Raw genomic sequence first — 72,089 nt, forward strand, 5'->3', positions numbered from 1 at the left:
TCGGTCACTAATTTAATTAATGCATGTTTTTAAAATGAGTGTCATCATCATGGAAGCATGTCCCACAGAATGGTGGCCAAAGCATGAAGGGGCATATGAATGTTTAGCATATCTGGCATGTAAATACTTTGCAATGCCGGCTACAAAAGGACCATGTGAACGTCTGGTCTCACTTTCAAGTGACTTTTAAATAAGAAGCAGGCAGCATTATCTCCCGTAAATTTAAACAAATGTGTTTCTCTTAGTGATTGACTGAACAAGAAGTAGGACTGAGTGGACCTGTAGGCTCTAAATATTGGCATATTGTGGGGCAATGAACACAAATCAGATATTAGGAATGGCAACATACAAAAACCTGTAGGAGAACACTTCAACCTCCCTAGCCACACTATAGCAGACCTTAAGGTGGCCATCCTGCAGCAAAAAAACTTCAGGACCAGACTTCAAAGAGAAACTGCTGAGCTTCAGTTCATCTGCAAATTTGACACCATCAGCTCAGGATTAAACAAAGACTGTGAATAGATTGCCAGCTACAAAACCAGTTTCTCCTCCCTTGGTTTTCACACCTCAACTGCTAGAAGAGGGCCTCATCCTCCCTGATTGAACTAACCTCGTTATCTCTAGCTTGCTTGCATATATATACCTGCCCCTGGAAATTTCCACTACATGCATCTGATGAAGTGGATATTCACCCACAAAAGCTCATGCTCCAAAATGTCTGTTAGTCTATAAGGTGCCACAGGATTCTTTGTTGCTCCGTTGTAATTGAAATCAATACATTTGAAAATGCAGAAAAACATCCAAAAGATTTATTAAATTTCTATTGCTATTGTTGTTTAACAGTGCAATTAAAACTGATGAATTGTGATTAATTTTTTGAGTTAATCATGTGAGTTAACCGCGATTAACTGACAGCCCTTAAAAGAAAACCTCACTATTATGTTCCAGCTAATATATATTTCTAATCTCACCCTTATAAATTGCTGTATCTTGCAGTCTGATGGTGTTTGCTTGTGGTCTCTTTATTATGGTGTTGAACGTCTCAAGTTTAAACAGTTTCAGAAAAGTTCAGAATAAACTTATTTTAATGATAAAACTACCTACTAACTCGGTTTCCTGAGAAAGACAAACTGAATCCTCCAACAGCTTAAAGAAAATTTAACTATTTTCTTCTACTGATATGACTACAAAATGGAAAGACCCACAAAAGGCCAAATTACATGTTTAAATTACTACCATTCTAGCACAGTGAAATTTCACTTAAATAAATTCTACCAACTTCCCATCCAATTCTTCAGTCACAAGCAGCCCAAAATGGCCTGATTAGATAACAAATTCTGTCAGTCAATGTAGCTCAGAGGAAATGACCTTTTTCTCTCTCCCACTCTCTCTCCTGTGCCTCCAGTTGCTGTTGCACTCACATGAACTCCAAACACAGAAAACAGCTCTCTGACTAATGTCCCTGAGAATGTAAATAACCCCCAAAACAATGCAAGCCTCCTACCTCTGTATTGAACTCTGCTGGGTGCTAAAACCCACCATGTTACAGAGAGTCCCTGCAACATATGCAGAAGGCATACATAGGAAAAGACAATGTGATATTAAGAAGGATTAACTACCACTAGGATCTCTAAGGATTGCTACAATATATGGCCAGTCCTCTACTCCACCCTCCTCCTGTCCACAGTACTAACTCAAAATTTTGCAGAACAATTTTGTGGCCTATCTCTTGGACAAAGGATGGTGGTGATAGGGGTGCAGCACTACTTCCTTTTAGGGGAACAGATAGTTGCACAATTCTTTCACAATAGTGGAAAGGACAGTCTGTGCCACTATACTTAAATCAAGGGGAAAAAAGTTCTCTAAGGCACAAATCCTCTCATATGGAGCCCTAACTATATTGGGCAGTTCCATGGGAGAGGTTAGTGGAAAAGAATCCCCCCCCCCTCCTCCTACCAGCAGAGCAGGTACAGAGCTGCTCTGACAACGCATTAGCCTAATATAGCCCACCACTGTAGATGCGGGGACAGTGTACGATGATCTGCTACTTTTATCCTTCACATTTTTCTGACCCCCACCCATCCCTTTATGCTCTGAGTATATACCCCCTGTTCTGCCCAATCCCCACAAATCCTGTTACCCCAATTGCCCAGTGGAACCAGATCAGTTTCACTATCCAGAGACCCTCCACAATATTAAATTGACAGTATAATATTTCTAACTATGCAAGAAAACAAAGTGAAATCTGTCCATTTTTTAAAAAAATGAATCTATTGAGGTTAAATTAATGAGCTCATGACTTCAAGGTAGAAATACTGGAAAAGTCAAAACTAATCACATTGCAAACAGTATATTCCATAAATAGTTTTATTCAAAAAAAATCAAAGGCAAAAATATATTGAAAGTATTTCATAAATTTTATTTAGCTATTTATTTCCAAATTCAATAAAGACAATATGGTAAACCCAGGAAAAAAGTGCAAGCATAGCTCTCCGAGATACAGAGATGCTTCTTCATGTTTGTTGTGGAAATGGATCAGTTTCATTAAAATGTTTCTCTTATCTTTATCACCAACATATTAAATTTTTATGCCTAATATACTTCTACAATATTGTAACATGGCACATTATCCCACACATTTATTTCCGTAATGTTTGTTGTTCTCTTTAAAGTTCCAGTTAGCATATGGCAGACAAAGAGAATGGTCAGTCCATACAAAAAACAGAAAGCTATCAAAACAGCACTGAGAAGCATCAGAAATGGCAGTCATTTTTACTGTTAAAAAAAGAAGTGATAATGTCACAGAATTAATCTATTATTGAGACAAATATTGTGTAACTACAGTGAGAAATAGAAGTCCCCAGTAAGGCTAGTCCCGTTGTCCTCATTAAATACTGTAGCAGCTCCTATTTAAATATTAATTCAATTAACTAATCCATTTTAATTTTAATTAATTATACAAACATTACTATGGAGGCCTAAAATGCACATCTATTCTACGCTTGTGAGAATGTCTGATTTTGGCATTGTTAACACTGATGTAGCTCTACTAAATCACTTGCCACCCTCAAACATTACATAAAACAGCAGAAGACACAAAAATCATCTCTTTGGGTTTATAGTTAGGAGCTAGCATTAGGAAGGCAATGTAGAACTAAAGGGTTTACTAGCTGCAGTTTGGAACGGTAGTAATTTAAATAACATTTAAAGTATCTATTAAATTTTATTTACTTCAAAGCAATAAACATTCAGGGCCAGTGGTGTAAATCACTATATTCCACTGAGGAAAATAAAGCTATATCAGTGTACACCATCTGGAATCTGGCCTCTTTGGAGTTTTTAGTATTGCAGAATTTGCTGTTTTCAAAAAGGCCTGCAGAAAAATTCCGACTCCTATATATTGGGCTTGCTTCTCCATTCCATCACACCAGCTTTACACCAATGTACTCCACTGATGTTAATGGGTCCACAATGGTGTAAAGATGGTGTGACTGAGTGGAGAAGCAGGGAAATTATGTCATTTCCCCAGAATGCTACAAAGAAATCACAAGGGCATGTGCTGGCGTCATCCTCAGAGATCAGCACATTGCTGGCCTGCAAGAAAGGAAAGAAAAGAAGTAGCTAAAATGTGGAGAGTGACTGATTCTGGCATAAAGAGTCTATGGAGAGAGCACAATTCCCCAAGCCCAAATCCCCAAATGTATTTAGGTGCCTACTTCCCATTGAAATCAGTGGGGGGTGGATACCTAAATACCTTTAAGGATCTGGACACCAATGTCTAATAGAGGTTTGAGTTAGGAATAGGGCTAGTTGTCTGAGACTCATCTGTTAAAGTCTGAGCGAAGCTTAACCTTTGGGGGGAGGGGAGGAACAACTGAAAATATTAGTGGAAGTTTGGTCTGCCTGGCCTTTGTTATACTGGCTCTCAGCCTCTAGGCTCTTGTTACAGCCTCAACTGTTTCTGGATGCTTGGGTAGGAGAAGTGACCAGCAAATAGGGTGACCAGATGACCAGATTTTGTAGGGACAGTCCTGATTTTTGGGTCTTTCTCTTATATAGGCTTGTATTACCTCCTCACTCCCTGTCCATATTTTTCATGCTTGCTGTCTAGTCACCCTACCAGCATAATACTTTTCATTTGTATTTAGTTAGAAGGTTGCAGCCTGATCAGTCCAAAATAAACTTCCCCATTATTAGCCAAGGTTCTCGAGTGAGGCTAAGACCCTAGATTTGTAGTGTCAGCAACATTATTGCTGCACTCAGCCATCTCAGCTGCTCCTGTTTGCTTTTGACTTAGGGTATGGCTACACTTGAAATTTCAAAGCACTGCTGTGGCAGCGCTTTGAAGTGTGAGTGTGGTCAGAGCGCCAGCGCTGGGAGAGAGCTCTCCCAGTGCTGCACGTAAACCACATCCCTTACGGGTGTAGCTTGCAGCACTCGGAGCAGCGCTTCCAGCGCTGCGGCACTGATTACACTGAGGCTTTACAGCGCTGTGTCTTGCAGCGCTCAGAGGGGTGTTTTTTCACACCCCTGAGCGCGAAAGTTGCAGCGCTGTAAAGTGCCAGTGTAGCCAAGCCCTTAGAGCATTTGTTTGCTCTTTTTGTGGCAGTAACTCAGGAATTGACACAGTCAGGGGTAAAGGAAACAGTGAAATTTCAGCACAGTAAGTGAGGTTTAACTGAAAGGGGAAGAAATATAATATAAACTATAATTATAGTTATAAAGTTATACATTAGTTTTATATTTCTTTATAATTATATATTATAATATATCTATATTATTTCTTGTATATTATATTTCTTAATAATATATAGTAATATACAAGAAATAATATAGATGCCATTTCTGCATTTGTGTTCTCATAGACTCATAAAATCATAGGACTGGAAAGGACCTTGAGAGGTCATGTACTCCAGTCCCCTGCACTCATGGCAGGATTAAGTATTGTCTAGACAATCCCTGACAGGCATTACTCTAACCTGCTCTAAAAATCTCCATTGACTGAGATTCCACAACCTCCCTAGCCAATTTACTCCAGTGCTTAACTACCCCGAAAAGACAGACATTTTTCCTAATGTCCAGCCTAAACCACCCATTCTGTAATTTAGGCCCATTGCTTCTTGTCCTATCCTCAGAAGTTAAGGAGAAAAAAGTTCTCTCCTCCTTGTAACAACCTTTTATATACTTGAAAATACCTTCTCAGTCTTGTCTTCTCCAGACTAAACGAACCCAGTTTTTTCAATCTTCCCTTATAGGTCATGTTTTGTAGACCTTTAATAATTTGGTTGCCCTTCTCTGGGCTTTCTCCAATTTATCCACATCTTTCCTGAAATGTAGCACCTAGAACTGGACACAGTACTCCAGCTGAGACCTAATCAGCATAGAGTAGAGCAGAAAATTACCTCTCATGTCTTTCTTACAACACTCCTGCTAATACATCCCAGAATGATGTTTGCTTTCCCCCACCACCGCCAACAGTGTTACCCTGACTCATATTTACCTTGTGATCCACTATGGCCCCCAGTTCCTTTTCTGCAGTACTCCTTCCTAGGCAGTCACCTCCCATTTTGTATACATGCACATGGTTGTTCCTTCCTAAGTGGAGTATTTTGCATTTGTCCTTACTGAATTTCATCCTATTTAATCAGAGCATTTTTGAAGTTTGTCCAGATCATTTTGAATTTTAATCCTGTCTTCCAAATCACTGGCAACCCCTCCCAGCTTAGTATCATCCACAAACTTTATAAAGAGTACTCTCTATACTGTGGCAGAGCTCTGACCTTGCCCCCATGGGTCCTACACTTCTAGGTGGTTTATGCTAGCCTCAGTGGCTCACTGTGACACTCCGTATAGCCCATCTCTCTCTCTATGGCCAGGGTTACAGTCTACCGAGCCCTTTTCATCTTAGACCAGCAAGGAGGCTGGTGAGAGAACTCCCACAGTCTCTGTTGTCCCTGGGGGCTTACTTCAGAACAGTTTAGCCTCCTGTCCTGACAGGGGCCTGACTTCCCCTCCCAGGAGATGTTCCAGTAGTGGTGGGTTGTGGGGAACCCGGGCCCACCCTCTACTCTGGGTTCCAGCCCAGGGATCCTAATAGTAGCAGCTGTTGGCAGCCAATCTTTCACTGCCAGAGTTGCTACATTTCCCTGGGCCACTTCCCCACAGCTCTCCTGATCCTCCCTTCTTCACGTTTACCAATGGTTTGAAGGTATCTTCATTAACCAGCCCTTCAGCTACATTTCCTCTCCTCTGGCTCCCCTCTGCCTGACTGGAGTGAGCCCTTTTTATAGTATCTGCAGGGCCTTAATTAGAGTCAGGTGGTCTGTGACGATGCGGTACTGGCGGGACCCAACTGAGAGTGCCAATTCAGGACCAATTGCTCAAACAGGGCAGTCACAGCCCAAGGCTGGGGTTTTTCCACCTCTAAGGCAAACCAAACCAGCCAGACAAAAATGACTTCGGTTTCACCCCACTGGTTAACCACAAGTCACACAAGCAATTTCCTTAGACACTCCAGTCTCCCAGTATCACCACCCGTGCCACCCATCCTGGGGATGAATGGTTATGAAAACCAACGCCCCAGTAAAAGAAAAAGGTTCTCTCGATCCCAAAGGACCAAGCCCCAGACCCAGGTCAATATACACATCAGATCTTACCCACAAATCACGCTGTTGCCAATCCTTTAGAATCTAAAATCTAAAGGTTTATTCATAAAAGGAAACAGATAGAGATGGTTAAATGGAACAGATAGAATTGGTTAAATGGAATCAATTACATACAGTAATGGCAAAGTTCTTAGTTCAGGCTTGTAGCAGAGATGGAATAAACTGCAGGTTCAAATCAAGTCTCTGGAGTACATCCCCCACTGGGATGGGTCATCAGTCCTTTGTGTAGAGCCTCAGTTTGTAGCAAAGTCCCTCCAGAGGTAGGAAGCAGGACTGAAGACAAGATGGAGATGAGGCATCAGCCTTATATAGTCTTTTCCAGGTGTAAGAACACTTCTTTGTTCTTACTGTGGAAAATTACAGCAAAATGGAGTCTGGAGTCACATGGGCAAGTCCCTGCATACTTTGCTGAGTTACAAGGCGTATCAGCCTCCTCTCAATGGGCCAATTGTGTAGCTGATGGTCCTTAATGGACCATCAAGCAGGCTAAGCAGAGCTAACACCAACTTGTCTGGGGTGTCACCCAGAACTACAGCACCATTTTGAAATACAGACAGTATACAACCAATACTTATAACTTCAAGTACAAAATGATGCAGACAGACAGACAGCATAATCATAACCGGTAACCCATAACCTGGTACTAGACACCTTATATGACCCCCTTAACACAAGATTTGGTGCCACTACAGGACCTTGGTTGCAAACCATGTTCTATATGGTCCCAGTTTATATCAATAACGTCACATGGTCACATTAGCTTAATGGCCTCACCTGACTCTTTGCAGGTTAATTAGAGGCAGGTGTTCTCATTAGCCTAGAGCAGCCCCTGCTCTGGTCAATCAGGGAACAGAAAACTGTTAATCCAGTGGCTAGTATACCTGCCTTCTGCTATTCTGCTGTACCCAACTGGCCTTGGTCTATCACAATACCATTATATAAATCATTTATGAAGATATTGAACAGAACTGGACCCAGAACTAATCCCTGTGGAACTCCACTTGATATGCCCTTCCAGCTTCACTGTGAATCACTGATAACTACTCTCTGCGGACAGTTTTGATACCAATTATGCACCCACCTTATAGTAGCTCCAGCTAGGTTGTATTTCACTAGTTTGTTTATGAGAAGGTCATGCAAGACAGTATCAAAGCCTTACTAAAGACAAGATATACCACATATACTGCTTTCCTCCATTCTCAAGGCTTGTTACCCAGTCAAAGAAAGCTATTAGTTGGTTTGACATGATTTATTCTTGACAAATCCATGCTGACTGTTATTTATCACTCTATTATCTTCTAGGAGTTTGCAAATTGATTGCTAAATTATTTCCTGCATTATCTTCGTGGGTACTGAAGCTAAGGTGACTGGTCTGTAATTTCTCGGTTTGTCCTTATTTCCTTTTTTTATAGACAGGCACTATATTTGCCCTTTTTCAGTCCTCTGTAATCTCTCCTGTTTTCCATGACTTTTTGAAGATAATCACTAACGGCTCAAATATCACTTCAGCCATCTCCTTGAGTATTCTAGGATTTATTTCATCAGGCATAAATGGTAATATGAAGACATCTTACTTGTCTAAGTAATTTTTAACTTGGTTTTTTTTCCATATTTTATCCTCTGATCCTACCTCATTTTCACTGACATTCACTATGCTAGTCGTCCAATCGCTACTAAGGTTTTTGGTGAAATAAAAAAGTCATTTAACTTCTGCCATTTCCACATGTAGTAGGAAGATGGCCTGAAACATAAGCCCTAGTATCAGAACCATTGTATCAGAGGCCTGAAGCCTGGGCTAAAGTAATGGCTTTGATAATATAAAGCAATGTCAGGCTGTGAACGAGAGGCAGACCCTGCTCACAGAACCTGGCAAGAGCAGGGCTGATATTGCAAAAACACACATTCCTGCGTAGTTCTAGGCACAAGAACATACACACACACACACTTTTCAGAAGCATGGTACCAGAACACCTCAATACCAACACATCCCCCAGAGATAACAGGAACATGCTGACTCATCTTAAAGATAAGGTCGGGATGACAGTCTGATGGATAGAGATGTTTTGATCAAACCAACATGTACAAGATAATGAGTGGCAACTAGATACATTAGAGGGTGGCACCTAGACGTGTATAAAAAGGTAGCTCAGAGGGAGTGTCTTTGTTTGGCATATGGCATAATGGAAAGTCCCACCATTAACTGAGTTAGTCCATTGCAACAGGCATACATGTTAGTGTGCCTGTAACCATTGAGGCATGACATTAGGACCGTGCTTTGTTGATAATAAACCTGACCAAGTCCCTTCGCTACGAACCGAGCCTATGGTTATTGGGCAATTCAATTGAGGTCTACTGTGCCAACTATCTGGAAGAGCACATAGAAAACACATACACACAGCCAAACATCTGATGACACCACATTTTCTGTTATTTTCCCTCCACCTCCCATTGAATAGTGGGCCTACTCTGTCCTCAGTCTTCCTCTGGCTTCTAATGTATTTGTAGAATGTTTTCTTGATATCCTTTATGTCTCTAGCTAGTTTAATCTCATTTTGTGGCTTGGCTTTCTTAAGTTGGTCCCTACATAATTCTGTTATTTGTTTATAGTCATTCTTTGTAATTTGACCTAGTTTCCACTTTTTATAGGACTCTTTTTTGAGTTTCAGATTATTGAAGATCTCCTAGTTAAGCCAGGATGGTCTCCTGCCACACTTCCCATCTTTCCTTGGTAGGAATTTCTGTGTTTGTTTCATTTCTGTATCTATGTATTTTGTACCATTTTCCTATGTGCCACTGTAGGGTTGCCAACTTTCTAATTGTACACAACTGAGCACTCTTTCCCCACCCCCTATCCCTCCCCTGTCCTGGGGCCCCTCTCCCACTCCCATCGGCTCCCTTCCCTCTGTCACTTGCTCCCCCCCACCCTCACTCACTTTCACTGGGTTGGGGCAGGGGGTTGGGATGCAGGAGGGGGTGAGGGCTCCAGCTGGGGAGGGGTTCTGGGCTGGGGCCAGAAATGAGAGTCAGGGTCTGGGAGGGGGCTCTGGGATGGAGCAGGATCTTTGTGTATGGGAGTGGGTGTGTGCTCTGGGATGGGGGTCATGGCTGAGGCAGGGGGCTGGGATACAGGAGAGGGTATGTGATGCAGGCTCTGGGAGGGGGTATGGGTGCAGGAATGGGTGTCATGTGGGGCAAGGCATTGGGGTGTGGGTGGAGGTGCAGGGTCTGGGAAGAAGTTGGGGTGCGGGAGGGATTCTGACCTTGGGCTGGAGAGTTGGGGGTACCACTTACCTCCTGTGCAGCGGGGCTAAAGCAGGCTCCCTGCCTGCCCTAGCTCCGCGCTGCTCCCCGAAGGGTCTGCCATGTCCGGCCCCTAGGCAGAGGCATGGCCAGGTAGCTCTGCGCAGTGCATGCTGCCTGCACCCACAAATGTGTTCCTGGCCAGTGGGAGCTGAAGAGGCTGTGCTCTGAGTAGGGGAAGCAGACGGAGATTCACTAATTGCATCTGTGCATATGGGCCATAGGGACAGGCTGGTTGCTTCTGGGAGCGGTGCAGAGCCAGGGCCTTAGCCCCACTTCACCACCGACTGGACTTTTGGCAGCCCATTCAATAATGAGGTTTGCAACCCAATGTGCCAGACAGTCCCCCCACCACTGTTACTACAGGTGGGCTGGGGGCCCACGCGTCCATCACTTTTAAAAGTGGGAAGATTATGCCCTCCCATTTTTTTTTCTGCGTGAAGGATGAGCAGCATGGGATGGAAAGGATTGAGAGGAGCGAGTGGAGGTTGGCGCCTTGGGGGAAGAGGTAGAGTGTGTGGGGGGCCCTGAAGGGAAAGAGCAGGAGCGGAGGTGGGGCCCTGGAGTAAGAGGCAGGGTAGCGGCAGTGTTTTGAGGGGAAGGCAGGGCAGTGTTACTGTTTGGGTGCTGGTAGCACCCACACACACACAGACACTTCTCAGGAGTTTCGAGCACTCCTGTTACTACATCTGTCCCAGCTTCCTGCTTTGTGATAGAGTGTGGCTTTTGTGCTTTTCTGGGAGATTACTTTCCTTGAACTTTATTTTGTGTGTGTGTTACAATAGTGTGTAGAAGCCCCAGTTAAGACCCCATTGCATTGGGTAATATACAGACCAAAAAAAAAAAGAAAAAAAGATGGTCCCAGTCCCATAGAGCATGCACTTAAGATTTGACAGTAGCTTTTACAAGCAATAGGAGTGAGAAGAGGAAAGATGGAGGAGGGAAGAAGGGGTTATATTATGTGTTTGCATAGGCCCACAGTCCCCATATCCCAGACACTATTGCCTTTACTTTCTTTCCCAATAACTTTCTGCCTTAATTTCCCATGTATAACCACCTTTTAAAAATAAAATATCGACATCATATACATTTTTATGAAACCACTTAGAAGAGGTATGAACCAATTCCTCTCTTTTTGCTTAATTCCTTTATTCCATATGTATTAAAATTAAATTTGTTGCACATACTACCTCTTCCATGTTTTAATGCACTTAGAGAGAAAAAAAAATCATATTAAAACTCTTGAGATTCTGAAAAATATAATCAACTCAATCTCTTGACCTGTCCACCACAGAGAATGTGTAGTTTAGTTAATTTAAACTTAATGATACAAAATTACATTTTCATTAAAAAGCAAAACAAAAACACAAACTCTGCAGTTAATTTTTATTATTTTTTTTTGTGCAAAACCTGCATCATCCATAGCTACTTCCCCTTTCCCTCTGTCCAACTCTGTGAAACTGGCAAAGGAGGAAAATTCACTGTTTTGTTTGTTTGTTTGTTTTTACTTGCACTGCAACATGTTTGCAGGCTGCAAAAAAGCAGCCACAATACTAGCAAAGCTTCCAGAGCAAATCAGTGTGCCAAGTGGAGCCAGTATTGATGACAACATTAAACATTTTTGGCTTTTTCAAAATCAGAAAAAAAAAACCCACAAAACCATACCAAAAAATCATTCAGTAAAAATATGCATTTTCAGGCTCCACAGAAGGAACACAGTTTATTTATACACAAATTGAAACAGGAAGCAATTGCTTGAGAGTACTATATACTTTTTATTTGCTGGAATGGATGGAGAAGCAAGAGTTATCCATCAATGAAACATACAATGTCAAAATAGGAAAAACAAGACTTCAGGAGTCCTGATGTTTTAAATGGGATATTTTGTCACATTTTATGGATTTCAAAGGATGACATATAGAATGTCAGTGAGAATGTGGCTGATATTACTCCAAAAAAACAAAACAAAACAAAACAAAAAACCCTTATTGGCTATCTGAGAAACAGAAAAAAACATAGAAGATTTTTAAAAAGGATCATCCTATTGGTTAAAAGTTTCTGCTGTGAAGTGGATGGGTGTTTCATATATCAGATATGATAAACATATCAGAATATCAAACATGAAAGAGTCATTACATCTTGGCTACCTTATCTGAGCTAATGTTAATAACTCTTTTCCAGTAATGTCAATCTGGACAGGTGTACAAAGCTACTGGATATAATTACTAGTAACCCAGCAAGGCATAATGTAATGTAGAGTAGAGAAGTGGGCTATCCAGAATTATCTGTCGTCTATCTCTCCGTTTGCTTCCCCTAATTCTTCTAGAAGCTCCTGCAGAGGTCCAGAGCTGAGAAATATGAACTTGGCTGTTGTGGTCAAATCTTGGTAGCTGGATACTGCCTGCCTCTTGTGTGGAAGAATACTTCAGCAATAATAAAATAGCAGTATGGGACGATGCCCCTGAACACATTTGTTTCAAAACAAGAAAATACAGTGTCTGGACTATAACTGCTATTAAGTGTTTAAACTTCCCTTTTTCCACTATTTAGTCAGAACTCATTTTCATTGACTAGCTTGAAATATTGTTACTAGATACTTACTGAGTGAGCCTGAATTCCAAGAACATTTTTAGAATTAAAATTTAGAATTGAGTTTTAATATCAAAGTCACTGATGATGATATGGCTGCTGCTGGAGGTACAGATTTATGGTGATGACACTGGTTATTTACTGTGTTATTGTGAAATAACACTGTAGCGTTACCCTGATTTACCATGTAGTTTATGAAAATACTGGGTGATGTTTTACAGCAGCCTAGTAAATAATGCTACTCTTCACTGTAGCTTCTGACACTGACAATGATTTGTGATGTCAGTTGAAGATGAGAGGCTACAGAATAAGTCCTCTGGTCATGAATCTTCCCATGGCATTCCAGCACCACTTAAAAGTCTTGGCATGCCTGACTGGGAGATGTCTGAGTAAGTGGCTAAAAATAGCACTGGCATTACTTCATTATAAAACTATTTATGTTTGACTTGATGGGGGTGGGGGTTGAGTACAAATAAATTATTATCATCCCCCTCATCATAAGTGATTTTCAAAAGTGACTGATGATTTCCATTTTTAGGTACCCAACTTGAGACCGTTTTTGAAAGGTCGGTGCTCAGCATTGCTAAAAATGAAACTCCTTTAAGGTGTCGCTCTTGAGCTTAATATAATTTTAGGCAGAGGAAATCATTCAGAATATAGGTGGGTTAGAAATAGAAGGAAAGATAATGGAAAGCTTGTGGGAAGCAATATTTGGAGATTTCCTGCCAGTAATAATGTAGCAACAAATTATAAAGTATAAATAGGGTGCATGGGCCCACTGCTTCTTTATTTTTAGGCACCTAAGTAGGTGGCTTTTGTTCAGAGAAGCTAAGCATCCACCAGTCCCTTGAAAGTCAACTACATTTGACAGAAGTAGATGTCCCAAAGAAAATATATTGAGTTTAATATTATTTCCTTCAGGTATAATGACAAGACTTCGATGGGGCAGATAAGTGAATCTAGCAGGGTCTACAAAATATTTTTAATCTACATGCCCAAAGTGAGGCTCCTAAGTTCATATTTAGGTACCTAAATAAGTGTCCTCGGTTTCAATGTGAGTCTTAGGTGCTCAGTACCTATGAAACTGGCAACATATTTCTATACGTTAATATTTTTTTAGGTGATGTACAAGGGTTTGCCGGGGCTCGACCCTCTCCAGGGTGGCAGGGAGCCACACCTGCTCACTACACACAGTTGATGTTGGGGAATTAGTCTGGCCATGGAGTCTCCCTCGTCAGCCCTTGCTGTAACAGGAAGCAACACGGTAAGCCCAGCCCTGGGTCAGGATGAGGCAACACTGGGTCAGGTGCTCAGGCCCTCGGGCTGGAGCTGAGCACTGGCACTATAAACAGTAGCAATAAGCCCAGGCCCTAGGTGAGAGCAGGACAACAAATGCTGAGTCTGGGGCTCAGACCCTCAGGCAGGACTGATCAGTAAGTACCAATAGTATTAAGCCCAGGCCGTAGGTCAGGGCGGGGCAATAAATGCTGAGTCAGGAACTCAGTCCCTCAGGCAGGGCTGAGCAATAACAACAGGCTCTAGCCTCCTCAGGCTGGGGAGAGGGGGAGTCTGCCACCCATGAGTTGGGTGGCAGGGGGGACGCAGGCCCTCCCACTCCACTGCGTCCCAGCCCAGGCCTAGAGTGGCAGAAGACCCACTGCTGAGTCAGTGGGGATCCGGACCACAACACACCGACATGGGCTTTGGCAGTGCTGCAGCCAGACTGGGATCGGCTGCCCCTGGGCTACTTCCACGCTCCCCCTCGGGGCATACGTGGGTCCTGGTGTTGGCCTCTGGGGGATCCAGGACCATGGGTTCTTTGGGGCAAGGGTTGATTGGAAGGCCTGGCAACTCCTCCAGGTAGCGAGTGCAGGACAGGCCCAGGCCAGTCGTGGGCTCAGCTAGAGACATCTGGTCTCTCCTGGCTGGGCTCTTACTGAGCTCTGAGACTGAGTCTTTATACTTCTGGGTCACCACCTGACCCTCTGAAGGGCGGGCTCAGAGTTCCCTAGCTCCGCCCACTCTAGCCTCTGGATGGGCTCTTCCCCCTCTGGGATGGCGGGGAGCCACACCTCTAGGGTGACCAGATGTCCTGTTTTTATAGGGACAGTCCTGATATTTGGGTTTTTTTCTTATATAGGTACCAATTACCCCCCACCCCTGTCCCAATTTTTCACACTTGCTGTCTGGTCACCCTGCACACCTCCTCACTACACGTGACCACCTTTCAGCATCTATAGCCTGATTTTAAAGGCACTGATTGTCTGCAGCTCACATTGACTTCAGTGGGATGTGTTGGCTACTAGGCTTAAAACTTTTAAAACTTTTGGCACAGCCAATGCTTTCATAATTCTCTTGGGAGCCTAATAAAAGCTATGGGATTTTCTGTTAATAGCAATGTCCTGTCTTGATCCACTGTATCATGTGAGCAGGGACTCAGAAGAAATGAACTCTTGCCATTTTTTTCCCCCTGAACAGGAGCTGAGCAATAGCACCAGTGCTTTTTCTGAAGTAAAATGTTCTTACTGTTTCACTTCAAAAGGCAGAAAGTAAGGCACAGCTTGAAAGAATGAAATGGAAATATAACCCGAGAGAAAGGAAACAGCTGTTAATTCAAAGATCTGATCAGTTTGGTACAGTCGTGCTCACTCTTACTTTCCCATAGCACTGTGACATCCTCCCCAGATCAGACTTGCTGGAGTTCCCTTACTTCTTTCTTCTGACTTAGAGCAGTGTGTGTTACTACGGAATGAGTTCAGGAACACAGGAAAATGTCCAGTTCATCCCAGGAACACTGATCAAAAATTTACAGACACAACAGGATGGCTTATGTCTTTAAGAGTCAGTCTGGAATTTTGTTTCCTTGTTTGTTTTTCCCTTTGAGATTCAGTTCTTGTTCCTGTTCTGAGGTTTCTTGTTTTGTGTGCTGTGAATGTGTAAGTGAATGTGATATAAATGAACAGTGAAAGGTAATACAATGATCTATCTAGTATCTATGCATCTTTCCAAGAAAACTAGGAAAAGGGCATGTGCCGGGTTGGATCACAGAAACCCCCTTGGGAACTGCCAACCGATGTGCCAAAACTTCTTCTGCCCCTGCTTTCCCTGACAGCCTGGTAGTCCAGCACCCTGTCTTGCTGAGGCAAACATGCCAGTCTGCTCCAGCACAGACCCAGGTCTGAACCATGTGCCCCAAAGCTGCAGACTTAACTGAAAGCAATTTACAGAAGTGTTCCTGTCTTTAACACTCAGATGCCCCATGCCCAATCATGTCTAAACCCCAAATAAATCAGTTTTTACCCTGTATAAAACTTATACAGGGTAAACTCATAAATTGTTTGTCCTCTGCACAGCTGTTTCCCCACAGACACACACAGGTATTAATATATACTCTGGGTTAATTAATAAGTAAAAAGTGATTTTATTAAATACAGAAAGTAAGATTTAAATAGTTCCAAGTAGTGACAGACAGAACAAAGTGAATTACCAAGTAAAATAAAATAAAACATGCAAATCTATGTCTAATACAGTAATAAAACTGAATACAGATAAAATCTCACCCTCGGAGACATTTCAGTAAATTTCTTTCTCAGAAACTGGACACCTTCCTAGTCTGGGCACAATCCTTTCCCGTGGTACAGCACTTGTTCCAGCTCAGGTGGTAGCTAGGGGATTTCTCATGATGGCTACCACTTTGTTCTGTTCCACCCACTTATATATCTTTTGCATAAGGTGGGAATCCTTCGTCCCTCTGGGTTTCCACCCCTCCTTCTCAGGGTATGTCTACACTACGGGATTATTCCGATTTTACATAAATCGGTTTTTTAAAACAGATTGTGTAAAGTCGAGTGCACGCTGCCACACTAAGCACAGTATTTCGGTGGTGTGCGTCCATGTACCAAGGCTAGCGTCGATTTCCAGAGCGTTGCACTGTGGGTAGCTATCCTGTAGCTATCCCATAGTTGCTGCAGTCTCCCCCACCCATTGGAATTCTGGGTTGAGATCCCAATGCAAAAACAGTGTCGCGGGTGATTCTAGGTAAATGTTGTCACTCGATCCTTGCTCCGTGACAGCAACGGCAGACAATCATTTCACACCCTTTCCCCCAGGGTTGCCCTGGCAGACGCCATAGCATGGCAACCATGCAGCCCGTTTAGCCTTTTGTCACTGTCACCGTATGTGTACTGGATGCTGCTGACAGAGGCAGTACTGCAGTGCTACACAGCAGCATTCATTTGCCTTTGCACGGTAGCAGAGACGGTTACCAGCTGTAGCACCATCTGCAATTAGAAATTTGCAATGATGTTTATCAGTCATTTTGCACCATTTGCAATTGGAAATTGGCGATGACGGCTATCAGTCCTTTTGTACCATCTGCTGCTGTCATGGGTGCTCATGGCTGGCCTCGCTGAGGTCGGCCAGAGGCGCATGGACAAAAATGGGAATGATTTCCCAGGTCATTCCCTTCTTTATGTTTTGTCTAAAACTAGAGTCAGTCCTGCCTAGAATATGGGGCAAGTGTACTAGAGAACCAGAGAGCACAGCCACTCCAGGTCAGAGCCCCGGAGATCCCGCAGAAATGATGATGCCATTCTAGGGGGTGCCCCTGCAACAACCCCACCCGTTGCTTCTTTCCTTCCCCAACCCTCCTGGGCTATCGTGGCAGTGTCCCCCTCATCTGTATGATGAAGTAATAAAGAGTGCAGGAATAAGAAACACTGACTTTTTAGTGAGATAAAATGAGGGGGAGGCAGCCTCCTGCTGCGATGATAGTCCAGGCAGTACAGATTCTTCATTACACATGAAAGGGAGGGGCTGATGGAGCTCAGCCCCCAGTTGCTATGATGAGGATGGTTTTCAATCCTTTTGCACCATCTGCCGGCAATGACCAGGAGTCATTCCCATTGTTGCCCAGGCGCCCCCAGTCGATCTCACCGAGGCCAACCAGGAGCACTCACGAGATGATGAGGACGGTTTTCCACCATTTTGCACCGTCTGCCATCAGGAAAGGAAAGGGAGGGGATGCTGCTGTTCAGAATGCAGTAGACATACAGTGACATTGAAAAAAGGCGAGAAACGATTTTTTTCCCCTTTTCTTTCACGGGGGGTGGGAGTGGGGTAAATTGACGAGATATACCCTGAACCACCCAGGACAGTGTTTTTGACCCTTCAGGCACTGGGAGCTCAGCCAAGAATGCATATGCTTTTCTGAGACTGCGGGGAATGTGGGATAGCTGGAGTCCTCAGTCCCCCCTCCCTCTCTCCATGAGCCTCCATTTGATTCTTTGGCTTTCCATTACACTTGTCACGCAGCACTGTGTTGAGTCCCTGCTGTGGTCTCTGTCTGGAGATTTTTTCAAATGCTTTGGCATTTTGTCTTCTGGAACGGAGCTCTGATAGAACAGATTTGTCTCCCCATAAAGTGATCAGATCCAGTATCTCCCATACAGTCCATGCTGATCAGAGCTCCACGCTGGACAAACAGGAAATGAAATTCAAAAGTTCGCGGGGTTTTTCCTGTCTACTTGGCCAGTGCATCCGTGTTAATATGGCTTTCCTGAGCGATCACAATGGTGCACTGTGGGATACCACCCAGAGACCAATACCATCGAATTGCTGCCACACTAACCCTAATCCGACATGGCAATACTGATTTCAGCGCTACTCCCCTTGTCACGGAGGAGTACAGAAATCGGTTTTAAGAGCCCTTTAAATCGATATAAAGGGCTTTGTTGTGTGGATGGGTGCAGCATTAAATTGATTTAATGCTGCTAAATTTGGTATAAACGCATCGTGTAGACCAGGCCACAATGGAAAAACACCAGGTTAAAGATGGATTCCAGTTCAGGTGACATAATCACATGTCACTGTAAGTCCCTAAGCCTTCATTCCTCCCAACCTGACTCACAGGAAGGCCTGCCTACAAACAGAGCCATCCACAGTCAATTGTCCTGGTTAATGGGAGCCATCAAGATTCCAAACCCCCATTATGACCCACACTTTGTATAATTACAATAGACCTTCAAAGTTATATTTCATATTTCTAATTTCAGATACAAGAGTGATACATTTATACAAATAGGATGACCACACTCAGTAGAATATAAGCTTTGTAATGATAGCTTACAAGAGATATTTTGCATGAAGCATATCCAATTACATTATATGCATACTCATTAGCATATTTTCATAAAATCATATAGACTGCAATGTCACAGGACAAATAGGCAAATGCATACTCTTGGGCAAAAGCTAATGGTTGGTAGTTACCAATAGCTTTGAGAGCCAGATTTGCCAGGCTTTGCTAGAGACAAAAGATGCAGCATTTAGACACACAGGACTCAGAAACACAAGAAGCGGGAATTAAAGAGAAACCTCAAAGCAAAAGAACATAAAGAAGTTCTTGTTCAGAAATGGCTAGTGAGCTTCACATCAACTGGAGTTAAGACCTTATATTACTAAATATGGAAATCTTTGTTTTGGTTTCTTCCTCTATATGAGGATAATTATTAAATTCTATTTCCTTTAACCCTGATTGATCTGAACCCCCCTCTTTCTTTACAAGCCAACCCAGCATCTTGGTCTTTTTAAGGACAAAACATTGTGCTTATGGGGGACAACTAACTAGCCCTCCCTTCCCCCCATATTTTCAACTCAAGTATATTAATTAAGCCTATAAACCAGTAGTTAGACATAAAAAAGTCTGATTTTCAGAGATGTTGAGATCTATTTCTCTGTGACTTCACTGGGGGTTGTGGGGACTCTGTGCGCCTTTTGAAAACAGACAATTTATTTCAATGCCTAAATATGAAGTTAGATGTGCAAGTTTAGTTTACTAAGTTTGAAAATATTGGTCTATCATTTTCTGTGTATGAGAGCACTGATGAAGCTTTATGGTCTAGATCCTCACAGGGATTTAGGTGTCTACTGCCATTTTAGCCACCTAAGTCCAAATTGAGATCCTCAAAATTCTCACTCAGTTGTTGTCTAACTCTGCAGGCCTCTAAGTTTCCACTGGGAAAGTCCCTGAGACATCCATATTTCTGCCATGTGGTTTCCAGCTGGACATGCAAATAGCTGCCTAGCACGCAGGTACCTATCTCATGACTAACTTCCAGTGGGATCCAGAAACGTGGCAATGTCTCACCTATCTTGCCTGTGGGGCATGAGCTGGTAGGTATGCACAAAACATGCCTAACCCCACACAAAAGATGAAGCTGTAGTGCGCCTGGTGTCCCCCTTTTAACTGTTAATCCTGTGATTGGGGCACTTACCTGGGATGTGGGAGTGCCCTATATCAGTCAGAGTAGGGTTTGTACCTAGGTCTCCCATGTTGTAGGTGAATGCTCTAACCACTGGGGGGCACCAGCACTGTCATCATCATTCTTTGCAAAAAAAGAACTGTAGGTGTCTAACTTCAGGAGAGGGTTCACAGTTGTGAATCCCACTGGCTCAGACCCTGTTTCAGGAGTGCAGGTTAGGCCACACACCGCTCCTCAGCTTTTTTTAACTGGGTAGCTTAGAGTGCTCCTTGTTCAGTGTTCTGGCTTTTTGTGGATCCCATCTGAGGTACCAAGCTCTATCAATTTTACCGGGAGTCTCAGTGCCTAACTCAGGACAATGGATTCCATCAGTGGCAGTCCATCTAAAGTTTGGCAGACCATCTAAAGACCTATGGATATACACCTCCCTTTCCTCTGCATGTGCAACACTGTCACATTAAACAGATAAGAACTTGATGCTGTTCTGTCCTGCTGAAGCCAAGCTCCAGGTGATAAAAACTACAAGAGTATAGATTACAAATAAAAGTAAGGTTTAAACTAGTGTAAATGGTGAATTCTCTGTAACTTTAAGTCTTTAAATCATGATTTGAGGACTTCAGTAACTCAGCCAGCAGTTAGGGGTCTATTTCAGGAGTGGATGGGTAAGGTTCTGTGACCTATGTGAATCAATAGAACTATATACTTGCAGTATGAATGCTTTCTGTATTTTAGTTCTAGTAAAAGACCTTGTCATGGTATAAATCCCCACTCTGAACCTTAGCATCCAAAAGATGGGGTACCAGCATGAATTCCTCTAAGCTTAATTACCAGCTTAGAACCTGTAGCGCTGCCACCAACCAGGAATTCCAGTGCCTGATACACTCTGGTCCCCCCAAAACCTTGCCCGGGGACCCCCAAGACCCAGACCCTCTGGATCTTAACACAAGGAAAGTAAACCCTTTCCCTCACTGTTGCCTCTCCCAGGCTTCCCCTCCCTGGGTTACCCTGGAAGATTACTGTGCTTCAAATTCCTTGAATCTTAAAACAGAGAAGAAAATTCACCTTCCCCCTCCTTCTCTCTCCCCCTCCCAGATTCTCCCTGAGAGAGAAAGTAATCCTAACACAGAGAGAAAATTAACCTCTCTCTCTCCCCCTTCCCTCCTTTCTCCCCACCAATTCCCTGGTGGATCCAGACCCCGTCCCCTGGGGTCTCACCAGAATAAAAAAACAATCAGGTTCTTAAACAAGAAAAGCTTTTAATTAAAGAAAGAAAAAACAGTAAAAATTATCTTTGTAAATTTAAGATGGAATATGTTACAGGGTCTTTCAGCTATAGACACTGGGAATACCCTCCCAGCCTAAGTATACAAGTACAAATTAAAATCCTTCCAACAAAATACAAATTTGAACTCCTTCCAGCCAAATACAAATTTGAACTCCTTCCTGCCAAATACACATTTGCAAATGAAGAAAACAAACATAAGCCTAACTCGCCTTATCTACCTAGTACTCACTATTCTGGACATATAAGAGACTGTATCAAAGAGATTGGAGAGAAACCTGGTTGCATGTCTGGTCACTCTCAGAACCCAGAGAGAACAACCATCAAATCCTGAGAGCACACACACAAACTTCCCTCCCTCAAGATTTGAAAGTATCCTGTCCCCTGACTGGTTCTCTGGTCAGGTGACAGCCAGGCTCACTGATCTTGTTAACCCTTTACAGGCAAAAGAGACATGAAGTACTTCTGTTCCATTAACTCTTAACTATCCGTTTATGACAGACCTCTTTACTCAAAATATGGACTTTTACCTTATTATAGTTTTTTCTTCTTTATGTGGTTCTAAATATATTTAAGTCAAGCTATTCAGTTTTAGTTCATCTACAACAGACAAAAGTATCAATAGATAACAGCACACCAACAAGTTTATGCATGTTACTTTAGTGAACCTGAATTTTCCTTCCATTCTTTATACTTGCACTTATCTCTCCATATATTGCTCTCCTGTGTTTCTGTGTCTCTGTTTTAATACAAGGTACAGATTTCTTAGCTTGACAAATGAGCACTACCAAAGCTCATATACTTTGATGCCTGAGCACCTCTTAGAGTAATAATGAAAACTGCTGCTTCCTAACAGGTAAGCTGTTAACGTTCGTATAAAAAAGAAATTTTCCAAGTAGATTTATGGACTGCTAGGGACTAGTTGCTAGTTTGTTTGGTTTCCTTTTCTTGATTGGAAAGTGGTATAACATTATCAGCAGCTATTATACATTTGTAAAGAGAAGTTCCATCCAGATTTTATATAACGCTTAGCACTATATGGCAAAACATTGAGCATATTTAACTGATGATGCCAATTAGCCTTTCAGAAATCAACTGATATAGTAATGTGAGGAGTCACCTAACCAGAAATGTTGGTGGTCCATAGATAACATGAATAGCGGAGTTATCTTATGCTCTTATTCACTAGCTCTGCCTCTTATTTAATCAACATATGCTTTCTTACAGTGCTGATATATTATTGGCGCCATTAGCAGAAGATGGCAGGATGACATGAGTTCTTATGGCTGTAAGCAGGGTCTGAATTAGTTCTCCCCTGACAACTAGCTCGGGGGTGTGGTGGGGGTGTCATACAGCAATGGGAGGGGTTTATGCCTTCTCCAGAAATTAACATTCTAGACTTTGTAAGCAACCTACAAAGCACCCTCCGACACTCTTTAGCCCTTCCTAAAGAAAACCTAAAGGATGCTCAAGAAGAGCAAAAGGCCTGGTATGATAAACATACCAGACAGCGTTCCTTCAAAGTAGGAAACCAGGTTATGGTTTTGAAGGCGCAACAGGCCCATAAGATGGAAGCATCATGGGAAAGGCCATTCACGGTCCAAGAGCGCCTGGGAGCTGTTAACTATCCCATAGCATTCCCCACCTCCACCCTAAAGCGTACCATGTTGATTCTCTCAAGCCCTTCTATTCCAGAGACTTAAAGGTTTGTCAGTTTACAGCCCAGGGAGAAGATGATGCTGAGTGGCCTAAAGTTGTCTACTACGAAGGAAAAAGTGACGGTGGCGTGGAAGAGGTGAACTTCTCCACAACCTTGAAATGTCTGCAGCGGCAACAGATCAAGAAGCTGTGCACTAGCTTCGCCCCATTGTTCTCAGCCACCCCAGGACGGACTGAACGGGCATACCACTCCATTGACACAGGTAATGTTCACCCAATTAGATCCCCACCCTACTGGGTGTCTCCTCATGCCCAAGCTACTATAGAATGGGAGATCCAAAACATGCTACAGATGGGTATAATCCGTCCCTCTGCCAGTGCATTGGCATCTCCAGTGGTTCTGGTACCCAAACCACATGGGGAAATATGCTTTTGCATGAACTACCGTAAGCTAAATGCTGTAACTCATCCCAACAACTATCCAATGCCACACACCGATGAGCTATTGAAATAATTGGGACATGCCCAGTTCATCTCTACAGTAGACTTAACCAAGGGGTACTGGCAAGTACTGCTAAATGAACCCGCCAAAAAAAGTCAGCCTTCATCACCCATGCAGGGGTGTATGAACTTAATATTCTTCCTTTCGGGCTGCGAAATGCACCTGCCACCTTCCAAAGACTTGTAGATGGTCTCCTAGCAGGATTGTGAGAATATGCAGTTGCCTACCTCAATGATGTGGCCATCTTTTCTGATTCATGGGCAGAACACCTAGAACACCTGGAAAAAGTCTTTGAGCGCATCAGGCAGGCAGGACTAACTGTTAAGGCCAAAAAGTGTCAAATAGGCCAAAACAGAGTGACTTACCTTGCACACCAGGTGGGCCAAGGAACAATAAACCCCCTACAGGCCAAGGTGGATGATATCCAAAAGTTGCCTATCCCAAAGTCAAAGAAACAGGTCCAATCCTTCTTAGGCTTGGTCGAATATTACAGGCGATTTGTACCACACTACAGCCAAATCGCTGCCCCACTAACAGACCTGTCCAAAAAGACCCAGCCAAATGCAGTTAAGTGGACTAATGAGTGTCAGAAGGCCTTTACCCAGCTTAAGGCAACACTCATGTCTGACCCTGTGCTAAGGGCCCCAGACTTTGATAAGCCATTCCTAGTAACTACAGATGCATCTGAGCGTGGTATAGGAGCAGTTTTAATGCAGGAAGCGCTGGATCACAACTTCCATCCTGTCGTGTTTCTCAGCAAGAAACTGTCTGAGAGAGAAAGCCACTGGTCCATGAGTGAAAAAGAATGCTACGCTATTGTGTATGCCCTGGAAAAGCTACGCCTATACGTTTGGGGATGGCGGTTCCAGCTACAAACCGACCATGCTGCGCTAAAGTGGCTTCATACTGCCAAGGGAATCCAACAAAAAACTGCTTCAATGGAATTTAGCTTTCCAAGATTTTGATTTTGAAATTCAACACATTTCAGGAGCTTCTAACAAAGTAGCTGATACACTCTCCTGTGAAAGTTTCCCAGAATCAACTGGTTAAAAATTGTCCTTAAAATGTGAAAAGTCTTCTAGTTTACATTATTAGTAGTATATGTAAAGGAGCATGTGTTTTATTAATCTGTTTATTCTAAAGTTCTAGGAAGAAATCACCTCCAGTGTAATTCCACACTGTCTGAGATTTGGGGAGTGTGTCATAAACAGATGGTTAAGGGTTAATGTCTCTTTTACCTGTAAAGGGTTAAGAAGCTCAGTAAACCTGGCTAACACCTGATCAGAGGACCAATAGGGGGACAAGATACTTTCAAATCTTGGTGGAGGGAAGTCTTTGTTTGTGCTTTTTGTTTTGTTCGTTGTTCGTTCTCAGGACTGAGAGGGATGGGACATCATTCCAGGCTTTCCCTATTTTCTGAATCAGTCTTTCATGTTTCAAAATTGTAAGTAATAGCCAGGCAAGCAGATTAGTCTTATGTTTGTTTTCTCAACTTGCAAAGGTTTCTTTTGCTGGAAGGATTTTTTACCTCTTTGCTGTAACTTTGAATCTAAGGCTAGGGGGGGTGATCCCTCTAGTCTATATGAATCTGAGTACCCTGTAAAGCATTTTCCATCCTGATTTTACAGAGAATTTTTATGTTTTCTTTCTTTAATTAAAAGCTTTCTTTTTAAGAACCTGATTGTTTTTTCCTTGTTTTAAGATCCAAGGAGTTTGGCTCTGTGTGAAGCCTCTCAAGGCAACCCAAGGAGGGGAAAGTCTGGGGGGGAAAAGGGGGGGGATGGTTAATTTCTCCTTGTTTTAAGACCCAAGGGGTTTGGGTCTGAGTTCCCCAGGGAAGGTTTTGGGGGAACAAAAAGTGTGCCAGACACTAAATTCTGGCTGGTGGCAGCGTACCAGACCTAAGCTAGTAATTAAGCTTAGAAGTGTTCATGCAGGTCCCCACTTCTTGTATTCTAAAGTTCGAAATGGGGAAAAAACCTTGACGGAGGGAGGGCGGGAGGAGAGACTTCACATAAATACAATTTGCTCCTGAAGATACCTAGTCTGCCAAGATATCCAGTGATCAATTTTGGGTGGTGTTGAGTTACAAATCAATCACTTTAGTACTGAATGCAGGGGTAGTAAAATATTATCAATATTGTCTTTATTGTATGAATAAAGGGGAGGAGAACTGTGCTTTACCTGTCCCAAATGAGGGGTGTGATGGGTTGGATCACAGAACCCCCTTGGGAGTTGCCACTCGATGTGCCAAGACTACTACCTCTGCCTTCCCTGCCAGCTCAGGACTCCAGCACCCTGTCTTGCTGAGCCAGACACTCCCATCTGCTCCAATAAAGACCCAGGGTTTGAATTACTTGACCCAAAGCTGCAGATTTACCTGAAAGCACCTAACAGAAGTGTTCCTGTCTTTAACACTCAGATGAGTTTATACAAGGTAAACTCATACATTGTTCACCGTCTATAACACTGATAAAAACATAAGAACAACCGTACTGGGTCAGAGCAAAGGTCCATCTAGCCCAGTATCTGTCTACCAACAGTGGCCAATGCCAGGTGCCCCAGAGGGAGTGAAGCTAGCAGGCAATGATCAAGTGATCTTTCTCCTGCCATCCATCTCCATCCTCTGATGAACAGAGGCTAGGGACACCATTATTTACCCTTCCTGGCTAATAGCCATTTATGGACTTAGCCACCATGAATTTAGAGAGATATGCACAGTTGTTTGCTCCCCCAGGTATTAATACATACTCTGAGTTAATTAATAAGTAAAAAAGTAATTTTATTAAATACTTAAAGTAGGATTTAAGTGGTTCCAAGTAGTAACAGACAGAACAAAGTAAGTCACCAAGCAAAATAAAATAAAATGCGCAAATCTATGTGTAATCAAACAGAATACAGATAATTTCACCCTCAGAGATGCTTCAGTAAGTTTTTTCCTCAGACTGGACCCCTTCCAGGCCTGGGCACAGTGCTTTCTCCTGGTTCAGCTCTTGTTCCAGCTCAGGTGGTAGGTAGGGGATTCTTCATGATGGCTCCTCTCCTCACTTTGTTCTGTTGCACCTCTTTTATATCTTTTGCATAAGGCGGGAATCCTTTGTCCCTCTCTGGGTTCCGACCCCCTCCTTCTCAATGGAAAGACACCAGGTTAAAGATGGATTCCAGTTCAGGTGACATCACATGTCACTGCAAGACATCATTGCCCACTTGCCAGCACACATGTATACAGGAAGACTTACAGGTAAAACACACCCATCTGCAGACAATAGTCCTGGTTAATGGGAGACATCAAAATTCCAAGCCACCATTAATGGCCCACACTTTGCATAATTACAATAGGCCCTCAGTTATATTTCATATTTCTCGTTTCAGATACAAGAATGGTACATTTATACAAATAGGATGATCACACTCAGTAGATTATAAGCTTTGTAATGATAGCTTACAAGAGATCTTTTGAATGAAGCATATTCCAGTTACATTATATTCACTCATTAACATATTTTTAATAAAACTATATAGACTGCAACATCACATGGAGGTCACCCTCAGCTGAAATGACCTCATTAAGCCAGGGGCTCAAATGCCAGACTCATGTGACAGCAATAGGGATAGGGACAGATGTCCTAGCCAGGAGGTGTGGACTCTAAGCTTTAACCTATTACCCACCCACACACTGTTTAAAGATAGAGCTAAATAGGCTTCATTAGGAGTCTTTTGTTATTTTAAGTACTCAGTAAGAGCTGAAATCACTTGTGGCGGGGCAGTGTTTCTGCCCAGCCTGCTGAGAGCTAAAAATCAGGAGGGGACAGACTTACATAAGTTATAGCAGAGAGGCAGGTGGCAGCAGAACATAACTGGTGAGCGGCCAGCAAAAGTGGTGAGCAGTCGGCAGTGGCCAGTGAAAGTGGCAAGCAGTCGGCCGGTCGGAGCGGCTGGCAGGTTGGCCACCAGAGAAGAACCACAGCTGGCAGTGCAGCCAGCTAGAACAAGTGCTGAGGTGGTGAAACAAGCAAGTTGCCTTTTTCCCTGGGTGAGAGGTGAACTCACACAGATGAACCTCTGAACCCTGGTCTGCTGAAGACCCGGTCCACCGCAGCGTGAGTAAAAATTAAAAAGGTAGGTGCTCGTCTTTAGGGCGCGGGGCCCAATTTGGGGCAATCAGCCTAAAAGCAGCCCTGAAAACAAAGATATCATCTTTAGCCTAAAGAAAAGTAGTTTAAAAAAAAATTTCAATCAGAATGAAATTCTTGTTATTTATACTTTAGAGATGGAACCCAACCAATATGCTCAATCTGAATTTAGGTTTAGTCTTAGTTCCCAGCCCAAACCTGTCTCTAGGACAGGCTGATACCCCAAATTTGAAAAAAATTGACTCCAGATGTGAAATCTGTGATCCAAGCTGGAAACATCTGCTTTTGGGGTTTTGGTTCAACCTGTGATAGAGAAAGCATATGGAGCTGTGTTTATATGGTTTGGTCCAGTCTCTGTTAGAAAAAATGGCCTATGCTCTAAAGCAAAAAAGAAAGCTGATTCAATTTACAACTATTTAATGGTACTTGAGTTAAGATATTAAGTTGGATAGGAAATATCTTGAATATGCTAAAAATACAGGACTTTTTAATAGTGTATAACCTCACAATGGATGAATTGCATGATAATTCCATCCTCTTTTACATAGCAGAGGATAGAAACTAATTAAAACTCATTTGTTATAAAAGATTTATAGTTATGGAAATTAACTTGACTTTATAAAGCTGTTTGAAGAGATTGAATTTCTTTTTATAACTGGATTAATAAAACAAGAAATTGAATTCATTTATGAAATACAGTGCTTTTGAATACATTCAACAGTATTAAAAAAAGGAAGTGTTTTATGAGATATATTAAGAGTTTTATTCTAATAGAAAGAACAAACGTGCCAGTTTCTCATGATTGCACTGATTCTGCTTATTTATTTAACATGACTCAAACATATACTATGAAGGAAAATTTTGATAAATTCTTTGCAATATCACAAAAGATCAGATGTAAATAAATATTCTACATCTTTGTATTATAAAATTACTGGTCAAAAACCACATTTACAAGTGAGCTCTGGGATAGATTTAGATCCATAGCCAGTGTAAATAGGTGTGGGCCCATTGAATTTAATGACACTACTTTGATTTACACCAGCTAAGGATCTGGCCTACTGCATATTATTATTTGTGTTACTATAGTATCTAGAGGCTCCCACAGAGATCAAGGTCCAGTTTCTAGACACTATGCAAACATATACTGAAGGATGGTTACTTCTCCAAAAAAGCTTGTAATCTAAACAGATAAGACAGTCAAAGGACAGGAAGAGAAACAGAGGAAGGCAGAGGTGAAGAGACTTGCTCACAATCATGCAGAATGTTAGTGATAAAGCCAGAATTAGAACCCAGATGTCCTGACTCCTTGTACAGTGTCCAATCCATTGAATCATGCTTTCTATATAAATTGGTTATTTTCTCATAACAAAACAATTCTCAACCTTAACTAAAAGAGAACACCACGTGATAAAGCAATGTGCATTTGAGGAAATTTGCTGGTAATTATTTTTGCTTCTGAAACCTCATTTTGTATAACTGTCTTCAACTTGTACTTTGAAAGCAGTTGCAGTATATTAAACTTCCTCCTTTCAGAGGTGTTGAGATGTCCTCAGTGACATTCCACGCAATGCTGTGATCATCAGTATTTTAATTCAGCCTAGAATGTCTCAAAGAACTATTCCCAGAGCTATGCTAACATTGTTGAAAAAATGACTGAAGATGTGGATAGCAACAAGGAAAGGGGAAAAACAAAGGCAAAATCATTGGCTCTCCACAGGATGTTTTTCTCCTTTCCTTATATTAAGGAGGTATTGCAAATCATGATGAGAAATAACCCTGTAATATAAAGTACCAATACATGCCCTTATAAATACAAAATATTTATTTGTAGAATAATCATATACAGGGGATGATTATCAAAATACCAAATCATTAGAGCACAGATTTCTATCAGAAAGCTTGGCTACAAAAGCATTAGCTAAAATTATTGCCAACATTATGATCCCATAATAGTTTAGACATACACAGTTCTTTTTCAGGCTCAACTAAATAGGCAGAATAAAGATTTTTAAAATACTTCTTAGTTACTTCCTTAAAAATAGAGGTGTGGCTGTGTTACCTTATGACAACTCCTATGTCTTACTATACTTATTTGGAAGTTGTCATCTCCCATTATTACTAATTCCACAAGAAATGATGCCTTCATGTAACCACAGGCAAGAGTGGCACAATGTATTTAGATGCACATTATATCATACTAGAAGGGAAGATAGCGTGCAGCACCAATGTGGTTAAAAATGAGATTTCCTTGGAGTTCACATGCCCTTGGAATTAAACTGTAGTTTGAAGTCTCATGGTCAACTCATGTACTGGGGATTAAATTACTTAAAAGAACTGTCTCTCTCTATTAAGACTCCCTGTAGGCTAATTATTAAAGTGCCATGGCCCATTACAAACCTACAGCAATAGAGAGTCACAAAAGAGGTTGCTTATAATATGAGCACTACAGAACCCAGAAGATTATCCTTCTGCATTAAAGAACATGCACAGTGAGAAGTAGATTGCCTTCACTACTATTGTGCTATCCAAGGAGAAAAAAAAGCAGGAAATATACATATTCATTAGGTTTCTAGTACAAAATTCTGCATATATTACCCTTAGTAAAACTCCTTACAGGTACAAAAGGTCTTATTCCTAACTGAACTTTTTTTTCCCCCCAAATTTGAATCAGTGTTATGCAGAGATAGAGACCATAACCTTATGTTCAAATTATTAAAATACAAATATAGACTCATTAAATAGATTTATAGAAAGGTTGAAGAGACCTATTAAGTCATTTCATCTATTGCCCTGTAATTTCAGGATTGTCTCCTACAGTACAGTCCTATCTTCCAAGTGGTCAGAACACATTGGGATTCCAGGTGCCTAAGTCCAAGATCCCACTCCAATTTCACACTGGTGTAACTCCAGTGAAGTTAATCCTGATTTACGCTAGTGTTACTGAGAACAAAATAAAGCCCATAGAGAGGGTTGAAATCAATGGGAGCCCTCTTCTAATCTATTCATATTTACCATATGTACATATATCCTGTTGCTATGAACAAAGAAGAATACAAATACCAAAAGCAGCAGTAAAATCCTCTTCCTACAGGCAAATTACATGTTATTCAATCTCCTTGGAGTGAATGTGTATATTGTGCTGGCAAGTGATTTGTCTCATGAGGATTGTCTACACCATCCATGTGAGTTTCACCATAGACTTTAATGGGAAAAATTAGATTAATGATGAATGCTTTTGAAAATCACAAATAGACATTTTCCCCTATATTTCTCAGCCATGGCTAGCACCAATGCAGCTAATATACATTAAAAGAGACTGCAAGTGAGAAGGATGTCCTTTCTTTGGAAAAAAACTCACTTTGTGTAAGCACAACTTCATGACACATATATTACTTTAGCTGTGAAACAGTGTTTTGGCCGTGTACCAGAGGCAAATGCACTTTGAAAAGGATTCTCTGAATGTTGACAAATTGCTGTGCTTTGTGAGAGTCCAATGAACCCATTTTGTTTAACTGGTATATTTTCTGTATTTCAGATTGTACTGTGTCAGAATGTGCATGCTCACACACTCCTGCGATCACAAAGAAAGAGAAGAGAAAGATGAAAATAATTTTTTTTCTAGGTCTGACAATTTAATTGGCAACAGATAGAAAAGGAAGCCTATATATTTAAAATACAAATTACTGTACTGAACTTACCTACTATAACATCTCATCATTTAATTATTAATAGTCTTTGTTAATCATTAATTATGCATTAGAAATTATGCTTTTATAGTTTTAAATAGATACAATATCTGATTGATTTGATGAAAATAACCTTCTTATATTTAATTGTAGATTTGCATAAACTCGCAGCAGTGAGATATTTCCCAGTGATTCATTAATCAATGGTAGTGACAGGAGAAGCAGCAACAGATCTGAATAACATGAGAGTAAGTTGAGTAAATTACAGCCATCTTTATCTGCAAAGATATATCATAATGCAAAACAATGCACTAGCCAGCTTTGGAATTGTTGAAAGGCTTCCCAGCATCAACTCATATGGTGGAGGTTGAATCATATGAGGACAAAAAGGTGACTAATTGAAAGTAGAATGTTACTATCTTTTGAACCAATTGTACAAGGTGCTAAGTACCTACTTTGGGTAGTGAGTCCCTTCAATTTCCAATGTCCTGAGTGGGAGAGGCGGCTGTTCATTCTTTCATAGGATCAGGAGTTTATTCAGCTGAGGACAAATATCAGCCATGCAGGCTTGATGCTTTAGTTGCAGTGCATTTCTTTTCTATGCTGATAGATTAGTTACAATAGCATTTTGCTTACTGAGTCTGTGGTGGTAGTTGGATGTTTCATCCTCCCAACTGGAAGTAAACTGCGAAACAGAGGAAACAAGGGTTTAACAGAGAGCATATATGAAAGTTTCACTTCAGACAAACATCCACAATTTTGGCCACTTATTAAAAACATCTCCAAAGGTCCTATCCCTGTGTCCTTCCACAGTTCACTCCCCAGACCACAATAGTAGGCCTAACTTGGTGCCCAGGCCTTAATTATAGTAAAGACCCCAAAGAAAATTGTTTTTAGAGTAAACCTTGTTCTTTCCTTGTCATCTGATACCTAACAAAAAAAAGGTGGAATTTGGGATACTGGTATGTTCTCAAATTCTTAGTACTCTGGGGTTTCTTGCAACATCTCTCCAACTATCTGTCCAGGATAGAATTTCAGCAAATTTGCAACTAATGCTGCAGCTTCAGACTATGTTTAAACAAAACACTACAAGGCCTGGCATCATTTTTTCAGCTGTGAAAAGTAATATGACAAATTAGAGAACCAGAGAATGCTACTTTCTTGTAATATGGAACAAAAAAATCCATAGAAAAGGATAATAGTATTATCCCTTTACACTCTCCCTGCTTCTCTTTAAACTTTCTGCCTAGAACCTTCCCAATCTCATCCAGCCTGGCATCCATCCACAGTTGTAAAGAGACAGTACACAACAAACTAAACTATTTTTCACTACTGATGATGTCTTGTTATTTTGAATTTCTCTATATCAGATAACAGTTATAAAAGGCTAGATAGGTAGATAGATTTCCACTAGGACAATATGCTTTGGAAATTGTGTATTCTGACTATTTTTCAGGGTTTATAATGGAAACCGACTACAGAATTATTTTTGTAAGAAAAAAAACTGAAAATTTTAGACAAAGAAAACTGCACTAAGATTGGAGGGGGGGGTCTAGTGGGGAAGCAATCACCACCCTCACATTTTTTTTTTGTTTTACTTTGCTATATTCATCTGACCACAACACCTGAAACAGAATATTTTATTGGCTCTATGTTCAGTTGATGATGGCAGGCATGAAGAAATCTATTAACAGAAAAATACATTATTATAACTCTATTCACTAGAAATGCACACCATTCTAAAACATTCCAGTCTTATTAGAGCTTTTTTTTAACTAATTTTTTTATGCATTGGATGGGTAGGTTACTCCCAAGAAATGAATATTTGCACATTACAGATGATTTAATTATTCAAGGAATTAGTTAAGACAATCTCAGTAAGACTCTTTATGTAGACTTAGATAAAAACATTTTTTTGAATAAAGTTATTTATTTCAATTTTTCTTTCTTAAAGCACTTTCAGATTTAAAAACTCCCTGACATTTTCTGTAAATTGTTTGTTCCTTTTACACAATAATTCTGTATTTTTCTTGTAGGGAAAAGGTTATTTTTGTTGTCCTTATTAAATAAATGTAGTGACATATCCAGCAGGGTTGCCAACTTTCTAATCGCACGAAACCAGACACCTTTGTCTGCCCTGAGACCCCATCCCTGGCCTGCCCTTCTCCGAGGCCCCACCTCCCATTCACTCCACCCATCCATTGCTCACTCTCTCCCACCCTCACTCACTTTCTCTGGGTTAGGACAGGAGATTCAGGCGTGGGAAGGGTTGAAGGCTCTAGTTCGGGGTGCAGGCTCCAGAGTGGGGCCAAAAATTAGGAGTTCAGGGTCCTGGAGGGGGGTCTGGGTGCTAGAAGGGGTGAGGGATCTGACTGAGGGTGAGGCCAGGGATGAGAGGTTTGGGTGTGGGAAGGGGCTCAGGGCTGAGGCAGGGAGTTTGGGTGCGGGACGGGGTTCTGACCTGGGGCAGGCAATTGAGGTGAGGGAAGGGGTTCGGGCTTCAGCCAGGTGATGTTTACCTGAGGTGGCTCCCAGTAGTGACTGGCATGTCTGGCTCCTAGGCAGAGAATCCAGGGGGCTCTGTGCACTGCCTGCACCTGCCGACACCACCCCTGCAGCTCCCATTGGCCGTGGTTCCCAGCCAATGGGATCTGCAGAACTGGCACTCCTCTGTGGCTTCCGTGGTGCTTAGGAGCCAGACATGCTGGCCGCTTCCGGGAGACACGTGGAGCCAGGGCAGGCAGGAAGCCTCCCTTAGCCCCACTGCACCACCAACCAGATTTTTAGTGGCCCAGTCAGTGGTGCTGAATAGAGCCATCAGGATCCCGGGCATTCCAGTAAAAAAAACACGGATGCCTAGCACCCCTAATATCCAGTTGGTCTACTTATCAAAGGCTTGTCCCAGTGAAATCTATGGGAGCCTTCCTACTGACTTTAAATGAAAATTGGATGAGATTGAAAGTTACTAATTCCTTTGGAATTGATCTGGCCTAATAAGTAATGGCCCAATGCAAAAGGATGACATGATCACTACTATACCCCATATGAGGGTACTGGATGCATTCCCCCTAAGCCTGGCCCTATGTCCTCATCCCTGTTAGCAAAGCTAATATCTACACTGGCACTAGAAGGACGGATACAAGGGCTTCAATTTTGAGTAACCACTGTACATCTTGTGTATCCACATCTTGTGTACCTTTTCAGGAGTAAACCACAATTTAAGGTAAGTATGACCATACTGGGTCAGACCAAAAGTCCATCTAGCCCAGTATCCTGTCTTCCGACAGTGGACAATGCCAAATGCCCCAGACAGAACGAACAGAACAGGTAATCATCAAGTGATCCATCCCCTGTCACCCATTTCCAGCTTCTGTTTTTTTTTTAGGCAGTTATAATACTGATAATTTCTAAATTCATCAAAACCAGCCTTTTTCCATGAACAGTTTAGGATTCAACTATCAGCACTTTTGACAGAAAATTGTTTCATCCAAAATTTCCCAACCAGCTCTCCTAATTATTCTTTTGCAGTGTACCACCCCTTCAGATGTTATAAAATAGAAGCCTCTATGCCCAGGTAAATGGCCTTGTGTCTCATAAACAATAATTCCCAATTAATGGAGTATGGCACACGGTTTTAATGGTAATGCCTCTATTTGGAAAGCTGTAGAGTTGTGGCAAGTCCATTATTCCACTGGATAGACAGCCCATTGGGTTGGAAGGAGACACTTTCTGCACAGGAAGAGGGACTGAGCCTGGTTGCTGTCAGATAAGAGCATCATTGGCAACTTCAGATGCCAAAAGGGGCAGACCACCATGTGTTAATTGTATGTAACTTTAGCGCCCTCATGGCCAAGATGGAGTCTGCTCAGCAGGCAGCTCTGGCCAAGAGGCAACGCATGCAGGAATGCAGCAGGAGAAATCCCTTCCACCCCAGGGGCACCTGTTCCAAACCTCTCAGAGTGAACACACACACACATACACGAAAAGTACAATGGATATAACAAAGGGAAGTATTTATTTACAGAGGGATGAGAGGAGAAAAACAAGAGGAAATATAAGGAGAGCAGTAAAACAGGGCTGCATCCAAACCAAGGCCCCATAGGCCCAGTGGTAGCACAGTCTGACAGGGCAGACACTGAGCAATGTGTCTGCACATGGAGTTCAGGAGGCCTGAGCAAAGTTCCAGTCTGGTGGTGAGTCTTGGGTGCTCCTGGTTGTCTTCGGTGCCAGTGAACTCTCCCCAGCAAACACCTCTGGTGCCCTCTTCTGCCGCTCTCTGCAAAGCCACACAGATACAACCTCACTCCTTGTTCTCAATGCAGAGTCACTCCTTGTTCTCAATGCAGAGTCACAAGCCCCAGTACTCTCAGCCCCACGCAGCTCTGGGCAGCCGTGATACTGGGTCCATCTAAGGCCTGTCCTTCTCGGGTGATTTCCCCCCGGCACAGTGCTTCTCCTGGCTCCTGTCCTGGGCTGTCCCCGATCGGGCCTGTCCTCCTCAGGCAGGTTCTCCCTGCTTCACTCTTCCAGGGCCTGCAGGGTGCCTCCCCCTCTCCCTGGATCTCCAGCCCCACCCCCTGGAGTTTCCCTCCTTTTTTCTTACTCTCCCCCTCCTCCCAGGAAAAAGATTTAAAGGGGCCATGCTCTCTAAACCCCAAAGGGGTTAGATGTATAAAAGTAGTAAAATAATGCCTTGTCTACATTTGGTATTTGCTCCGATTCCAGCAAACAATGGCAGTTAACAGTGTCACTGCAGTGGTACCAACACCATCTATAGACTCAGAGATGCTACTTGCAAAATTGAAGTTTATCACAGTGTTAGTAAATATTAAAACATCTACAATTCTGTTTATATATGTTACAAATCACTTTGGTTTTATAAACAAAGAATTTTGTTTATAAAACCAAAGTGATTTGTATCTACAATTTTAGTGCTCTGTAATCATTAAACTGAAAAGTTCTTTGTACTTACATTGAACCATAGCAGGTGATCAAGTAAAGTAATGTATGTAATCAATAGAATTTGCATAATTTACTACTCTCACCAGGCTGACCCATGGAGAATTGTGTCCACTTCCCCAAACCACAGAGGCCTGAAAGAACCCACATATGCAGGATGAGAATTCAGGCTTACATTGTTAACTCTGGACATTTAAAGGAGGGCTTCCTGAGTTTGGGGAATATTAAAGGGAGCAGCAGCCCCTGCAATTCCATGATCTTCAAAGGTAGATGGCTTGTTGGTGGCACAGAGGAGAGTACTACTGGGGCATATTGAAAACAGAAGAGAGGTTTATCATCCAAGACCTCTGAGGGAATATGTGGTCTGTTCAAAATGTTTAGAGATTCAAATACTAGGAAAAGCTTGGTCCTTATTTGAAATTCTCTCATTACTAAGTATTGTATTAGCTAGTCACATCAGCATATAGAAACCTTCATGGACTGCACAGTGTAGTATCAACTAGCTGAAAGAGTCCCATACATGCCTCATTGGTCAAGGCAAGCAAAGTTGAAGCAACTTTAGGTGGAAAGGTTGTGGAGATGAGCAGAGGAAACCCACATGCAAACACATACAAAAAACCAACACCTTAACATTTAACAATGTGTTGAGGTTAACTAACCACAAGTTTAAGGAGAACATATCCGTATTAAACGTGTACAAGTTCCCATTTTGTTTAAAATTAAAAAAACTTTCCCTTTCAGAATCATCAAGCTTCTCAGTCCAGTAGCCCAGTCAATTATCCAAGGAACAGTCAGATTTTCAGTTCTTGAAGAGTGAATCTTTTGGCTCACATATAGTTCTTAAGAACCATTTGCCTTTGTTCGAAGACCTGATCCAAAGGAATCTTGCTGTGAGACATAGTCCATTTTAAGGTAATGTTAAATATTTAGTAAAAAAAATGTTGAGGGTAATGAGAAAAAATTGAGGGCCCCAGGAAGGAGGATGTATAGGGGGTAGGGAGAAGAAAAGAGTATGGTAAATTATGAAGCAGCTGGATAAAAAAAAAATCCATAATAGAGGCTGAGAAAAAGCAAAGAGTTCACTAAGTATATTGGTTAGATATTTATTGCAGAAGAAAACTTGGCAGCAGCAACTTTTCCTACATGAGTTTTATGAAGTGGCATCTTATTTTTCTTAATTCAGTGATTTAGTATGTGTAAAATTTTTTGCAAGACCTTTGACATTAAGTTTAATTATACCTAAACAAGATGTATAGTCTGATTAGCTATAATAATCAATTTTATTGGCTAGTGGCTTTATTTATGTTTACATTTAACATTTTAGAAAATGGAGGAAATATAGAAAAAAAATGTGACCAGTGGAAAAAAAACGGTTTGCCTTCCTGTTAAAAAAGAGGTTCTCAGGAAATAATGTTGTTTTTCCAAATGGCTTTATGGTAATGGTCCTAGAGGCACTAATCAACTTGGTTTTGTGTATACATGTAGGAAAAGACAGTGTTCCAAACATCTTATAGCCTAAATAGACAAGACAGAGGATGGGAGGGGAAGCAGAAATGTAGAGGTGAAGTGACTTCTTTATCATCGAGTGGCAGTGGCAGAACGGGAATGGAACGTATCACCCGATTCCCACTCAAACACTCTAACTACTAGACCATGCTGTCACCTAGAATGTTTTGCAATATTCTTATAAAACCTTACAGAAAATGGCAATATGCCCATCTAAATCCCCACAAACCATTATCTGCCCCACCGGGTAGAAAAGTTGGGGGAAATTATTCAGAAATTAATAGGAGGATATTTACTCCGGAGTATGAACTGAACTAGTCGTAGAGTTTAAATAAGTAGGGCTGAAACAGAAGAAAAAGCCTTATTTTTACTTGTTGTTGCTATTTGAATTTTATATGTAGATCTTAAAAATCCATATATTATAAAGAAACAAACAAACAAGCAACCTTGCAAAACAAAGTGCTAATGATTTATGTCACCAGACTCCCATAACAGAACAACATCATTGTCATATGTGGCTGCTTATCTATTATTCTGTTTATTCATTCCAGGGAACTTGTTAAACATCATTGCCTCGTTCAAGTAATAGATTGCGTATAGACTGGTGGGAAGGGGAGGGCTCCAAGAGGGGTGCAGCCTTTTGAAGTTGGGGTAACTATTGCATTGAAAGTTTCATTTTAAAGAATAAAATAAGACTATATTAAGAGGGATAAGTTTGGTATAAATGCTTTGAGATGTCAACTGAGGTGTTTTTCCTTACACTACTTGCCCTCATAGAAAAATAAAGTAGGTCTGAACATGGGAAATGCTCCTCTTAATGGATAGTGGCATTTCTTACAGAGACTTTTCATTACAGAGTAGTTACAAGTTTCTACATTCCCTATACCAAACATACTTAAACACTACATATTTGTAGGTCAGAGGCTTCATTTCTCACTATGTATTTGCAGTGCACCTTTGCAGCATCTTCCTTAGCTAATTTCCAAGACAAAGAGATATAGATAGATATGGATTTTCAACTCTTGCTTTACACTAAAGGACATTTTGAAAATGATACTGGCCATTACATGTCTGACATTACTCTATATTTCTATATCTTTGCTGTATTATGAGATGTCTAATAGATTCTAAAGCAAGTGGTATTGTACACATTTCATGGCCAAATCTCAATATGACACATTTTGCTTTGATGAAAATGCATCAGATTTCTGATTTCACTTGAACAATTTAAACAATTCATTTATTATTAAGTGTTGTGCTAGTATTTTAAACACTTCAGACACAGTGACTATTTAGCTATCCACTCTAAGAGAGCAGCCAGGTGAGGTGGGTTGAGCATTGGCTTCAGAGCCAGGAATTCCTGGTCTTTATTACAAATTCTGATGCTGACTCCCTCTGTCTTTGGGTAAATTGTTTAACTTCAGTGCTGTTATTTCTCCATCTGTGAAAATGTGGATAACACTTGCCCACCTACCTCCCAGAAGCATAGTCAACATTAGGCAAATGAAGTATTATTATTGTCATGCTATTTTTTACCCTACACATCCAATTGTGTCGTGGTAGGCAGTAACAGACTGGTAGGGGCCAGAATGCACATTGTCCCCCTTTCTGGGTGCACAAAACTGACAAGATAAAGATAATGGAGCTGTCGGCCTCAGTGGAGTCACACTTCCCAGGTGTGGAGAGCCATCAGAGCCACTGTCTGGGTGCAGGGCCTCTGCAGCTGTCCTTAGCTTCTCATGGGGGTTTCTCGCTGGAGGATACACCCATCTCTGATGGCGTGAGACGGGAGAATATCAGTGAGAAAATCCTCATGGAGATCCCCTCACAAAATGTCCCCTCTTGCAACTTTTAATGCAGGAGGAGACAGTCTGAGTCTATTTGTCAACTTGCCTAGTTTTTGCCTGACTCTTCTCTTACATTCTCATAACTTCCAATATTTACAAAGGAAACTAGTGACCTTTCAAAATGAATGAGCTAAAATAAAAAGTAAGGACCTTTATACTTAGAGCCAATTTACAGCATCATATCAAATCCAGTGAGGGTAGGTAAAGCCTAACCTAAGGAGTCCCCCTAGATATTTAAATCCAGTAATTAAATGTAAACTGAATTATCATTCACATAAACGGAAGAGATGTACATAAAAACTGGATTACTTGTATTCTGCCATGTGCCAGAGCTGCCAGGGGCGGAGGGCAAGTGGGGCAGTTTGCCCCAGGTCCTGGGCTCTGCAGAGGCCCCCAAGAGAACAGCTGAGGCTCCTGCCCCAGCCCGACCCGACCCCGTCTCCACCCCTCTCCAGGAGGCTCAGTGCATCCAGGGCTGTCCCTGAATAGCTGCAGCCTGACTCCGGCCGGGCACCTGAATTCCGCCCCACTCAGAACCGCATGGTAAGGGGGCAGGGCTGCGAGCTCCGGGCTGAGTGGAGGAAGTTCACAGCCCCGACTCCTTTACCCCGGGGCTCTGAGCGGGGAGGAGCTCAGGCCCCGCCGGAGCCACGCTGCACCGCAGTTCAGGGACTTCCCTGGATGCGACGGGCTGAGGCTCTGGGTGAGAGGGGAGCTGGGGGTTGGCTAAGGGGCAGGGAGTCTCAGGGACAGTGAGGGCACAGGGAGGGAGCAGAGGTGGGGGGGCGGTCAGGAGACAGGGAATGGGGGGGTTGGATTGTGGGCATTCTGGGGATCTGTCAGGACTCCGTGTGGGAGTGGATAGGGGCAGTCAGGGGACAGGGAGCAGGGGTGGTGTCCCGGGGTGGTGGTGGTGTCGTCTCTGGGGGATGGTGCAGGGACAAGGAGCAGGACGGGTTGGGGATTCTGAGGGGGGCAGTTGGGCAGGAAGTGGGTGGGGGTGGGATAGGGGGCAGGGCCAGGCTGTTTGGGAGGCACAGCCTTCCCTACCCTGAAGCTCATTCAGCAGTTTGAGACTTGCAGAAGAGCCAAGCTGTTAGCTTTTCCATTAGGGCTACCATCCCTTTCACTTCTCAAATGCCAAGTTATAGTCTATATTTAATTTCAGTGCCATAGGGAGATTCATGTCAGGGGAGGGTAGCTTGCTTTAAAAATTAGTCACTGGGGGAGTGATCACATGAGAAGAGCAATATCCTTCCCAACCCTACGAAGAGAGACACTCCCCCTTACATTCCCTGAGGTTCCAGAGGGGTTAATTCAGTGGTTCTCAAACTTTTGAGCTGGTGACCCCTTTCACATAGCAAACCTCTGAGTGCGACTCCCCCTCATAAATATATAAAAAAGTGTTTTCAATTTAACACTATTATAAGTGCTGGAGGCAAAGCAGGGTTTGAGGTGGAGGCTGACAGCCTGCAGCCCCCAGTAATAACCTCAAGTATCAGAGGGGTAGCCGTGTTAGTCTGGATCTGTAAAAGCAGCAAAGAATCCTGTGGCACCTTATAGACTAACAGACGTTTTGTAGCATGAGCTTTCGTGGGTGAATACCCACTTCTTCAGATCCACGAAAGCTCATGCTCCAAAACGTCTGTTAGTCTATAAGGTGCCACAGGATTCTTTGCAGTAATAACCTCATGACCCCCTGAGGGGTCCTGACCCCCCCAGTTTGAGAACCCCTGGGTTAATTTAATTTTAGCACCCTGTGTCCATTCACATGCCTGTGCTATTTTGAGCATTTCAGTTTTCACAACATAGGCTCATCCCAGATTCTGGAACAAGCTCAAATGCTCAGTTTGTGGAGTATGTACATAAGCTATACTAAAGACAAACTCACTGTAACAGTCTCCAGTTTGTGAAGGACCCTATGGAGTCAGTCTCTAGGAAACAGATAAATGCATGAAGGTTAAATCCATTAATGCGTATTAGCCAGGATGGGTAAGGAATGGTGTCCCTTGCCTCTGTTTGTCAGAGAGTGGAGATGGATGGCAGGAGAGAGATCACTTGATCATTACCTGTTAAGTTCACTCCCTCTGGGCACTTGGTATTGGCCATTGTCGGTAGACAGGATATTGGGCTGGATGGACCTTTGGTTTGACCCAGAATGGCTGTTCTTATGTTCTAACCTAAATGAACCCAAAGTTATGGAGACAGATATGAGTCAAGGAAGCCAGCAGAGTATTAGAAACCTGAAAAAATCTCTGACTGGATAGGCTCAGGTGTTTGGTCACAAGCTGAGATGGTTCAAAAGTTTTGGATTTTTTTTAAGCAGAATTTTTTTTATTGTTTCTTTAAACAATCAAACACAGCAAGCAGCAAATAGTTGGCCACACAGTTCTGAAACCCCAAACCATATTCAGGTTTTGGCAGACTAATTTCAGTTTTCAATTAGAAAAACCACAACAAATTTTGAAGGAAAGCAGACATTGTCCGTGATTTTTTTCTGCTTTTAAAAACCCCTAGTTTTCGAACCAAAAAAAGTTTTGATGGAAAATATTGTCCAACCCTTTTAATGAGCTTTAGTGCCTTTTAGCACTAGCTGATGCTGTGAACCAGTGATTTTTGTAAAGAAGTTGTCTCAAAACTAGGTTTGTTCTGAGATGCAGAAGGTTTATTTTTCCCCAGGGCCGCCCGTGAAAGGGAGCAAGTAGGGCAATTTGCCCTGGGCCCTGCAGGGGCCTTCCCGAGAATATAGTATTGCAATTTTTTTTATGTTAGGGGCCCCTGAAATTGCTTTGCCCCAGACCCCCTGAATCCTCTAGGCAGCCTGCCATGTGCTGAGACTCATCTTGGATATATTGTGTGTGCTAAACATGGGTCTTGCTTTCTGACTTTTTAATAATGCTGCAGTGAAATTACAAGCAACTCTATAACTGATCGAGCTGCATAATGAGAGTTATTTCAGTTAAATCTAGATTGCATTTAGAATTGTGCTTCATTTATCATGTTTGAGTCTTTCTAGGAAAAAAAAGAGCATAGAGAATCTAAAGGAAATACACAATTGGAGAATCCTATTTTCTATTCATGACAGCTTCTATTTAAACCAAGCACAGGAACAAGTAGTCCTTCATGTAACTGGATTCACCCTACTTAGGACTGCTTCTCCCGATTTCCTGGTAACTCGACCCTACCTGACACCCAGTTTGCTCTCTGGTCTGTCTCAGAGTCTGGACTCCTGGTGTCTGACCGGGCATGACTCATTCTCCAACCACTAGGTCAGACCACCTTGTCATAAACAGATGGTTAAGGGTTAATGTCTCTTACCTGTAAAGGGTTATGAAGCTCAGTAAACCTGGCTGACACCTGACCAGAGGACCAAGAGGGGGACAAGATATTTTCAAATCTTGGTGGAGGGAAGTCTTTGTTTGTGCTTTTTGTTTGGTTCTTTGTTCGCTCTCGGGACTGAGAAGGACGGGACATCATTCCAGGTTCTCCAAATCTTTCTGAATCAGTCTTTTCATGTTTCAAAATTGTAAGGAGTAGCCAGGCAAGGTGGATTATGTTTGTTTTCTCAACATGTAAATGTGTCTTTTTGCTGAAAGGATTTTTTACCTCTGTTTGCTGTAACTTTGAATCTAAGGCTGGGGGCAGGGTCCCCCTCTGGTCTATATGAATCTGAGTACCCTGTAAAACATTTTCCATCCTGATTTTACAGAGATAACGTTTACTTTTTTTCTTTCTTTAATTAAAAGTTTCTTTTATGAACTTGATTGATTTTTCCTTGCTTTAAAATCCAAGGGATTGAGTCTAAACTCACCAGGGATTGGTGGGGGGAAAGGAGTGGGGATGGTTAATTCCTCCTTGTTTTAAGATCCAAGGAGTTTGGGTCTGGGTTCCCCAGGCACTAAATTCTGGCTGGTGGCAGTGTACCAGATTTAAGTTGGTAATTAAGCTTAAAAGTGTTCATGCAGGTCCCCACTTTTTGTACCTGAAAGTTCAAAGTGGGGAAAAAACCTTGACACACCTACATCCCAATCATGATGGGTGTGACCTTTGTTAGTACATTGGATTTGTTTTTAAGTTATGGTGGGAGGGAGAGAGAAGGTTTTATCCATATGTAAATTCTGGGAGAGTCTTACCTAGGTGGTTAATGCTCATTTAGACATTTTTTTCTGTACTGGAGGAGAACTCCTCCCAACCGTGACTTATCTATAGGTCCTTAGAGTGTCTCACATGTGAACTATTTTCTTATTATTGAAGAACATAACCTGGAACTTTTTTGTTGGGAATTCTGGAACATTGTGACACAATGTCTTGAAATAAAAAAAACCCACAAGCCAACCAACCAAACCCACTACTCTCGTCATTTTATTGCAGCCAGCATCCTTTTAGCTGAGTAAAACAGGACAGGCTTCTTTCTGAATGAATCCATGCTAGGCAGATTGTAGAAGGGGAGTGCATTATGCTACTCAGCCAATGGCCTGAGTGAGCTACCATTAGATTCTATGCAGTTTCCAATATGTGGTTGAGAGTGCAGGGGGGAGGAGAGAAAGTGTGCATGCACATCTATAAATAAAACTCTGCCTTCCCATGTGACAGTGAAGAAAGTTACCACCATGGCACCATAGGGACAGTCCTCAGATTTAATCTTTCTTGGATTGGACTGAAAATAGTTACATACATACCTTAAGGCCACATAAGAGATTTCACAAACTTAGAGAGATCACAGCAGAATGTATGAAACTCTCAAGCTCATGATTATTATGTCCTAAGGAATGCACTATCCTGGTACTAGGAGCCTAGAACTACCTACATTTACACTCAGCTACTCTCTCGCAGAAGCACTGGGTCATTAGCTGCCCGGAGAAGAGCTTGGTGTAATTTGAAAACTGGTCTCTTTCAGCAACAGAAGTTGGTCCAATAAAAGATATTAACTCATCCACGTAGTCTTTAATATCCTGGGATCAACATGCTTACAACACCAACACTGCAAATGAGAGCTCTGACACGCTTGGATAACCTATCCTTTATTACTCAATGAATTTTAAGAAAAAATGAAAGACGGTCTAGTCAATGGTACCACAGGCCAGCATGTTTTAACTTCAGTGCCCAAAGTTAGGCTCCTGAGCTATAGTTAGCCTCCTAAGTAAGAGTGGCCTGATTTTTGGAGATGCTGTGAACACAGAAGTTCCCGCTAATTGGAATGGGAAATGTTCAGCAAAGAACATTTACAGCATATAAAATATGTCCAGTCAAACTGATCATAAAAAGCACGATTATAGGATTGTGAGAAGGAAAAGGCTGGCAATGGATGGATAAAGTTTACATAAAACAATATTTGGTTTGGACCCATTCTCTGCTGAGCTCGGATATTTCATTTATGGTGCTATTTATTGGGAATAGGATTTTATCTTCCCAGTCAGCTGTAACCTCAATTTAACTTTTGAATAAGTCTCTCTCTTCAATTACACTCTCTGTTTAGGCTTCCCACCTCCATTTCAGAATTTTTGAAATATGCAGATCGTGGCTCTTCTAGTAAAGTGCTGAGTCTCTCTTGATTCGTCTAGCTTTCTGACCCCAAGACTGGATTTCTGAAGTTACTCCTATGTTTGGTTCACCATTTGTTTCAGCATGAAGAGCACTTAGCAGCAACAACACTGCCTGGAACACTACACTTCTTGTCTACTTGTGTGGGAGCAGCGCTAAGCTTCACCTTTGCTTCCTGTTAGAATTTCAAATCACTTTTAAAAATTATTTTTTTTTGCTTTCCTAAAGAGTAATTTTGCTGCATATCATCTTAATGAACTAGAGTCCCCTGACATCTTTGTAAATCCTTTGTGATTAGAACTTGGAGAACATGGGGAATTAAAAAAAAAGAAAAGACAATGTATCAAAGTCATTCTCTGTTTTTCAGCCTAGAGAGAAAAAAAACCACAAGTGCTCATAGTTATAGCAAATGGGACATTTGAATGTGAAAAAACAATAGGTTACAGTATTTTTTTAAATAGAATTTAAAGTACTCCAAGAAGAGATAGAACTAATTTCATTTTTAATAGGGGAAGGATGCCCACCCCACTTACAACACAGGCATTGTAAAAACATTCTTGATTACTTATTGTTTCATAGGCCCTATTCAGCAAAGCATCTAAACACGTGCTCAGCCATGGAACAAATTCCACATTCTTGGACCCTCCACTGGTAAAGCTCTGCCATTGACCCCTACAAGTACCACTTTGGCTAGCACCCAGCTATCTCTAGGACAGGCTTGCCCTGTGCGACCAGCACAAATGCTTCCTCTGCTAAGGGTTGCCAATGTAAGCCCTTAAAGATAGGGACTAGGATTTGGAAGTCAAACATCTTTGAAGGGTAGGAAATTATATGAAGGCACACAAACATCTGCTTAAGCTGTTTTTCCTTTTCACCTCCGCATGTTACTTACTGAACAGCCCAAAAGAAGCCTTTACATTGAGTTCTCCCAAGTGCACACTAACTCTATATTTTGGGGTTAAATGTATGGGTTTTTAAAGTGTTGAGGAATTTGGAAAGCCATTTGCACAGAATTTTTACTCGTGAATATTGCAAAAAACATTCCATTTGATGCCAAATGTGATGAAAACCCTGGAAGTTTCTCCACAAAGAAAGCTGTTTCAATATAAATTGACTGATTTGGTATCTAGTTTGAAGATTATTTTATAGAGCACATGTGTACATAACTGCAAGTGTTATGACCTCCCAAGAGAAAAGGTAAGCTTCAGAATGGAGCAGTACAGAGCAAAACAGATTCTGAAGAAATATAAACTAATTTCTACTCTGCCCTTAATGTCTCCTATGAGAGTCATACTTTATGGAAGGTTTTGCTTGCTCTAACTGTAGCTGTGTTAGATTTCTGGTTGGTTAGTGCACAATATTTTCTTTGCCTAATACGCAAACTAATGAATATTAATTCAATGATAAAACTGGATATGTGCAAAAAAGATGGAGATAGAAACTACAGCAAACAAAATAAATGCATGGGCATGTTGTTGTGGACACGAGTCATATTTTATGTTGTAACTCAAGGATTCTCCTGTGACGGATTCCCGCCCGGGGTGCCATCTGGAACTAGGGTACCACTAAGCTCACCTGACCTACCAGGCTGGGCTTTTTTCATTGTACTGCTGTGACAGGCCCCCCCAAGCCTATACCAGCACAAACACAGGTAGGGAATATCCAGCTGGAGCTACACACACAGATGCTGAGGTCAGCTCTGCATGGGAAGGCACCTCTCAATTCCTAAGGCATGCACCCCTCCCCCCTGAAGTGTAATCCCAAAATTATACTGTCCTGCGCTGCACAGGGAACTGTACAGCATAAGTTTGAGGGAAGGGACAAATTTCAGAATGTGAAAGAAGATATGCAATAGCTTTTTGCTGTGCCCTCCCCGGCCTTTCTGATTTCCACACACTGGTTTTAATAAACTTGTTTTTATTTTGTCTAATTACAAAAGACAGATTATACGTAATAGCAAACAGATCAAAGCAGATAGCCTTAATAAATAAACAAAACCGCAAACTGAGCTTAAGCACACTTGATAGATAGGATATGAATTAGCAAATGATCACCCAGGGTGATCAATAGGCTGGCAGATTCTTAAAGCACAAACTACCTTGGCTCTGCAGCTTGGGTTTTCCAGGTTTTTATACACAGGCTAGAAATCCCTCTAGACTGGGAACATCACTTCCCACAGTGCAGTCCTTGCCCCTCAGGTGTTTATTGGTATAGGGAGAGTGAGGTACCAGAATAATGTCATTTCCCAACTTTTATAACTTCTTCCCACTTGCTAGAAAGCTCTTTTGCTGTGATCTGGGTCAAACAGTTCCCATTGTGTAGTACTGAGAGGTTTCTACTGTACATAGTTCCTGGGTTAATCCTTGTGTGCATTTCCTCAATAAGCCATTAACATTATTTGGCCTTTTTACCATTGTACCTGACAGGCTGCTTTAGGGAGTTTTCAACCTTACAACATGTTTCAATAACAGATATATAGCCAAACTTCATAACTTCACATACATAGATAGCACATGCAATTCAATGAGATATTAATGTCTAGCAGATCAAGACTTTTAGAATGATGCTTCACAAGGCATACTTTGTACAAAACATACCTTAATTACATGACAGTGGTGAATATTGAGCTGCAAGGGTGTCACATTCCCCAACTGCCTACCTTGATCTTTAGAAATGTCATCAAGGTAATATTGCTAGAAAAGTTGCTTTAGCACTGGGGGGATTGGAAAAAAATAAAAACAGCTGCTGCTTCCCTGAAGTGGCCTCTACATGTTACCAATAGTGATATTCATCTACACAGCACCACTGAGGCTATACACCTACATAGAATGATCAGCAAGGCAAGATACATGACTTACCCGAGGACATACAGAAGTTAATTAATTGTTAAAATCATAGAGGAGTCTCACGTTTCCTCAGTGGAGTCTCACGTTTCCTTAGTGGAGTCTATTTTTAATTAACATTTCATTCCATGAAGAGATATAGAGAATGCAAATACTAAATAATGCAGTCTCAATATGCGATAGCGCATATGCAATGTTGCTACAATTCAGTGAAGAATATTAATGCTTCATGAATTTTTAAATTTCATTTCTATGTTTCCTATGTTATCACTTCAGCAACAGGATGGACCTGCCACAAGACTGATTGATATTGATATGAATTTGAACCACATATGATAGCAAAGAGAAAGGGAATTTTTTCCAACTAAAATTGTCAAAATGCCTACATGAAGCCCAGTAAACAAACAAACATACAAACAAGCTTACTGGTGTGCCTAAAGTCCTCACACCATCATCCCAGCCATGTAGAAGTCCTTCCTGAACATCTCAAACCTTCATGATTGGGTTTAGAGCGAAAGCAGGGACTTCACATCCCCAAACAAATACACCCCCACATATGTTTATGTCCCATTCTTCTCAAAAATTCCCAGAATTCCTTAGAAGAGCTCACTAAGAAACAACCAAACACTTAAGAACAGTTAAAAGTTTAGGAAACATAACTTCAGTGTCATTTTAAGTTGAGCAGAGAGAACTAGGACTATTAAGAGGGAGCAAGTTTACAGCTAAGAAGCAATGTTAAAAGCCTCTTACTTCCACAGTCATGAGATTATAAATTTAAAACACTTTGATAGCTAACAGATTTGAACATCACTGAAACAGTAGGAAGACATGATAATAGATTGGTAATAAGTGCTGGATCACAACTATTAACTGTCCACATATATTATATAGATAACATAAAAAAATGCAGGAAACCAAGAGAAACATGCTAAAACTGGAACACAGAAGCATTGACTCACTGCTTGGCAGCCCTCCTCACAGGTGGATGTGGCTCTTCTTGTTTTCTTCCCCCTGCTAACAGTTGCTCCATCCCACATATCTCTTTTCATGACTGAGCCCTTTGTCAGATCACATTTAGTCCCACCTTTTCCAGGAGGAGGGAAAAAAAAAAAGGAGTCTAATAAACTAAACTCAAATAAACCCCTACCTTGGTTTCCCTGCAACACAGATTCTCCACCACTTCCTGGGCTCTGTGGGGTTGTCCTTCCACTCTTATGTGCAGAGAGACCTCCCAGAGGCCTGCTTCCAAACTCTGTAGTCCTTTTCCCTCTTTTATCATGGTATTTCTACACTACCATTCCCAACGGACCAGTAAAGGAACTCAGACCTTCCCTCTCCTCTGGCTTTCAGTCCAGGGCTCCTGTCTGAGTAGCTAAGGTCTGCTCCCTCTGACTCCTTGCCACCTCTCTAAACTTCTCTCCACCATCGCTATCCTTTAGGCTTTTTCCCACAGGTTTACTATATGCCTGCCTCTGCCTTTTGTCCTCACTCACTAGCATCTAGAGGGATTACTAAGCTTTCTCCTTCTGTCCCTCAAAGCTCCTTCTTACCTAGGCTTCCTCCCTTTATGCTCACCACACAGCTGGGCTTCATCTTCATTTAGGCCTGGTCTACTCTCCAAAAGCACTAATTGCTCTCTGTCTCCAATGAACTCTTTCATTACCTCTCCTCTTGAAATACCAAAGATATTTACTGGCATTTCCAAGTTGTTCACACTGAGCAGGGGTCCCAAACTGACAATATTTATTATGTAATAAAAAGTTCTACTAACAAACTAAGGAAGTTTATCAATAGATAAACTAGATGACAGTATAACAAACTAAGGTCGTTATGGTCTCTAATGATAGGACTATAAAATGAAATCAGCAGAGAACATTTGTTCAACAAGTGCCTCGACCCAGTTAATAAGACTTTGGTTTTATTTTGGTTGATTTCATTTAAAAATGTTGCATTTCCATTTTGTTATCATATAAATAGTTGGTTAGTGCCAAAAAAAGGCAGGATAATTTAATTATGGAGATGAATAAATCTGAGTATCATCTGTATGGCAGTGAAAACCCTGATCATGTAATTAAATAAAGAAAGCCAGTGGCAGCATGTTAATAGTGAAAGAAAAGACCTTGGTTGGTTTCTATTACTATTCTATCATATTACTGGAATATGATTGGCTAGATTAATCTTTGTGTATAGCCTTATTGATTATGTTCACTTTTTTAAAGCAGCTGAAATTTGATGCTCAAAGGAGGAATCTAAAATGGTGGCCATGATTTCAGAGCTGTTTAAGAATCCTGAAAACACACCCTTCAATTTGTCCTGAGCATCAACCATTCATTTTAATTCTGGGCAATATATTTGTTCTGGATTACCTGTTTTAAGGTCTGTTCCTTCTTCAGAAGTCCAGGAACTAACAATCTGCACTTTTATTGTTTTGATATGACAATAAAAGATGATTCTCACTCTACACACAAACCTGCTTTCATTACAGCTTCATTAGCACACTCTGGCATGATAATACTTTGATTTTGAGGCTATATAGTGGTACTTGAAGTAAACTGATGGTTGACCTGTTACCTGAAATTACTAGCCTATTTCTGTTTATCTCAGTGAATGTATTTACAAGTTATAAACAGTATTCAGGTACCAATACAATAAGATACTTCAGCATGTGCATGACTTTAAAACACAAGTAATCTAATTGACTTCAATTGTACTATTCATGTGTAAAGGTACACACATGTTTAAGTACTTTGCTGAATAGGGGCCTTAAAGATTATTACAATAATTATTGGACATGGTCATCTTTTTGTTGCATAATATATATTACTTTATTGCTGAATTCAATAAAAAGTAATACACATTATATTTTGAAGCTAGTACTAATTATATTTAACGTCAAAATGATAGTCTATTATACACTAGACTCCAGTGGATTTTACCATTTAAACTATAAATTCACCAATTTGGAACTCAGCATTTAATTTCATGTCTTTTCTATGGTACATATTTAGAAATTTATAGTCTCAATCTAACAGAAAAGAAATCTCTCAAGTACTAATATCTCTCATGAAGCTAATGGTATCTGTCATACAAACAAGCCAGAAATAAATTAATAATTGGAGCTAGGTCTGGTCCCATTTGTTTTGCAACTCATTTGCAATATGTAGCATCTGGCAATCTGCCTTAGCCCTTTGAACCTGTAGTCATTCATTAAATATGGTTTGTTTCCTAATGGTGCCTATTCAGTCAGAGAACTTATTGTAGAAATTGTTTTTATTCCTCACGATAATTAAATAAAGTGCCTGGAATACATATTTTTGTTATCCAATCTAATTTAGAGTACTCTGCTTTTACTCAGAATTTTCAGCCTCAGTTCATACATTTTCCAATATTTTTTTCTTTCCAATAGCATAACCTCTGCCCTTTAGCAGTTAGGTCCCATCTAATTCTCTTGTGCAGCATACTTCTGATTTCTATTATTCTGTGTATTTTTAATGATTTTCTGCCTACAATTCAGCATGCTTAACAGCTTCCTACTGCTTGTTAAGCGAGAAATCCTATAATGTGTAACAACTGGTAAAATCAACATAAGGAAGTGAAAACCACAGAATTATGCTACAATTCTGTTTGACTGATTTCAGAGCTAATTAAAAACACCAACCAATTGTAATGTCCTTATCTATTACATTATATGTCTCAGACCAGCAAAAAGCATTTGTTGTCTTCCCTAGTCATGCTTTAGTGCATGTAATACGATTTCCCCTGGTATCTGGGGGCCAGTGGTTCTCGTACTAGCTCATTGCTAAAAACTCGTTTAACTCAAGTGGTAGAATCATGTTTCTTTGGTTCTGAAAGGTCTCAGGTTTGATGCCCAATGGTAAGCATGGTGTATGTCTGACGGTACATGGTTCCAATTGTTATGTAAGCTGCACAAGGTCATAGATGCTGTCTCCATGACAGACCTACCCATCTGGAGCATAGGTTAGCCTTCTATGAAAGGGGGGAAAAAAGAAAAGGAAAAAAGAACACACCAAACCCTTCTGTGGTCAGGAAATCACACATTTGTTAGAGAAAAACACATAGGTGAGTTTCTTGTTTTCTGCACACAAGAAACCTCAAGAGCCCCAAACCAATGTCAGTTGAAGTTCATGGAAAGAATCCCATTGTGCCTCACACACTATCCTTTCCCTACAGATGCCAGTAGGGACCAGACTTGGGACATTCTATTCCAGAAACACCCACCTACCTCTTGTGCTAAAGATGAGTAGTTTAAGTCTGGAAGTGTACGAGGCTGTATTGTTGCTAGGCTAACAACTACAGTGAAACATTATCATAAACACATGGCCAATTACTTCCACTTGAACTTAACTTGAAGTCAGATGCAAGCAGGTCACTTCCTCCCCTTCAACTATTGAATAGTAACAGTGTATGTGTGTATTTCAGAGAGGCTCCTCCATTGTGCTCACAGCAGTTGCTGGAAGCATTTCTCCCTGGAAGATAGAGCATATTCCAATTAAAACGGTGATACTCAGACTGTGGCTTGTGAGCCACAAATGGGTCTTTAATCTGTCTTCTGTGGCTCTTTGCAACACATGATATTAAAACACTGATTTAATTAACCAATCAGGATGCTTTTACTATGTTATTAATCAATTAAGTTATTAACTTGCACTAAGTTATTATCCAATAAAAACTAAATAGTTCCCCTGTCAGACTATTTAAATACAATTATGTACTATAGTAAATGAAACACTGCTGTGGCTCTTTTGGGTAATAGTGACCCCTAATTTGGCTCCTGAACTACAGAGGTCTGAGTATCATTGAATTAGAGTATACTACTTGATCTTTCCCTATTGTCCTTTGTATGAAGTGGAAGAGTGACCACTGACACTATATAGCTATTTTTCACCTACTTGCCTGGATGATAGAAAGGTTTCTTTGGGGCATGGATCCCCCAAACTGACTGATATCCAGCTTGCAAGGGAAGAACCAACCAATTATAACTTCCCAAAGATTAGAGGAGTTCCACTAAAGGGGTGTGTGTGTGTGTGTGTGTGTGTGTGTGTGTGTGTGTGTGTGTGTGTGTGTGTGTGTGTGTGTGTGTGTGTGTGTGTGTGTGTGTGTGTGCGCGCGCGCGCGCGTGCGCCAAACAGACAGCTGAAATCCATACATTTTAGGATCCAAACCCCCTTAAATTTTGAGGTCTATAGACCAAGGGGAAATAATTTAGGTTCCTCTCCAGCTGCATTATTTTTTGTTTAAAGTACATCTCATCTCTATATTAGTTTTTCTTGATTTTGTAAGATTTCACTCAGTGGGGAATTAATAAACATGTCACATTATTTCAGAACTATATTGGATTCTTTGACAATCTAAAATTAAATATTACCTTTTTTTTAAAAAAAAGAATGAATTAGGGCATGTCATTTTCTACAAAACAAAAGTTAGTCTGTCTAATTTCAGCTTTTATGACTATCATTCATTGTCTGAAATTAATAAGAAAATTATATGAGTGTGATGACATTGACACCTTTAAGAGATTTAAGGATGGAATATTCAATGGGAAAGAAAAAAAAGAATTAGAAAGTGTGTATAATAGAAAAAAATGGAAATGTGTTGTTCATATAAAGAACTTTGAAAATATGTCCCCAAATATCTTTGACTCTCTACCAACTTCAATAGTAACCTCTTGAAAAGTATAAATAAATATGCAAGACAATGAGCCTTATCCTGCATAAATGAAGACCTTGAGACCTTTCCCATTAACTTAAATTAACACAGGATGAAACCTTATATGCTTAACCTAAAAGTAATACAACAAAATCCATCTGATCATTTAGATTTTTTATGGCTATTTAATAAATTTAGTACTACTCATGAGATCAAAGGGGAAAATCATTCTTCAACAAAAATGTTAAAAAGCTAAAGTAACGGTCATTGAAACATTGCAGCCAATCAAAGAGAAAGAGAGTCAAAAGTCAAACCAGATAGGCTTAATTTAACACCACACATGAACTTAGAAATATTCACTAAAGTCATGAAAGAAAAGTTTCTGAGGAAGAGTCTGTGAAAAAGAAATTACTTTTTGTGGCAGCAATGACTGGTTTACAATAGTTATACCATACATTAAAAGATAAAGAATCTGTGTGTAAATCTGTTTGCCCCAATGATGTTGGAGTTGAAAGTCATAATCCTTCTTTCTGTGTCTGATTCATTCCCCAGTTACACAAGTAAATCAGGAGTACCTCCACTTAAATCAACATCTAGTTTTATGTGGGTGACATGGGAATCATACCTGTTGAGATTATAAACTAAAGGTATGTCTACACAGCAAAGAAAAACGTGTGGCTGGCCCATGCCAGCTGACTTGGGCTTGCGGGGCTGTTTCTTTGCTGTTTAGACTTAATGGCTCTGGCTTGATCCCAGGTTCTAGGACCCTGGGAGGTGAGAGGGTCCCAGAGCCCGGGCTCAAGTCCAAGCTCATGAAATCTACACAGCAAGGAAACAGCCTCACAACCTGAGCCCCATGAGCTCAGGTTGGCTAGTACAGGCCAGCCACACATTTTTCTTTGCTGTGTAGACACACCCTAAGAAAATAATAAATGGTTGGGGGTACAATCTGGACTATTAGTTCTGTTTACTTATTGTATGTCAGAATAAAATACTTGTCACGGTGGGTCAACTGTACTCAAACCTGATTTTTTTTGTTTGTTCATTTCAGTGGTATGTATTTGGCAGTGGTATATAACTTTTAGCTGACACACTATACATATTTTTTCAAAAAAAATCAAAGAGTCACAAATCAATCAATAACATGGTGCATATTCTTTGCCTTCTTTCACATCTTTGTACCACTCAAATGGTGCAAATTGAGCTGAAACCAGCCGCAAGACCCCTGCTGGGGATTCTCCTAGTATGAGAGAGTCCTAAGCAAAAGCAAAGCTGTTGATCAGCTCCTACAATTCTCTTTTTACAAGCCTTGTTGCAGGGGACCTGTCGGACATGAAGGGGTCAGGAGTGGAAGTGGGTTATGCACTCTGTACCCTGGTTATTTTCAATTGTCATAATTGGTGAAATTTTCAAAAGTAACTGAAAATCCCAGCCGTTGTCCCTGTATAATTGTTACCAATCGTTCTAGTTTAGGTTAATCCCCAGTCTATTCTAACCTTGGCAGAACCGAAGATCAGGGAGCCTGTAACTGACTGACTTTCTCAACTTTTTTCCCCACTTCTCATAGGCTGGCTTGACTTCGAAAGGCACAGGAGCCATCCTTTTCTAGGAAATGCCTTCAATTCACACAGAGCCAGTCAAGACCTAATTCTGTTTTCCCTGGGCTTCCCACAGCCTAGTAGAGGAAGAACTATTCTCTCCTTCTTCCTTTGCAAAGGAGCAGGCAGCCAGCAGAGGAGTTGTAGCAGGGAAGGGACAGCAACTACTCAGAGTCTACCTGTCTGACAACAGAGCTGCTCTTATTTTTAAGGTGATGATCTTTCCTTCCTCCTCATAGTGGCAAGGCTGATTCACATACTTCTGTTTTAAAATCATAGGTGCAGCTCTGCGAACACATTTAAATTAATATTCAAACACAAATTTTCTTAACACAGTTTCGCTTGAGGGCCTGAAGGGTGTGCTTGTGTTCATTTTAAACAAAATGTGTTCAAGGTATTTATGCATAAAGAAGCATGCTGTGGCTCACCACCTTAGGAACATTCTAGAAAAGGCCAAGGGGAGGGGGTGAGCTCAACATGTGGAGTGGAGAAGTAGAAGCATGTGATGAACAAATCCATATATAGAAAGGTTAAAATATGATTGGTTAGAGGTGTGTGTTATGTAACTTGTTATGTAACTGCCATGTGCTATAAAATAGCAATGGGAGGGGCTCCTTGCTGGAGGGACTCTGGCTGATTTTTGTACCAGGGCTCTGCCTTTGTGCACATTGAATAAACTCTTATTGAATTGAATTGAACTGAATCAAATCAAATTGAAGACCCTTGATTCTGCCCAGCATCTGACTCATTTGGTTATTACTGGGAACCACAAAATCCCAACAAGACCGCAATTCAGTCTTCAGAGAAACAGATTGGAAATTCCTGCTCTATAGATTGTTAAGAGGTGTTCAACCTATAGGGTAGAAATTACAGAGCAACTGTCTTGTTAACATGCACACATGATCAATTGCATATTTACATTAGGATGATTTAAACAGTAACATGATATTTTGTATGTACAAGCCTGAATATTAGGTGATTAAGATGTATTCCTATTTTAGGCCAAATTCAAGTTGAACAACCTGGATCATCAGTGTCTAATGAATTAAAGTGACTAACTGCCTTCTGTCAACCAGATAGAAAATGCTTATCAGATCTGCTGAAAAAAAAGCCACAGCTTTTATTAGGGCTGTCAAGCAATTAAAAAAATTAATCACAATTAATCGTGCAATTTAAAAAAAATTGTGATTAATCACACTGTTTAATATAATAGAATGCCATTTATTTAAATATTTTGAATGTCTTCTGCATTTTCAAATATATTGATTTCAATTACAACACAGAATACAAAGTGTAAGGTGCTAACTTAGTATTTATTTTTGATTTCAAGTATTTGCACTGTAAAAAACCCGAAAGAAATAGTATTTTTCAAATTCACCTAATACAAGTACGATACTGCATTCTCTTTATCATGAAAGTTGAACTTATAAATGTAGAATTATGTACAAAAAACTGCATTCAAAAGTAAAAGAATGTAAAATTTTAGAGCCTGCAAGTCCACTCAGTCCTACTTCTTGTTCAGCCAATCACTCAGACAAACAAGTTTGTTTATATTTGCAGGAGATAATGCTGCCTGCTTCTTGTTTACAATGTCACCTGAAAGTGAGAACAGGTGTTCTCATGGCACTGTTGTAGCCAGCGTTGCAAGATATTTACGTGCCAGATGTGCTAAAGATTCATATATCTCTTTATACTTCAACTACCATTCCACGGGACATGCGGTCATACTGATGACAGGTTCTGCTCTATAACAATCCAAAGCAGTGCAGACCAAAGCATGTTCTTCTTCATTATCTGAGTCACTTGTCACTAGCAGAAGGTTGATTTTCTTTTTTGGTGGTTTGGGTTCTGTAGTTTCTGCATCAGAGTGTTGCTCTTTTAAGACTTCTAAAAGCATAATCCATACCTCATTCCATTGAGTTGGCTTGTAGGCTCTAAAGATTCACATTGCTTTGGTTTTGAGTGCAGTTATGTGAGAAAAAAAATCTACATTTTTAAATTGCACTTTCACGACAAAGAGATTGTACTACAGCACTTGTCTGAGGTGAATTCCATTGCACTTTGATTTCAATTGTAACACAGAATACAATATATTTGAAAATGTAGAAAAACATCCAAATATTTAATAAATTTCAATCTGTATTCTAATGTTTAATAGTGTGATTAAAACTGTGATTAATCACAATTAATTTTTGTAATTTTGATTAAATTTTTTTGAATTAATCATGTGAGTTAACTATGATTAATCAACAGCCCTAGTTTTTATCTTTCTTAAAAGAAAATGACCAACTAAATTAAAAACGTGGACAAATCAATGAACATGCCCCTATCAAATAGCCCTTCCCTAAAGCCTTGTAAATTTCACATAGTCATTTCTATAATGTTTCTTTTAAGTGAAGAATTTGAACAGATTTGGGACATTAACCATATGTATTCCATGTTCCAATATATTGATTGCAGAACACTCTTTTCTTGTAATCAAATGTAATTTGAAGAGAATTACATCAAATGTATATATCCATCTTATCGCCTAAACACATGATGTAAATATGGAGTCTACTGTAGCTAATTGGCACCAATCAGCAAAGTAGATTTGTGATGTGTTTGCTAAAGTATTTGAAAAGCTTTTAAAGATTCAGTCTCTCTCACACACACACAAAGTTCTCAAGCACTGGCCTCTACTTTTATACCTGCAATTTTTGGATGCAAATAATTCTGCAGTTACAAATAAACATGGGCAATCATTATGTAATTTAACTCCCAGTCCTGCAAACACTTACTTGCATGCTTAAAGTTAAGCATATGAGTAATCTCAATGGTTTTAGACAGGCTATTTATATGCCTGAACTTCAGTATGTGCAAGTATTTGCAGGATCAAGGCCTGAGTTGCCAAAGTACCTGATCACACCTGTCATTAATTGTGTTAACAGTTCAAATTTAGTTCAAACTTAACTGTTCACTAGTATTAATATTAACAATTTACCAATATAATTAATCATAATAAGCAGACTGAGAACTTTTGTTTAGATTAATTTTCCTAAGGCAAAACCAAGCCACTGCTTACTGTTGAAAATTATTTAAAACAGAGTACTTCCTGTACAATTAAAATTAAATTCAAGGCATTTTGAGCATAAGATTAAAAACAAATCAACTGTCATATGTGAGAGCTTTGTTCTAGAAACAGAGCTTTAAATCACATTTCCTTCATTTTAAGTCATTAATCTCATAGTATTGAGGCAATGGTTGTACAAGAACAGTTTTATCTATATTCACTGAAGATAAAGCTCTGTGATATTCAGTGACTTCATTCTACAGAAGTGGATGGGAATATTTTCATCACCCTTAATTCATACCCCCAGTACATTGATGTAACCCTAGATACTAATTTGCTCTTCTCAGGTGATATTTTCTTGTGGGATGATAGCATAATGACACCAGCTGCAGTTCAAATGTAGTTTACTTATTGCAAATTTCAGTGATGAATTAGAAGATCTCAGAAAACCTGTGGAAGTCCTGTCAATAAGATTATATGTAGCTAATGTTTTCTGTAGCGATTTTTTATATAATTATTTTTTACATTTATAGTACAAAGCTATGTTATGGACTTCTTCAACACTGCTTTCATTTATAGATTTCAGAATGTTATTTGTTTTATAGAACATGTCTTATTGTCCTAATGATTTCCATTTCAAACAAGCAATTATGTTTTCTAATGTCTGGAGAATTCTTAATATTGTATTTTATCCAATTCTAGGATGCATTAATGCATTATCCAATCAATCAGTTTCACACATACAGAATGGGAAGCCATGCATCCAATGAAGTGGGTATTCACCCATGAAAGCTCATGCTCCAATACGTCTGTTAGTCTATAAGGTGCCACAGGACTTTTTGCTGCATTTACAGAGCGAGACTAACACGGCTACCCCTCTGATACTTGACAGAATGGGAAGAGACTGTCTAGGAGGAGTACAGCAGAAAGGGACCTAGGGGTTATAGTGGACCACAAGCTAAATATGAGTCTACAGTGTGATGCGGTTGCAAAAAAAGCAAACGTGATTCTGGGATGCATTAACAGGTGCTTTGTGAGCAAGACATGAGAAGTCATTCTTCTGCTCTACTCTGCACTGGTTAGGCCTCAACTAGAGTATTTTGTCCAGTTCTGGGCACTGCATTTCAAGAAAGAGGTGGAGAAATTGGAGAGGGTCCAGAGAAGAGCAACAAGAATGATTAAAGGTCTTGAGAACATGACCTATGAAGGAAAGCTGAAACAATTGGGTTTGTTTAGTTTGGAAAAGAGAAGATTGAGAGGGGACCTGATAGCAGTTTTCAGGTATCTAAAAGGGTGTCATCAGGAGGAGGTAGAAAACTTGTTCATCTTAGCCTCTAAGGATAGAACAAGAAGCAATGGGCTTAAACTGCAGCAAGGGAGGTTTAGGTTGGACATTAGGAAAAAATTCCTAATTGTTAAGGTGGTTAAACACTGGAATAAATTGCATAGAGAGGTTGTGGAATCTCCATCTCTGGAGATATTTAAGAGTAGGTCAGATAAATGTCTATCAGGGATGGTCTAGACAGTATTTGGTCCTGCCATGAGGGCAGAGGACTGGACTCGATGACCTCTCGAGGTCCCTTCCAGTCCTGGAGTCTATGAATCTATGGTACATGTGACAATTCTTCCAACAGCTGACATTTGCATTAATTTTGTGTTGTGGTGAGAGAAGTTACCAAAGCATATCCTATTAACATTAATGGGCCAAACTCCAGCTGACATCATAGGTGCTATACTGATTTAAGCTAGCTGAAGACTTATAAGTAAACATATAGTAGGCTTACAGTAAGCAAAACATAGTAATTTGTAAACAAGTGAACCTCATTGCCATTAATTTCAGTAAACCATCATACATAGTAAGCATCTGTTACCATCCAAGGGCCGAATGCTATTTATTTCACAAACGGAGAGTCCATAGAGACTATGGTTACCAATATAGGTGCTTTAGAGGTTCTTACATGTTACAGACAGCCTAACTGAATGCTTTTCAAAGCAACTAAGAGACTCCATTATGAAGAACAGATGATTCAGTGGAGAGTTTACAATGTTCATCAAACTATTACTCACAATATCACTCTATTCTTCTTTATGAATACCTCCCACTTGTAGCCTCATTTTATTGAGAGCCCAATGCGGCACCAGTTACTTCAATGGGAGTAGGGGCATGCCCTCAGTATTTTATTTACAGACAGGCAATCTAGATACTTCACCATCTGTTACACAGCTCAACCAACAAAGAGGTGTTGTCTAGAGGCCCTTTATCTTTTTAATGTTTTTAATCTTTTAATGTTGTCACTTCAGTGGTGAACAAAATAAGAAACCTTTTACTTTGCAGAAAGCAAAAAGAATATACTCTTTTTAAGAAAGTTCATTATGCACTAATTTCTGCAACATTCCCTGATGGTCCTGTAGTTAAGGGTCTATCAGCACATTCATACACTGTAAATTCTTCCACTCTACACTTTTGGTAATTACAGTATGAGGCTCAAAATGTTAGCAAACAGTATAATTCATCTTTGCTAAATATTTCTGATTATTCCATCTTCCTTTTGGATCTTCATATGAATATTGTGACATTGTAGATGTTAACTAAAACAATTGCTCTGATTTATTCCTGGTTTTCAGAGAACCACAACTTTTCAAAATTCTCAATCCTGAAGGGTCAGCAGAATTATATATTGCTCCCGGTTACGTCAGCATGTTACATTATGTGAGGTGATTCAACAGTCTGCTGTAATGGGGTTTAACAACAGGTCATTCTCAGAAAGACACATCAAGACAAGGAATTTGTAAATTTCACAGAAAAGTAGTGATATAATTTACAATATCATTTTATCTTAAGATGCAGTAAAAGAACTGCAAGTTCAGTTTAAATAGTGATATAGTTCATTTGTTTCCTCAGAGAAATGTTTGGTATATACATGGAGTATATTTTCAAGTGCCCTCATGAATTTTACCTATTTCTGTCCTTAGGATTCTGTAATTAGAGACATTCTTAGAATTTTTTTTTAAAATCACATTTCTATCTGATTTTTTTATCTTTTAAATAATCCAACTACTGGTGATGTCCAGTAGGTAATTCATTGCTTCACTAAGTGTATTGTAGGTAAGGATTGAGTTTATCCTATAAATCTAATTTACATCAAATAATATGACTGTTTTTTAAAATGCTCCATATTAAATTTTGGCTGCCCAAAACCAATTTTTGTTTTACTAATTTCCATGCAATAATTTAAATTTCAAACTTCCTGACAAAAATGTTTCAGTTTGTGGTTATTTTTCCAGACATCTAGTTCAAAATACAAACATACAAACACAAATGAATGAAATTTAGCAAGTGATTTATCATAATCTGCATGGATTACTGTATTTAGGCTTCAGCATCAACTTTCCCACTGCAAATGATCTGCTAACATACAGAAGAAGTTAATGTATAGAAGAGGTCTATCCTGAGACCTCCATGCAACAAAGTATTTTAATCCTTTCAGAAGGTTTCATTCCAGGGGACGGACAAAAGTTTGATATGCTTCTTATTATAACAAAACAATGTCATCCATCCCTACTGGGGTCAAAAAGGTCCAGTCTATACAGTTCAGCTTCATTTGCAGGCACTGTTGTATTAAATGAAAAGAAGGCACTTGGAAGTCAGGACTTCCCTTCTCTGTTACTCACCAGCTGTTTGATCTTGATTATGCCATGTAATCTCTGTATCCCACTCTGTAAAATGTGTAAATTTTGTATCTGTTCTATCTCCTAGAACGATTGTAAGACTTAATATTTGCAAAACCCTTTGGTGTCTTTGGTTGACAGATGCTGCCTGAGTGGAAATATTATATTGCTATGATTATTTATTGAAGCAACACAACAATGAGCAGTGCCTTTCAGTATATCATTATTTGATAAAAAGTCACATTGTCAGGTGTTCTCTGCTCATGTTTTGAAAGACCTCAATGTAATACATACAGTGGGCAATGTTAATTACATTTTTGGAATCTTAAATCTGAATTTTCTGAAATATGTACAATTAATATATTTAATGTAATGTAATGTGCGGGGGTTTTTGGCAGCTAACTTTATATTCTTCTTGATTCTGCAAGTTAGCATTGAACTGCAGGTAATACAGAAAGGAGGATTTTGGTTTTGGAGACTGTTAAAACACCTTCTATAGGAGGACTTGTTCCACATAGACAGAGAACAGATTTTAGCAAAAAAGATTGATGATTGCCTGAATGGGTTTCACCAAAGTTCAACAAGGAGACGTGCACTCAAATGGGGAGAGAAGAACTAATTATCTTAGATCTGAGTATGTCTTGAATATTGATTGGATATGACTTGGTACACTAAAATAAAAGCGGTGAGTGCCTACTGCTCTCACTGAAGTCAATGTTTTTCTCCTCTTTGATTTTCACAGCCAACCCAATTAGCTGAGTTGTCACCAGAAATTCTCCACTTCAATCCCATAATCTTCCAGTCCACATATGGTCTGCCTGCTACAAGTCTTTCAACTGAAGATATATTAATATGGTCTATAAAACTGCAGCCAATCAGACACATGGGTGCTCATAACCTTTCAAATCAAGCCGGGGCATTAAACTAGAAATACACAATAGAGATATCAGAGGCATAGGGTGAAATTCTGAAGTCTATGGAAATTTGCCATTGATTTCAATGGAGTCAGATTTCACCTATAAAATTAGAATTGAAAATGCATACAAGTCAAATGTATTTTACAATGCAGTTAATATAAACTAAGTAAAGATTACCAGACACACAAGTGATGAAGCAAAGTAGAGTTTGCAGGTGACCAAAAATAGTAAATGCATATCATTCGGTTTAGCTGATTACAGGGAAGATTTAAAAGCCCAAGTAAGAGTTAGGCAGTGAACTCTCACTGACTTTCCAATGTGAGCTTGGAATTTAACTGTCCTTTGTGACTTTAAAAATCTTCTCCATAATCTCCAACTCTGAAACTAAACAGCTCTCCAAAAAGAACCAAGGAAAGTGGAATATGTAATGTTTTATGAAGAGCAAAGCCCTAAACAACAAAGCTATGACCATGGCAATAACAGTTACCACAATCACTGTGGCTGATTTTGGCTTCCTGAAATGAACGTGAAATTATTTGATGAATATGAAGTGGTAAGAAGGAGTAATAAGCAATGTTGAATGTTCTGCTTCAAACAATATGTGCATATTATTCAACTATATTCACCATGGAGATGCTTTATTCAGGCTTTGTGAAGTCACAAATAAGATAACTTTTTTTGCAAACAGATCACAATTTCCATGTATTTCTTTGTTCAAAGTTAGTTTACGAGTGTGTTATTTGAACATATTTCATTCTATAAGTGCCATATAAACTCACCATTATTAGTTTTACTTAAAATGTTGTGTAATAAAATTTGAAATTACAGCTGTTTTGATCATACTCCCTGCTTGGATTTAACATAACTATTGATATCTAGTTAGATAGTATGACGTTCCCCTCTGGTGTTATCCAGGCCTGTGATTTGCTAGGTCACTCCAATCCTCAACTCTGGGAGCCAGCCTTATCCTGCTCTGCTGTGAGAACCCCCACTCCTGGGCTGTTCACGCACAGCCTCTGGCATATAAGATTCTCCTTGGATTGTGCAACTGAATGACACTAGCCAGTATCTCTGGTCCCAGACACAGCCCTAGGAACCAGTTATGCCTGCTAGACACTGCAAGCTTCTATGAGTTCATCAATTTAACAAAGAAATTGATATGTACCAGGTTTGTTATCCCAAGGGAAGTCTCTGACACTTCAAACCAAATGCACTGCTTCAGGTAGAATAAACAAACACATTTTTTAACCATGAATGATAGATTTTAAGTGATTATATGTCAAAGCACAAGGAGTTGGATTTAGTCAAATGAAATAAAAGTAAAATGCATCCAAAGCTGATCTTAATACTTTCAATGCCCTTACAAACTTAGATGTTGCTCGCCACAGGCTGGCTGGTAGTCCTTCAGCCCTTCCCCTTTGATCAGCACTTCAGTTGCATGGTGGTGATGTCTGTAGATGGAAGTGCAAGAGAGAGGAAGAGAATGGCTAACATTTCTCCCTTTTATTATGTTCTTTCTTCCCTCTTGGCTTTGCCCCTCAACTCCTTCAGAATCTGGTGAGCACTATCTCATCACAGTCCCAAACTGACCAAAGGAAGGAAGGTGACTCACTGGAGAGTCCAATAGATCCTTTGTTGTTGCCTAGGCAACAACAGTCAGCAACAATGGCCCAGTGGTTAAGGTGCTAACCTAGGTCTTGAGAGACTTGGATTCAATTCCCTCCACAGACTACCTTTGTGACAATGGGCAAGTCACTCAGTCTCTCTGACACTGTTCTCCATCCTGTACTTTGGATGATTTGTGGGGAGAGATAGCTCAGTGTTGGCCTGCTAAACCAAGGTTGTGAGTTCAATCCTCAAGAGGGTCAGTTAGAGATCTGGGGCAAAAACCTGTCTGGGGAATTGGTCTTGCTTTGAGCAGGGGTCTGGACTGGATGACCTCCTGAGATCCCTTCCAACCCTGATATTCTAAGCCAATGGCTTTTGTTTCTATGAGGTTGGGCTGGGTTTGTCCTATACATGCCCTGATGAGGTGTGAACTGCCCCTCTGCTTCTGGATAGTTTTTTCCCAGCCTTGCTTTAAGCCATGAGGACACATTTTCAGCCTCATAACAATATACATGAAATTACAACCTATAAAATTTAATTACTATAACATTACCATAACAACAATGTTCAGTACATCATGAGCCTTCTGAAGACACCCAACATGACAGACTTTGCATTAGATACCATACATTCATATTATCAGGATGAACATGGGGGTGCTGGTTGTTCCCCCAAGGTACAGAACATCACAAATATTAATTAGGATATCTAAGGAAAATAATAAGAGTGAACTCAGGTCAACAAGATTTTTTGTATATATTTCATTGGTCATGAATACTATCTGGTAGTAGCATTCACTCAGCTCCATTCTGCAGTTTCACTCTTGCAACTTATGTACAGGGTTTACCATCTTATGAGTGGTTAAAAAAAGATAGAACAACATTGTTAAAAATATAATGAGCACAGTGTATTACACCACCACCAGTGTTTTTCAAACTAACCCATTCTAACTCAACCTCATTCTTCTTCTCTCTAGATGTTTGTATTTAAAAATTAATAGCATTTTCATAGCCGTTCTACTCTAAAAGGAATAATGGAATGCTGATAAAATGCTTATTTGGCCAGCATTCTGATTGGCTGAACATTTGCAGATGTTATAACCAAACAGCATCCAAGTACAACTTGATACAAATTAACATAAAAGGAAGGTGAAGACATAATAAAAGCCTTTAGTTTAACAAGCTCAATTTCCATAAATATTTTAAAGGGCATTTTTAAAAGTATTAAGATGAAAAAGGCTATGAATTGAGATGAAAGGAAATGTCCCTCCACCCCCCCACGCCCTCCTCATCTGTGATGAGCAGAACTCTGGTACATTTGATGATTTGGGACTGTATGTTCTTCTCCTTCTCCTCTCTCATCTAAAACTTATTCACCTTCCCTATTAACTGAAATCTAGGCAAAGTAAGAAACAGCAACGTTGAACATTTAGACCTGGAAGGGCTTTAGTCCCTACGTTTAGTTCTGGTGGCACAGAAGTCAAATATGTTTCAAGTTGCAATGAGCACATCATCATTAATGAGACTCTGCTCTCAATAGTAGCAGACAATATGAATGGTTGTGAGCAGCAGCATGAAGAGAAGCAGCAGCAATAGGAGCTAGTAATTGAGGCAGTTCTGTCAGAGAGCACAACAGAGTCAAAATATTGCAGGTATTCATGCCGTGGCAGAGCTGATTAGTGAAGAAGGTATGGAGTATATTTTCCACAATATGTCTCAAGCTGTTACTTTGTAAAATCAAAATGTTATTTCGCCTACCTCATATTTGAAATCTACATTTGTACGTTTGGCTCAGTTGGTTAGGAGACAACATTTCTAGATTTATAGCGCTCTGCTACATGACCTAATGGGCTGATAGCTGTAATACTATGTCATACTCTATGTCAGCAGTTCTCAGACTGCGGGTTGGGACCCCAAAGTGTGTTGTGTTGTCAGAGCTGGCGTTAGACATTCTGGGGTCCAGGGCTGAAGCCAAAGCCTGAGCCCCACCACATTTGACTAAAGCCCAATCTGGGGCCGAACTTCAAGCCCAGTGGCTGCAGCCCTCAGTGGTGGGGCTCAGACTAGAGGCCCCCTGCCTAGGGCTGCAGCTCTTGAGCTTCAGCTTTGCCCCCACTCCATCGCCTAGGGTGATAGGGCTCTGGCTTTGGCTTCAGTCCCCGCTCCTGGGCTTGTGCACTAATGTTTGTTGTCAGAAGGGGGTGGTGGTGCAATGAAATTTGAGAACCCCTGCTCTACATGGATCAGACTTAGGAGTGAATGGGATGCTTTGCCAGTGGGTTTCACAGACATCTGCTGACAGCAGAGGAATGAAATGAGACTTGAGAAACCTGGGTTCCACTCTAGGCCCTGGAGAGGAATGGGCTTTAGTGGGTGCAGACTTCTGTTCTGTCCCCCCACCAAGAGTGACCCTTTCTGCCTCATTATTTCCACTCTGCCCATGTACCAGTCCTGTCTCTTCCCATTGGCTCCTTATTACAGTCCCACTTTCCTCACCTAGCTAGTCCCAATCTCTACTCCTCAGGATTTTTGTCCCTGTCTCACTCTCGCTGTCCAGCCAGTCCTAGTGTTAACTCCTGGGCTCTCCTTCCTAGTCTTCCAACCAATTCTTTCACTCCCAGTCTCCATGCACACACATTCCCCATTCACAGCTTCTCAGCTGATTGCTTACCATCCCACTGTGACCTCCAGTTGACCAAAATCTTCCACGTTCCTCATCCCAACTGGCTCCTGGTACCAATCTCCTTCCCTGGGCTCTTTGTCCAATCTCAGTGCCCCCATCCAGGTTTATCTAGCCAGTTCAAGTTCTCCCCTGTCCCCCTGGCTCTTCATGGGGCCTGTCTCCCCTGCCCTTACTCCCCTAGTTTTGAGTCCCATTCTTCTTCCCCACCTCCTCACCCAATCTGATTCTTTCCCCCAAATGACAAGTTTTCAGGCTTCCAATCCTCCCCATCCCCTTTCCCCTCCCTTTCTCTCTGGCCAGAGTCAGGAATTGAGCCATTTGGGCTCCCTGCTCTAGAGTTATAAAAGGTAGTCATCCATGGGCTAGGAATAGCGTGAAAAAAGGCAGGGATCCATTAGGGTTAAGGTAGAATGTGCTCCTCAGGCTAGATTTAGAGCAGGACCAATAAGGTTCCCAGGGCTATGGTTAGGATTCCCAATGGTAAAGTTCTCCAAGGTAGGTTTTGGTAGCTGTTCTGACCACTACAGCTCTCTGGGTTACAGTTATAGTTCCAAAAGGTAGGGATTCCTGGACTAAGGTTAAGGTTCCTAAAGGTAGAGATTTATGGGCTGAGGTCATGGGCCATGCCAGTTGGCCCTACCGGCTGGGGTCAGGGCCCAGAGAGCTCCTCTGACCCCAGATCTAAGCTTAGCCAGATAGCCCAGAGATACTTACAGCCCTAAGCTTAGTTGAGGATCCCTACCTTCTGTAACCCTCACTCTAGCCCAGAGAATTCTACTGCCTCAAGATCTAACCTTACCCGGGAGAGTCATACCATCCTAAGCCTAACCCAGGTATCCTACATTTTTTTAACTCAAGATGAGGGATCCAAATTGCCCTGAGCCCTAGATCTAGCCCAGAGACCCCTCCCCTTTGTAATTCCAACTGTAGTCCACACAACCCTACGATCCCACTTCTAACCAGGGAGCTGTACTGTCCCCAGGCTGAACCCTAATTCATAAGTCCTTGCATCCCAGCCTGAACACTAACATGGGAAGTCCAAGCTACTCCAACCCTAACACTAGCCCTACCAGCCCCAGTCCTAAGTTTAGCCATTGAAGCCCTACCCTTTGTATACCACCCCATGTCAGAGAATGGTTCCAGACCCAGCCCTCACCCTAGCCAGGGGAGCACTACCAGCCCCAGTTCTAACTAACCATAACCCAGGAAGTCCCACAGACTCCAGCCTTAAAATTAGCCAGGGGAGCCCTGCCATTTGTAACCCTAACTCTACCAGGAAGCTGAACCAACTATACCCCTACCTTTAGCCCAGGGAGATCAACTGTTCCTAACCCCAGCACAAGGAGTCCAACTTTTGTAACTATAATGCTTCCCCAGGGAGCTCTAAACCAAACGTGCAATTCTAATTTCATGACTTCATCATAGTCCGTATGTATCTACAAGGGGAACAAATATCTAATAACGGCTCTTCAATCTAGCAGAGAACATGGTCCAATATCTTGAAGCTGAAGCTAGACAAATACAGACCGAAAATACTCTATGTATAATAACTATGTTTGATATTATTTTGCACCCAGACAACAAGAATCAGCTACATGCTTAACTCTTTCCCAGCATAACAACATTTGCATGAATCCACAGGTTTCACAGTTCTGTGGGGAGTATTCCTTTCACCTTAGGGAAGACAAGTAGCATCCCTCCAATTACATGAGTTCATTACTTGGGTCCACAGATTTAGATCTTTCTGTACATGTTATTTTTTATTTAAGAGCTGGCACACGTGCTACAATTTTTAAAAGACCTTTCAGCTGATGAACTAACCTCAGCCACATTTGTTTGCCTGTGTAACATGATACCGTGCTCTACATCCAAGGCCTAATTCAAAACCCACTGAAATCAGTGGAAAGATTTCCATTGGGTTCTGTGAGTTTTGGATCAAGCACTGGGGCTATTGCTAGGTGTAATATAATTGAATGATAGATCTTTCTGACAGTATGCTGAAGAATATATCAACAATAGATGTATATTTAAATAAAAGAGGGGAAAAGGAAGTATTAAACTAGTGCTAAACAGTCTTCAGTGCTTAGTAAGTTGAGGAATGCATCATGGATTTCTGAGACTAACTCAGTTTTCATTACAGTTTTGAAGTTCACCTATAAAGATGCTCATCCAAATTACAATCCATCAGAAGAAAGGATTATTGAGGAACTATGCAAAATGCATCTCACTTTTTACTATGAATGACTTAGCATTTGCCTTTTTCCTGAATTATGGCTCCTCATTTTCTTTACCTGAAATTTACTGGTATCATTCTTATCTTGATAAGAGTGAACGCTTGCTAATGCAGTCTTTTGCAAATTATAATTTTATTTTCCTAATATTTTAAATTGAACATTTTTTGAGGCTTGTGGCTAAATGTTATAAGACTAACAATGTGATTAGCGAATTAAGCTGATAGCAAACCTTTATGACAGATATACCACACACACTTGTCAATGTTACAGGTTGGCTTACTTCAATATCATTCACTGGAAGAAATGTTGCACTTAATCAACAAAATATATCTTTAAATCTATTTAAGTACATTAACAGGTGATAAAATGAAATTTAACAATACTTAAATAAACTGTACTGTTGGAATGGCCCAGAAGATAGAAATAAGATACTGAGTATGGGCATTACAAATACGTTGTACTAAAAGAATTAAACTGTGCAATTCTTGTCTGCTTTGCAAAATGTTCTGCAGAACACTTCAGATTATATCCATTTTCACATTCTTCTAACATCACCCTTGCAATGTACAGTCTTCTTTGCTTTCTGGCTCAAACCATGTATAGTATTTCTTTCAAATGTACTGATACAGAATGTTATAATAAAGTAAACAAAGCTTGTAGAGCATATATTGGCCTCAGAACAGGTAATTGATTGCTCTACTACAAAATATAGAATTTATTTCAAACAATCTGTATTCAGATAATTATATTTTTGTATATGAGCTTCATAGTGTTACTACATGTGTTTGTAATCCTTTTATTTTATCTACATTTGCCATATGTTTAATAGAATTATTTCTCTCCATTATGAACCACTCCTCATAAAAACAAAGAAAGATGCTGTGGGAATCAATCATTAGTATAGGTATTGCTATTAAACAAGAATCAGATTTGTTATGGATACAAAGAGTAATACAATATAAGAACCAGATAGATTCTAAGTAGAAGAATAGTGTTGTATTAATCTTATAGATGGATTGTGCAATTTAATTTTATGTAGTTTATATAGCACTTTTTCTCTGTAGAGCTCAAAGCACTTTATAAAGGAAGGTGACATTTTACACATGAAGATACTGTACTCAGTGTTCAGTGTCTTGTCAAGAGTCACAAAGTAGGCAAGAGCCAAAGATGGGTATGGAATACAAGTGTCCTAGTTATTTCCAGTCCAATAGGTTTCCACTGCACCACATGTCCATCCAGCATAACCCACTGTAAGGGGAGGTGTAGTGTCCACTCACCCATGGGCAGTACTTGGAGGCATGTTGTTTTAAGGAAGCAGAGCACACCTCCTCCCCTTTCCCCAAATTCTCTGGATCCATTTTGCACAGATATACAAATGTCCGTACAAGGCAGGGTGAATCAAGACTATTTAAAGAAATACATTTGCACAGTGATCCTTGAGTTCTGCAATTACACTTACATAGAGACATTGATTGCAAATGAAGATCTCATTTAGCCTTCAGAATTTTTATTAATGGTGGTGGTGCATGCCGAAAGAACACAACTTGACCCAGAGACCAGGCTGAGTTTTCAGTTAAACAAGGTTTTGTAGACCGGAAACATTTAATGCAAAAAAAAAAAAATCCTTGAAGACTAGACTCTGATAATCTTACAACTTGAGGGAGGGTCATCTGACTCCAGGAGTAAACCTCATTGAAATTAATGGTGCTACTCAAGTAATAGGAAGATACTCCATGCGAGTAAAGATATCAGAAACTATCCCTCAGAGACAATAAAATGATACTTCATGATGCCATTTTTACATAGGGTGACCATAAGAGACCCTCAGTGCCAACTTGCAAAGGGTTCACTGTCCTGTAACAGCAATTCCTATCAGGCTTGTCAAATTCAGTACTAACATGACTCTGTATTTGTCTGTAAAGACAGTTGTGTGAGGTATGAAATTAAAGCTTATATTACATTGTTCCTCATAAGCATTGAATGATATATGTCTGAGTGATAATTAAGGAGTTAGTTGTATGCGTGTACTAATCAGGTACAGTGGCACACACCTGTAATCCCAGCTTCTTAGGAGGCTGAGGCTGGTGGATCGCTCAGGGACTCTGGAATGTGGTGCACTAGGCCAATCGGGTGTCCAGTGCCATTGACAGCCTGGCCAGCGGGTGGCTGAAGGACTGACTAAAACATCACAAATGACATGTGATTGGCACACTCTCTGTGGGGGCAAATGGACTGAGTGATCATGTATGTACTACAAAATATGTTTAAACCATGCACCAGGCAGGGTTGAAAAACAAGTTTATCCTAGACAAAGGAATGTTCATTTACCTATCTGCCAAGGCCTCTGATGTACCTAAAGCATTGCAAAAGCCAAAACACAATGGGAGCTGCATTTGCATCTAAGTCAAAAGGAAAAGACAAGCTGACACGGGGATGTGAAATCAGAGCATACAAACATCAGAGACTAAAATTGCAGGAGGTTGTCTTGTCTGGAGGGGCAGGGGGGTGTCAAACAATGAGTTTGGGGAAACTATAAGGAGAAGCAAAAAAAGACATTTTGTTATACATTTCACTGAGGAACACCTGTGGGTGGAAGGGGTTGATCGATGAAAAATCTTGATCTGACTTGAATGAAAAAAATCAGCAAGCGCTGCAAAAGGACTCAGGACAAGAAACTGTTTGACATAAAGGAGTGTAGTTTAGTCTCTTGGAAATGTGTTTTACTTTTGTTTTATTTGTTACCAATTCTGTTGCCAGTATACTTACTCAGTACCACTTAAATCTGTTTTTATTAATAAACATATTATTGATTTATTATTTAATATCACTGAGATTAATTTAATATCTCATTAGAGAACCAAACCCACTGGAATGTACCCTGTCTC

Source organism: Gopherus evgoodei, chromosome 5, assembly GCF_007399415.2.
Source record: "Gopherus evgoodei ecotype Sinaloan lineage chromosome 5, rGopEvg1_v1.p, whole genome shotgun sequence".
Taxonomy (NCBI): Eukaryota; Metazoa; Chordata; order Testudines; family Testudinidae; genus Gopherus; species Gopherus evgoodei.